Source organism: Scomber japonicus, chromosome 5, assembly GCF_027409825.1.
Source record: "Scomber japonicus isolate fScoJap1 chromosome 5, fScoJap1.pri, whole genome shotgun sequence".
In the NCBI taxonomy this organism is placed as follows: Eukaryota; Metazoa; Chordata; class Actinopteri; order Scombriformes; family Scombridae; genus Scomber; species Scomber japonicus.
The window spans coordinates 28,322,593-28,385,077 of NC_070582.1; the positions used below are offsets into that span (position 1 = coordinate 28,322,593).

Consider the following 62,485-nt stretch of genomic DNA (forward strand, 5'->3'; position numbering starts at 1 on the left):
AAAGTTTGGAAGAGATTTGCGATTTTAGAAGAAGAACAGAACACTAGATAAAACATTGCAGTATGTAAGAAGTGCAACATTTTCCTTCTCAGTAGCATGCTCATTGTTCTCTGATCTGCACCTACACACAACTCTCTCCTAATGTTGGATTTCTTTCACCTCCTTTACCTAGTTTTTTTGGCTCTTATTTGTGCCAATATGAAATTAGTTTTCATTGTCAGAGGGGCTTTGTAAAGTTCTCAAAGTGCAATGTATTAGAGTAATAAACACAATAACCTTGTTCTGAACTGATGGTTCTGACATGTCAAAAGTAACAAAAATACTTGTTCCCTGCTCTTTTATTAAATGAAGCATCACGTTAGTTTATGCAGGACACGGAAGTCATACTCCTCAGCTGTAATCAGCCTCTGATTGAATCAGCACACATAGTCACACACCAATTCTCGCCATCCTCACAACAAGGTGGTCCATTTAAATATGACTCCCATCTACACTGATCTTGCTACACCAACACTGTTCCTGCTGGCAAAGCTTGTTTCAAGGTATGAAAGCTATAACATTGAGCCTCTACTGCGTTATCTTATTGCTTACCATCTCTGCGCTTGTCATGTCGCTCTTTCAGTTGGATGATGGATCTGTTATGGATGATGTGTATTTGAAGAGAGCAGTACTGTCCGTCGTAGCCCCCACCCCCTCCATATTTTGCATGAATCCTGTCTACAAATATTCAGGGAAAAGTGTCTGAAAATATACTTGTCAGCCTCATTATGATAGTGTTCCGGCTTTATACCATATACCTAACAGGACCGTTTTTGCTGTTCAATGCCACTGTTGATAATGCAATTCAGTTCATTAAGCAAGCCAGTAATGATGCATGGTTGGGTAATGACACCTTTACGGTCATGCTGCTCCATCTGTCGCAGTCGCACCTTTTCGGTGTCAAATGGTATAATAAAGTGTACTTTTCTGTCAGTTGAATTTTTACAGCTGTCATAGCCGTTCTCATTACCTCTAGTGCACAAACTAGTGTCTCACATAAGGAGGGGGTGTTTTGGTTCTTATGTAGATTTATTATTGGTAGCATTTTCTTCACTGCATTTTATAGTTTCCTCAGGTGTGGCGGATATACAACTAATTCAGACTGTTTTGTCCCACTACATGATCTCTCCATTTCTGATTTAACCATAAACACTCACATGTACACATTCCACCTTGAACAGACAGGAGGAGTAAAGGTTCATCAATTATCTGTCAAATTAACGCTGCTTTCATCCTCTATCCTTTGTAACCTGGTACCTGAAGTGGTGTCCTCAAGCGAGACAAGACAAACCCCTTTTCCTGACTGACAAAGGAAGGCTATGTCAAGGTCTGAGTTTACTTCCCACCTCCGTCTCCTGCAAACATGTGGCCTCCCTTCTGAGCTGAACATCTTCCACTCCTTCTGCATTGGTGCGGCTAATGTCCACCTAGGATATAATTGCAGCTGAACAGACTATTGATGCAAAGACTGAAGAACTCCATTTGTGACCATTTTGTGATCGTAAATGCTGCATTTAAAAGTGTTTGATTGGGTTTCATTGCCAATATACGTAATAAGACCTCTCCTGGGTTGCGTGCTTGCATCCCTCTCAGAAGCAGTTTGTACAGCTATGGTCTTCATCATGCTTGCTGCTACACATTGATTTATCCATAGTCTGGCTGATGCTTAGCATGGGCATTATCTAGGTATGGCGTTGGGTTCCATCATTTTGAGGGTTTTGCATTGCGCTCCCTGTTTTTAGCTCAGCATGCTGCTGGCTAATCCAAGGAGCACCTTAGAGTGGAGCCTTCAGCGCCAAGCTAAACTGTATTTCCATTTGTTGCAATAAATGGTTTGATTTATGACGAGAGTGTTCCTGACAGAATTACATCTGTTTGAAGGTAAGCAATTTATAGGATTGACTTATAACGTGTTATATTGACGTGTTGATTTATAATGTAAAATGTCGACTTTTAAACAAGGAACTGTACCAGATTGTATTGAATACTACCAAATCAAATCGTACCGAACTGAATCACACTCAATCACTCCATTTTAAAATGTATTGTCACTGAATCATATTGTACCTCATGTATCTAGATACATATTGGATCGTTTTATATTTCAGAGATGCACACCCCTAATAAATGGTAATCCATGGTTGGAAATGTGAAAGAACAGCAGCCTCCTCATAGTCATAGTTAATATAGCTGCTAGATGGCATCTGACATTCAAAGGTAACTAAATGTGGTTTTTGGGCTGCTGACTTTACAACCTGTTGTGTTGTTGGTCTTTGGAAAACAGTCTCTTCCACAGATTGAACACGCACATACAAATGAATCCAAATATCTCTTTCAAAAGCCTGCTTTCTTTCATTTTATTTATGTTTATTTTTTTTATATATTTCATTCACAGTTGGAATACATATTCAGTTTATTTGACTCTCTGTAACAATACACTTTAGTCTTTGCAAAAAGCCATTTAAAACAATTCACATTTTCAGCAGATTGTGGCCCACTTTCAAAAGCATCTGAGCACTAAGATCGTGTCTTTACTGACAGCAGTGTACTTTGTTGCAACAGGAAAGGGATTTTTTTTTCTTTTTTCTTTTTGGTGATATATGTTAAATATGTTGTGTATATACAATGTATGTAGTGGGCAGCTCTCTTTGTTTTTTATGTACGTTCATAGTGCAGAGTTGCTTTTGAGATGCCAGGCTTTGTTACAGCAGAGATCTATTCACTCATGGAACAAAAATACTTTGTTATCTATCTGCAATCCTGACAAGCATAAATGTCATTTGAACACACATCCGTTCATTTCCAGTGCAAATGATTAAATGGAAAAACAGAATAAATTAAGAACACAACAGCAACTGAATGTGTGTATCCATCACTCTTTTGGAAAAAAAAATAATCATGAACACTCATATTATTGTGAGGAACAAGAATAAATGCTATGTCTAAAATGTACTGTATACTCTCAAATATCATACAACTGTGATTTTTTTAGTGCAATTTCACGTGTCTTACACCACAGCTCGCTTTCTCTCCCTCCTCTCCCCGAAACATGCACAGAGAAGGAGGCTCAAAAATGTTACCCTCAGTGAGATAAATGCAGGGGTGGCAGTTTGCATTAGCTTTTTAAACAGAATTCAAGATAAACTTTGGCTAAATCTACAGAATATTAACATACTCTATCTAATATATTGTCTCTTCAAGCTACTTTAATCATGTCAGTATCAGATTAATCTCCTTTTTGACTTTTAAATGGGAACCACACACTCTAGTTGTGTCATTATGAAAAGTAGTAATAATAGTACTCAGATTTTTAGCTCTTTTCAAAAAGCTAATGCAAATAGCTCCCCTGATTCTCAGCCTTGTTAGCAGCAACATTGCAGGTCTGTGAGCAGAGCTGCCGGTCGGAGCTTCAGCCATTTGGCTCCAATCGCTTTGGTCCGACTCAGTGTCGCAGGCTAGCAGGGCTTTTCCACTCACAGGGCTAACATTATTCCTCTGCAGTGCATCTCACTATGGTGTGTTCCAGTCCACCACTCACAGTTGCTTTTTCCTACATTCCTATGGTCATCCATGTATTGCAATTATGTGAGTTCTCACAGTTCTGTACAGTATTGCACAATTCAACTCATCTCCAGGAAGCTTTCCCAGAAGTATATTTAGCACTAAGTTCACCTTTAAACTGTTGCCTGCAACCAGTGCTGAGGAGTAATATATTACATTGAATGGCATCATCAGTTACAGTTATTAAGCATTATTTTTTTAGTAATCCAGATAAAAAATCTGCATTTCTTTTAGCAGTTTTATAACAGATTCAATGCTCATGTAACCACCTCACCATACATTTAATGAAACACAGTCAACCATAATGAAATTATTTTCAAAGACTGGCTGGTTGAGTTTTTTTTTTTCCTTTTTCTTTTTTTTTTCTTTTCTTTTTAAACAAAGTATGAAAGGCAGTACTCCACTCTGTTGACTGTTTATGAGGGTTTCTCATTATCTGATTGATTAAACCCTGCCGTTGAGGCCAGTGTGTGTCTCTTTTTTTCTTGACATGCAGGTGTAGAATGCTGGTCATTTACAAACAGAAAATGAATGACCTTTGTCATAACTGTATATAACTAGTGATACAGATTGTGCAAAAATGCAGTGGTGTTCTTGGTTTTGTCAAATGAGAAGCGTATCATTTCATATTGCCTTAAAACTTCACATTTAAATGGACAGAAGTAACTCTGAAGAGAAGTCTCTGGCTACATGTCAGGCCTGTGCAAAATACATTAGATGGGTGTTTAAGTGTGTTAAAACCTCCTATCATGTTGTACTTTAAAACTAAAAAAACTAAAGGTTTCTTAATGGATTTTAGAGTGGCTTGAATCCATAGTTTTGCTAGAAGAACCTTTCATATTACTGAACTCACCTCTCATCTATCTTAACACATTTAAATGATTTGAAATGCATGAAGTATATGAGGAGCCCTTAAATTTTCTACACCCTTACACAGACAAAAAAAAAAAAAAAATCACATAACTTGTAATATATGCTACAATGCCCCTCCAAGATGGTTTTCCACAGCGACTATTGTGCCAAAGTTTGCTCTTGGGTACAAGTACAGTATTTCTGTGATAAGGATAAAATAATAAAAATATTCACTTGTATACATCCGTAATAGATTCTTTATAGGAAGAAAAAGTCACTTCCACAAGCAGGAACTCCCTCTCACACAAAGACTAAAGTGCTGGAGCCAAGAATGCACTGTCTGCATTCAGCTGGCTTAAATACTGGAGTCTTGATATAAGAACTTTGATCAGTTCGTAAAAAAAAAAAAAATCTATACAGGCTTTTTCATTGCTGCATTTTGTAGGTATGTGGATGTAAAAGAATGAAAGTGAAGCCACGTGTGTGAAACAGCCTGGCAGGGCCGTGGGATCAAACTCATGCAGGGTGGAATGAGGGACCAGCAGCTTCTGTGGCCTGAGGAGAGAAGTACAAAGGGATGGTGGTGTCAGTGTGTGGGCATGAAAAGACCCTCCGAATGTACACATATACTATGGCAAGCAACAGTAAGCAGAATAATATGTAAGTCTTGAAGAAAATACAGTAAGAATACTGTATATTTTAATCAGTTATGTTGACCTTTGTTCATGAAGGAGGCTTTAAGTTATAGTTTGAATTAAGTTAAGTTAGTCCAGATTTTTTCCTAAATATAATACTCATATGCATTACATATACATTAACAATAATACAAAAGCTGTAATCATCCATCCTACACTAGCCATGCAGTGATACCTTCAACATACAAATAAAAAAGGACAAAATTCACAGCCTTTGATTTGTGCAACAACTTTCAACCAAAGCTAATGTGAAAAAACCAAAACCATCAATGAATTGATGTTATTAAAAAGTACTGTCTGTGCAGCCAGTCATTCACATATATTGATTCCACTGTACCATAAAGCTCGATCTTTGTTCAAAAGCTATTACAGAACACATCAGTGAGCCACAATGTTGCATTGGCTGACATGTTCCTTTATTACAATGAACACATACAGTACACTGTCCTGCTGCAAATACTCATTATTGTATTAATCCACAGCCAAAAAAATGGCAATGTTTTAGGTAATAATTATTCGATTTTGTGAAGAAAAAAAAGGGGGGGAAAAGTATTTCTTCAGATACAAACAGTCTCAGGACTGCGGAAAAGATCGGCTAACATATAATAGTTTTTTATTGTTTTTATGTGACATTAATGAAAAATATATAATATCATCACTCTCAACCTTTAATGACTGATGTCTGATTAATATGTCCTCCATCTGTTGAAGTAGTGACCACTTCAATAACAGAAGTCTCAGGATGGTTACCTTACACTTCAGAAAGGACAGTCCACAGTTCAGATCCATCACTGTTCCTCGCATCCAGAAGCTGGGAAAGCCTCCGCTTCCTGGTTCTGGAACATGTACTGCCAGAGGAACACACACACACACACACACACACACACACACACACACATACACATTTAGTACCTTAACCCCAAACCTTTCATTTTACAATTTAAAAAATGAATGCCTGTGCCTTTAGCGGTGGTTCCCAACCTTTTTCCATAAGGGAACCCTATTTTAACCATCAAGCACACTGACGACTCTACCCCCCTGTAGGCAAGTCATTTCTTAATGACGCCATCGTTTATGGGGTAGAAAATCAGCCACAGGGAGGAGAGACTGCATCATATTTAGTAAAAGCACCAATGCATTAGAATCCCTCCCATGTCAGGTTTTCCTCATGACCAAAAACAGATTAAAGTTGTGTTGAGGCTCCTATGGTTACAGACAGTATGACTTTGGGTAAATATGATAAATTAGCAGAACATGAGGCAAACAAGCCACACGCAGACTGTGACTGGAAGTGGAAAATTCTGCATCACTCTCTAATTACTGGGAGTAGTATTGACTGCCAGCTGCACAAACAAAACCAGTGAGTGAGGAGAAATGAGCTCTCTTTTAGATAAGACCACACTCAACATTGAGAATTATGAGTTTTATGCAGAAAATTAAAGGAGCAGTGTGTAAAATTTAGGGGGAAATTGAATGGAATGTTCATATTCATAAGTATTTTTTTCATTAGTTAAATCATCTGAATGTAAGAATCGTTATGTTTTTTTAAGTTTAGAATGAACCTTTTCCATATACATAGGGAGCGAGTCTATGGTAGCCCAGAACAGACAAACCAAACACTGGCTGTGTGTTTTTCGCGAGTTTCACAGCTACCGTAGGTTCTCCTATATTCTTGGAAGGGAGGGTAGAGGGCAGGGGTTATCAGTTGATTGCAGTCTGCAACATCACCACTAGATGGCACTCAATCCTACACACCAGTCCTTTAAAGCTCTGAATTATGGATGATAAATGTAAATTTTGTAGGTGTACGCAACAGTTGGTGGCTTACTGGGGTGAATTATTTTGACTGGTGTTCCTAATATTTTGCCCCCCTCATGTATTTTAATGGAGTGGACAAAATATGAGGAACACCATAATACACCCTAATACATCACCATCACCCACTATGACCTCAGTAATAAACATAAAGTAAAATTATCACCTTCCTGACAATGTTAACAAAAACTGAACATGTATAAACTTCATAAATGCAGAGCTGTTGTATTGGATTGCATTAGATTTGACAGGTGTACCTAATGAAGAGGCCACTGAGTGTATATAAATTGATTGATTGAATTGATTTTGCAGTGCTGCAAAAAACCTGATGAATCATTGCAAAAACTTTAGCTCTTCTTGAAGTTCCCTTCCACTCAGAAATGTGTTTTGCTTATTGTTACTTCACTTTCAATGATTGAGCTTCTATGTGCAAAATGATCAGAGGTTCTCTGTGCTTAATTTAAATCTCAGTATAAAGATCCCATCCAGACATGTACAAAGACATATAAACTACACAATAATGTGTGTGTCAGATTTGTTTTTCCACAGCAAGTATAATTATTGTGTTTAAATCTGTAAAAAATAAAATTCATTCTCCCTTATTAAAAGTTAAAGTGGTTTCCAAACTAGTTGTGATGTCACATATCATAATCGTAGGTCCGCCCTTTAAAATCTGATTTCCAATGAGCAGAAAGAAACTTCCCACTATCAGGAGAGCAAGATGAAAACAGCTTTCTACTGCTCAAACATCCAACTGCAGTAACAAGAAGAAAAACACATTTGTGCACAACTATGGACATGATTTGTGACATAGTCTGCAGTCAACTGAGGCCCAGTGTGAAGTGGAAACATAAAACCAACAGTGCACATACACTGAGAAACCCTTTTTTTAATCACTTTACTGAGCATAACTGGAACATTTATATTTATTGCCCCTTACTATTGACTATTGACATTTGTTACCACTTATTTAATGGCTAATTAGGAAGTGAAAAACTCATTAGTTTCTTAATGATGGGACTATTAATGGTTCACCGGAAAGAGATTTTTCACAATCTGTAAGTGTAAAGGCTCCTATTAAATGCTCTGATTGATTTATAAAGCACTAATGAACGTTGCTTAAAACTTAATAAGGGGTGCTGTATGAGAAAGTGGAACCAAAACATTTTCTGGGACGTTACCTTGCACTGCTCATATCCTTAAAGGAAAATAGTTCAACATTTTGTGAACTATGCTTGCTTGCATGCAGAAAATTAGATAAGACGACTTTAATGTCTGCTTCTTTTTTTTAAGTTTGTTTTATCAGGACTTCATTTCACAATACAATTCTTTTCAATACAGGTATAGTCGTGTCCAGTTTTACATTTGTGTAGGACTAATGTCTGCTTCTTAAGTACTGTATGAAGTAAGAGCTGAGACAGGAAGCAGGGGGAAACAGCCAGCCTAGCTACAGTATGTAGAAAGTTTTAATGAACCTATGGACACTATGTGCTTCCTCTTAGACTGTCCCAACCACTGGCAAAGCACTTCCCTATTGAGCATCTACTCATCATGCAGTCAGACAAACAAAGCAAGATAAACTAGTCTTAAGAAATACTCCTTCTCTCAGTCCAATTCACTTCCTCACCATTTGACTCATAGTTAAGGGCATCAATGACAGAAATATTCTCCAATCAGCAAATATCTCAAAGGAGCAACGAAAATGGAGGAACTGAAATATGAGCGCATGGTGGGGAGGATTCACCGTCTCAAGCCACAGGTGTCGCAGCCCATTTCCACGACTCAGGAGCCGTTACACAGGAAGAGAAAAGATTGTCATGAAACGGCTGAAGATAAGAGTGCAGCTGCCACGTTTCACAACGCAGTGCTTTATGTCACAACAATAATAAAGTTTTGAACATTACAAAACAGGACGAAGTATTTAAGGAACTAACTGCTGCTTTAGGGCACATCTCACATGGCTCATATGGCACATATGAAGACCATGAATTGAAACCAGTTTGCAAAGTAGTTAACTTCTCTCTGCAATTTTAAAATGCTGATGCAAAGCTTCGGGGGGGGGGGGGGGGGGGGTTCCGTATGTTCTCCGGCACTTCCTGTGAAAGTTCCTGCTGATGTGAGAGCTTTTCAAAAGATGAATTACATGAAAAGCTATCTAAGGTTCGCATGGTGTCAAACACACTGAACAGCCTCACCAGCTGTTCAATGCAAGGTGGTCGGAAAATTGATCTACAGTCTCTGACAATGTTGGTAAAAAAGAGACTCAAGATAAGACTCAAACTGGACAATCTGATATTCATCCGTAACTGCTCAGGAGACAGCATTTATAGTAGCTCCTCAAAAAGCAATCACACATTCCTCAGACATTACTTAACATTAACATAAGTAACATTAATGCTCTAGTTCTGTTTACTTCACAGCTGTTGAAATGTGAATCATGTCTAATAGTGCTATTAGCTGCATCTGACAATCCTTGACACCTCTGTCACTCAAACTGGACCGGCAGCAAAATATACACAGCCCCATGTGTTTGTTTTAATACAGCACTATTTTAGGTCTGAACAAGACCTCAAAGTGAAGGCCTGGCAGCCACATTGATGTCCACTCTTATTCATTTAACACCGGATCTGAGTGAATCACTTCTCAAGGGATTGTGGGGGCAGCAGCTGACACATAATTGGCGTGACTGTGCAAGAGAAAAGGCTGTGTCCAAAGTTTCTATTTTCATTTTAACAGCAGATCAATAAGCTTCATGTAAGGTGAAAATCGCTGACATTATTGTCTCACTGTTTTGATTGACCACACAAAATTGTTCTGTTTTCATTTACTTTCACCTTTCTCGTCAATGTTGTTTCCAGCAGGTGGCAGTTTTCAGTGAAAAACTCCAGCTCAGAGTTAAAAAGTAGCTTGTGAACATAGTTCAGCATTTAGCACTTTAAGAGCGAGATATTTTTCTCAGCAGTTGGTGGAGACCCAAAGCAGGACTCATATTCATCATGTGTCCAGAAACACACACTCCAAATTAATGCTAATGTTGCAATAAGCAACTAGCAAGTTTGCCATATCAACTTTAAGTGGTGATGTCAACTGTTATCGCAGGTTTAAAGAAAACAACTTAATGCAAATATACACTCACTGGCCACTTCATTAGGTACACCTGTGCAATCTAATTCAATCCAATACAACAGCTCTGCTATAAATTCTACATTTATGAACTTCATAAAAATAGAACTTCATAAAAGTATAATTTATAGCAGAGCTGTTGTATGCATTAGATTGCACAGGTGTACTTTATAAAGAGGCCAGTGCCTGTATGTAAAATAAGACCCTCTCCCAACCGTTGGAGTTTCCTCCTTTGCTACTGAATGTAAGCATTCAACAAATAGTTTCTACAAATAAGAGTGCTGTTGTATTTATGGAGAGAACAGTCACTCTTCTCTGTGGTTTGTCAGGGAAATTGAATTTATTATTTATGATTATGGCAAATTTTCCTGCAGTTTCAACAAATGCCTAATGCTTTTGTTTTTCTGGTAAAAACCACCCCCATCTAGTCTTTAAAAGCTTGAAATAACCTGAGGGGTTAACAGCAATTGGTACAATCCTTTCCATGTTCAGACAGAATGTTAAGTGAATTTTATATATGGCCCGATTACATACAAAGTCAATGCAAAGAAACAATAGACTCAAAGTTGCCTGGAGCAAGTGCACATTGATTCAAAGATGCGTTCAAGTTGAAAATGTATAAAAAATGAATGGCTGCATGAGTCTGCTTCATGAACATACAGAGGGAAATAACAGAAAGAAGCAGAGTTCCGAGTTCAGTCAGAGGTTGGACTGAACACAAACACACAGAAACACTCCCACATACAGCTTACATATAAACTACAGTTGGTACATCAGCTGCGTGGGGCAGATACACATAAATGGTCAAACTTGGTGTGAATGACACAAGTGGGAAATCGGCTGAATCCTCCTTGATATTGTTGTATGATCCTCACTTATCAATAAGTAATGTAATAAGTCAGGGTGTTTTATCTAAACAAGGGAAGTTCTGCCATCATTTTGCACAATGGCTACTCTTATGATGTAAAAAAGCATATTCCCTTAAGCTTTGTACACATGTTATCTATACAAAGTTATCACACTTACTGATTTGAGGTTGGACTCCATTTCTGTGAAGTTCCACTCAGTCAGAGGCAGGCTTAAACTGAAGGGCTGCAGAAAGAGAGAGAGAAAGAGCAGAAATGTATTCATTTAGACGAGTGTTTAAATGACTCAATTCAATGGCCACTGTGTGAAATTTCAAATGTGAGACATATCTGAATCTAGAAACACACACTGACAGACGACTTGGTGAAGTGCACATATACATGTGTGATAGTGCATCTGTGTCGGCCTACTGACATCCATAACAGCGCTGGTCCCAGCTTCCACAGTACTCTGTTGGTGGCTCCTGAGCAACAGCTGCTGCAGCTCCTCCAGGCTCATATCCACGTTCTCCACTGCATCTGAAACCTCCACTCTGCACACACACACACACACACACACACACACACACACACACACACACACACACACACACGCAGTAGTGAGACACACAGGATTGCTTGCTTATACAGTTCCTTCTGTATGCGTTTGTATCCACTTGTGATCTCCTGTCATCTGTATGTGAGCACCTACCTGTCCAGGGCAGGTCTCTTACTCCTCCTCTCTATCATAGAGGCCGTCGAGCCCCTCCCCTCCAAAACAGACTGGACCATCGCGACGGGGAGGACAGGAGGTTCTGAGGAGCACACCTCACAGGAGGAGGTCAATGCTACAGCCTCTCCTCCTCCTACACTGCCTCCTTTCCCTCCTCCTCTCACTCCCGGACTCACAGGCTCCTCTTTGATAAGCATCAGGCACTTCTCCCTGTTAGCAGAGTCAAAAGCAGAGCTGACTTTATCAGCTTCTTTCAAATTGACACATCACACACATCTATATAAAACTTGTGATCAATTTGATGAATCAGCACCAAGTGCATCATCATACATCAATCTTACTTAAATGTGGATTTTTTTTACTGTCATAGTAATAGTAGCAGCATTAATAGTTGTAGCTGTAGTTGCTCACCTGGTGTCATCAGACTGCATCTGGAGAGCCATGCTGGCCTGAGACATATCGGTAACATCTGATATGATTGGTCCTCCCGTCAGCCCACTGGTGGAGCAAGAAGCAGTGTCACTGGATGGCTGTGGAAGAAGAAGAGACTGTAATTCAGGGCTGTGAAAGTTGAGTAGAAATTGAAGAATCAGAATCGGATATATTTGACTTCTGCTTCACCATATAAAACAGTTATGTCGTAGAAATATATCATTTCCATTAAAACAGCATAACATTTGCACTAACTAAAAAATGGAGCTAAAAATCATGTCAAATCGCCGTAACTGCTTTCTGGCTGTGCTTACTTCAGTCTGATTGTGCAGTGCTGCTCAAAGTATAATAAATGTTCTATCTTGGTTATATTTGGGTTGTAAATCCCACCCCATCACATTTGGTGCACTCTCACAGAGGAACAGACGACTACACCAAGGATCATTTCTCCTGTTCATACTGGCTATTAAAAGATCCCCTTCAAATGTGCTTTCAGTTTAAGTGAAAGAATCCACAGTGCGTCCACACATTCCAGTCATTTTGTGCAAAAACGCATTTAAGAGTAGCTTTGAAGCTTCCGCAGTCTAAGTTAGTCATATCAAGTAGATATCTGACATATGTACAGTCTTTTTAGCATAAAATTCCCTCTTAGTGTTTCCCTGTTGAGCTGTGGTGGAAGTATAGTAACAAAAACCCTTTGGCACTAAAAAGTTTGTAACGATGAAACATATCTGCTTAATTTGACTCATTTAGATGACTGAAGCTTCATATTAGCTTCAGATAAAGTTTTAAATACATTTTTGCACAGAAGGAGGACTGTGGATTTTGTCCCCCATCACTTCCATTGCAAGTGCATTATGAAAGGATCTTCTAATGGTCAGTATGAACAGGAGGAATGATTACAGCAAGAAAAACACTGACTGAAAAATGGTGAATCTGTTCATTAAAGGAATAAAATGAAGACATTACAGCCTTTCTATGTGTATTCATTGTTTCTGTAGTTGCTGCTTTGTAGGGCAGTATGTTTCCCTTGTGTGACTAGTGTTACAAACTAGGACACAAAAATAGTCAATTAATTTCAATCCAAGTCTTTGTTTCTCACACACGCCATATCCAGCGCTCTCCAAATCTGTCCCTGCACACTGCTTCCCTCTAGTGTTGTTCCAACACAACAGCCTGATGGCAGCAGGCTGTTAAAGGAGATTTATGTACAGATAATATATTAACTATGATGTAGTGGATACGCCACGTTTCAAGTACACTTTAAATTTTGATTTGAATAAATGTCTTGAGCCGCTGAAGAAAGCGGTTACTTCTGTATCAGGAATGCTGTGGACACTAAATCAAGTGGCTTTAAAGATAAATTTGAAATCCAAACATGGCAAAGCACTCAGAAAGGCCAGCCAGGAACTACAAAGTTGATGTTTACTGCAAGTGGCTGCCAGCACCATTTGTGCTGAATGTGGAAGGTCAGCAGCACAGTAGTGTACTAATTATAGTTCCCAGCAAAATGACAGAGTGTCATTAAAAAGAGGCTGCAGAACACTGATAAATCTACAAGAGCTTCATTTTTGGAAAAGAGACACATTTACATGTTGTTTATTCATCAATGACCTAAATTAAGATCATCTGCATTATGTAGTATCCATAGGGGCTTCAGTGATTATGAAGCAGCTACAATATATTTTGTCACCATAGTAAACACATTAGGTGTGTAATTTGCATATTTTCTCACCGACTGGATGTAGAAGGGCTCGTGCATGGGCTCCATCGGGTTATTATGACTGAACTTGGAGGCAGGAGGACTGGGAGAACCATCGTCGAGCATGAGGGGCCTGAAGGGATCATTCATTTTCGGTTAGTCATCCTGAGTCATAGTGGCTATGCAAAGTCGATCAAGTACTGACTTTTAGCATTTTTCCTGTTTTTTTTAAGGTGCTGAATGATAATTTGAATGAATTATTAAATTGTGTGATGACAGACAAGATGCATGCTTGTTTTTAAAAGATTTTGTGGGTGTGTTTAACCTTGATTAGACAATTAGGTAAGTAAGGATGTGACAAGAAATAAGGAGAAAGAAAGGGGTTCCAGTAATCTGGTATGTTGTGATGTTATGATGTAAAATTGAAAAAAAAACCCCAACCCAAACACAGTATCTAACTGTCAATAGATATCATGTCTGTGATATTCAAAATAACTGATGTGTAAGTCTAGTAATATGGTAACTATCAGTAGGAATATATAGTATAATTTAAATATAATTGCACCTTCACCAGGTAACACAACACTGACCCTGAAATACATGTTTCTTTAGTCCTTTTGTGTTTCAGCGTGCCTTTCCTTTCTCATGTCGGCCTTGTTCACACTCAGCAGCAAAGCTGAACCAGCATTTTACACACACAGGCTGTAGCAGGGTCATGCACTCTTCTCTGCCTTCACTGTGTGTGAATGTGTGTGTGTGTGTGCGTGTGTTTGTGTGTTTGTCTGACTGACTGATTCAGCACTTGTCTCCATTCACTGCGCTTGTTGAGTTAGATTGTTCAGTTTGTCAGCTGAGCCAGCCCTTCCCTCTGCCCCACTGTGGCCCTATTTGTCTCACTTTTGTTGATTGCTCCCCTGTGTGTGTGTGTGTGTGTGTGTGTGTGTGTGTGTGTGTGTGTGTGTGTGCGTGTATGTGTGTGTGTGCGTACGTGCATATACTCACAGCTTTCTCTTTAGGCCCACAGTGCTGGGTGTGTTGGACTGCATCTGGCTGAACAGAAACTGAATCAGCTGGCAAAGAGAGAAAAAGCACAGCATGAATCAGCATCCTCCTCACATACACACTCACACAGAAAACACACACGCATACTATCCCATTATTTCCTTCTTGGAACATAAAAGGAAAGTTATGTTGACCATTTATGAGTAATACAGTAAGAAAGTCACAATGAACTCAACTAAAATCTCGGGATAAAAACAATGAATGCAATGACTGATATCTGACAGTGAAATGATGCTAAATTTCACAAAGTGGCCGAGTTAGTTTAGTTGTAACTGAAGCAGTGTGTCAAGGTAACAGAAGAGTGCTCCTCATCTCTGCTGGAAGCTGAACTGTGGCCTTACAGTTGTATATGGTTAGAGATGTGTTGGTACATTGTTTTCACTGTGCATTGTGGTGAAACATTTCCATTACGATTATTAGCACTATTATCAGCACAGCACAGCTCTCCTGTCTTTATTAGCAGTTTCATTTTGATAAATCACAAGAAAAAAAAACTTGTACTCATCAAACAGAGACACAGAAGTCACAGCAAGACTAGAGAAGCTGGCTCTTGTTTGTCTAACTTACTCATTTATTCTATTGTTCTACAGACCCATTAACTGTGTCATTGAAGAGGACATACTATGCTTTTTAAAATGTTCTATTATTTATATACTGTTATGATATTAGATGTCTATGTTAAACATAGTTCAAAGTTCCAAAGCTTGAAATTGTACTTGATCATGTCAAAAGTCTACATTTCAACCTGCTCTCAATGCATAGTTTGTGGTGTTTTTTCATACTGTGCCTTTTCCACCTACATCAGCTCATCAAGCACGTCCATTAAAAGCCATCTGTTCCTAAACTCTGGTTGCTAAGGTGTTGTTAAGGTTTTTCCGTGTGTTGTTGTCATTGTCCACTTTCATATTTTTGGATCAGATTTTAGTTTGAGCTTGTTTTGATGTATTTAAGAAGTTAACATTTTGAGTAAAGAACAAGAAAAACCTAATGAAAGCATGATGCTATAGTTGTTTCATAGTTTGTTGATGCAGCTGATGGATGTCTGCCAGGGGTCAAAGTGTGGAGTGGGTCTTGTAGAAGCAGGTGCTAAAACAGCCTTTTTGAGACAGTGGCTGCACCATTGTCTGTACATAGGAAGGATTTAGCCAGGTGTGATGTCACCCATTGGTTTGCATTGGAGCCAGTTTATCATTGTTTCCTTTTGGAGTCAGGACCTTCCTAAGAAGGAGTGCTACATACTGTACTTGCATGTATGACACTGCATATAGGGCACCAAGTACCAGATGGAGCAATAAATATATTCAATGTCCCTGCACGCCCCATTACCTTGGAAACACGGAGAGGTGCACACGTAGGCTAACATTAGCCATTAGGGACTTTAGCTAAATTATGCTAATACGGCAGGTATTGTTATCAACTAACATTAAACTCACCAAAATATTGCGACAATAGCTCAACTCAGTGCAAGAAAGAGAGAGGAATTGGTACTACATGAATCATTTGGAGCCAGGGATTTTTTGGAGCCTGCATCTAGCAGACATTGGAGGTATTGCACTTTAAGGAACTTCTGCACTGTGGCTTCAGTCTCAAGTCATGGTAGTTGTTGAGTTTTTTGAATTGTAAATCATGCAAAGATATTCCAGTAGAGCCCCAGATTAAAATATAGACCTGGAGATGTGTCTAATATGTCTCCTTTGATTGATCTGAATTGATGTTTAGCTAGTTTATGAGCACTGAATCGATGCATTCAGTGAGAGTGATAGAAAGAAAGAGAGAGAGAGAGAGAGAAAGAGAGAGAGAGAGAGAGAGAGCTGCATTTTACGTGACTGACTCTTCATCATAGGTCAGGTGAGTGGCTGTGGTGTCTGTTAGCAGTGATGTGGAGAAGCTGTGCTGACAGGCTATTATGTAGATGAGGAAACTTGAAGCCTCCAGTGCATTCCAGTGACTTTACTGAGACATCTTGTATCCAATAATTAAACTTTAATTAAAATCAAAATGATTATTGATTTATATTTGCACGTGTAGATTCTGGACTTTATAATGAGGGGAAAAGAATAGATGTTATGTAGAGGATTTTAACAAGATAATTTCACTTGCCTTGTGGAAAAGGGTATCAGGCACAATTAATATTAGAAGTAGAGCATTTTATATTCATCTTAAGACATGTCAGGAGGGGATCTTTAAAGTTATTGCACTGTTATAGACAGATGGGTTGTTCAATAAAATCTGACTGTGAAAGAACCAAAAACCTCCACACACTAAAATTAAATTCATGAATTGAACCTAACAGTAAGACATTAGCTAGAAAGTAAGTCATTAATAAAGTGAAACCAATTGTCTCACAGTGTTTTAGAGGTGCAATGCTGAATCAGTGGACTCTATTAAAGATAGATATACTGGAGGACCAGATATATAGATATACACCCAGCGCACACTGAAAAAAACCTGCACAAATCTGCCCCTGACTCTAAGAGTTCCTCCAGATGTGAGGCTCTAACTACAGTGTAAAAGGCGTAGAAAGAACAGCAAGATCAGATATGTCTTATTGTTCAGGACATACAAACACACACACACACACATATACAGACTGACCTTGTTCATGACTTTCTGTTGCTGTGTGTGGTTCTGTCTCAGTGACACCACCTCTCTCCACAGCACCTCATTTTGCCTGCAAAGAAAGACAGATCATGTAGACAGATGTAAAGTATAGCAGAAAATTGGATTTGTTGTAAAAGTTAATTTCATTTTGGTAAAAAAATAAATAAATCTGAAGCCTGTTAACCTTTTGCCGCTCATGCTGAATGCATTCAACACCCTTAACTTCCTCTCATAGTCTCTATTGTCCCTGAATTCCTACTCATATTAACCCAACATGAAGGAATTTGTGGATTGAATAAGATTTGACTTCTTCCATGCAGATTTTCAGCATTTTCCTGTAATATGTTTGAACTGAGTGAGCAGAAATCACTGCACAACATTTAGTGAGGATTCAAGTAAGTCAGCTGATCAGAATTAAAACAACAGTCAACCTAGGTCCCCTATTTTTCTTCTAAAACCTACTGGGCAGAAAACACTTAAAAACGCACAAAAATAGATTAATACCCCCAAGTGTGTTCACAATTCAGCCTTTAACCTGACACCAAAGACTGTATCCATTAACCCAACCGCTACTCTGCGCCACAGAGTATTTTATTAAAGGTTTCAAGGATCAAAGAGATCACTGCATGTCATTTGCTATGTTACGTTTTGACTCCGATATGACATAGTGCTTTTTGTTCATTGCACACACGCACACAAGGACATTTTAATTCAGATTTCACCCCCCTAGCCTGACATTCAACCGTCCCTCTCCACTGCTCTTTGATATATAAACCTCATCCACTTGTCATCCCAAACAGAAGATGACAGTGTTGCTATGAATGGATTCATCACAAGAGAGTGTGATTTTACTCTTGCTGTCCAGAGTTGGTTATAACAGCCAGTTTGCAGCAGCAGCCCTTTATTGTATCTATCAGACAGAGACCAGAACTGTTTGAGGAGAAGACTGTGTGTTTATGTAGTGTCTACCGTGCTCAGGACACCCACTGTCAACTGTAGTTCTATCTCAAGACAGTCCATCCTAAGGTGGTGCACATGCAATCTTTCTGATTTCCCTTTATTTCCATTGCAAGCTTGACAGAAGTGTCCAACACTTATTTTCTAGGATGTGCATGTACAGCCAGAGCACACCTCTCAGTGTAATGCAGAGTGACTGGACATTTCAGGAGGAAGTGAGGAGAAAACAACTCATGTCATGAACTGAAAAATCAACCCAGTGCTCTGTGTGTTTGTGCACAGCTCTTCCAGCAGCTAAATGCATTCTATTGCCTATGTGCATAGATGTACTGTGTGTACTGACATGGTATATGGTGAATGGGTAAAGCTTTACTTTAGCATATATAAGCACAATATTAACTGCTAATTAATGGTTAATAAATGGTCAAGATATTCTATTTTTAAAGAAAAATGAATTGTTGACAGCCACTAAAGGGAGCACTACAGGTAACTTATTTTGAAAAAGGCCCTTGATTTTTTTTTTTCAATAATTTGATCAATTATTTTTTGTGAATTTTTAAATCAATTTAATTTGTCCACATTGTGCTGTGGTAACTTTAATCAGTATTGTGAATAATGTTGCTGATTTGCCTTGGCTAATTGCTACATTAGTTAATAATGTATTATGTTGTATCACTGGTGATGCATCTAGCCACATTACACAAATGGAGTTGTCATCGTTGTGTGGCAGGATGTACATGCGCAGGATGTATGACATGAAGTGATGACAATAAATAAAGTACTATTTGTAAGCAGTTGGAAGTGTTTATTAATGTATTACTCAACTATAACTCCTGTGGGCAACAATAACAGGATGCTGGTGTATAAATAGATACTGAGTGACAGTTGTAGTAATATAAAATATGTCTTCACAAGATAGTGAAGATAGTTTTTGATACTATAACCTATACTATACTATACCATTCTATACTATATTACACTATACTATAGTTTGTTGTAAACAACTTATGAAATGTTTATACTACTACTATGTTTGTACAAATGTTAAATAGCAGGACTTCAAGTATAGTGTACCCATAAATCTTAATATCCTGTCTATAGCACAACCAATGCTGGATATGAGTATTCATGCCTGCCACACACTCTTGCATTGCTGGACCTTTGTGAGAGCTATCCAGCATGCTCAGTGGAGAGGTAGTGACATTGTGCTCACCACCTTCTGCTCTCTCTGGAGAGGCAGGTGAAGACAGGTGTCATAAATTGATCTACAGTAAGTCAGGCTTGTTTACTGTCATGTTGGCTGCCCCTCCTCCATCTGTTTGGCAGGTTGGACAGGTGGAGAGTGGCAGCTTGCTCTAAGTCTTTATGAGAAGGGTGTAGTTAAGCTTAAAGACACCAGTAAGATGGTGACAACCTCTGTTATAAGGAAAAGCTAGTGTTCGTAGACCTAACCATCTTCTCTGCTCTCCCAATTCTATCATGTGTAAGATCAAAGCAATACAGAAATATATAAAAAAACCCTCCTTTGACTTTGAGCATCTCAATGTGTGAATTTAGATTTGGGCTTCATATCCATTTTTTAACTAAGATCTCACATAACAAAAGACAAAAAAGAGCATTGTCCACACACAAGGCTGTACAGGCACACGTGTCCACATCTGGTCATCCTTTCTAAGAATGTCTTTAGTCAATATTGGTGTGTGCATGTGTGTGCGCGTGTGCGTGTGTGTGTTAGTCAGGTGAGCAGGTGAACATTCTCTCCTCTCATTAGCAAACAATACGGAGCACAAAGCAGCTCCGGCACACAATGGAGACACAGCAGCTATTTTCAGCAACAATAGCCTCTAGAGAAAAACTCAGTGGGTGATTTGTTCCAACTTAGCAAGAGGAATAACAGACACACAATTTACTACAGTATCTTTGATTTTTTTTTCAGGCCATGCAATTTCTATTGGTGTTCAACATAACAAAGCTATAGTTACAGAGAACAAATGTAGGTCTGTTTGTGAAGTATGTATTGAAAAAATACTTAAATACGAGGGATGCAATGATTTTTTTAAAGAAAAAGAGAATGTCCCAATTTACTGCTGCCAATTTTACCCTGTCACTTCTAAGTTCCTACTGAGTAAAGTGCACACTGTAGACTACTGTTCAAATATTTTCCCAGACATCCAGAAACCAACCAGTAATTCTGAAAATTACTTGGCACCAGGTTTTCTCTGTGGCAAGAAATGAGGATCAATTTAATTAATCACGTCCTTATTGATATATAATATGTACTAATGCTCACACATGGTGAACATTACAACTATTACTCTGCTAGTGTCGCTCACACATCAATAGTAGGTGATGGAAATGGATTCTGTTGGTAGGCTAATAGCTTGTGGGGTCATGGGACAGACACACACACACACACACACACACAACCGCACACATAGGTTTACTTTAGTCACTTTTGAAGGACTCGCATAGACTTACACTAATTTCCTGGAAAATTCCCCTAACCCAAACCATAACCACTGACCCAAAAATCAGCGTTTTACCAACTGGGTACACAGATACACCAATTGCCCGATCTTAAGTCCCTGCCCTCAACCCCCCCCCCCCAACACAAACACACACACACACCCTCTCAACTCACTGTTTCATGTCCTGCATCTGACACTCCATGTTGTCCTGTTGTGTTCTGAGAAGCTGAACTTCATACAGCAGTTTACTGAGGTCCTCCTGACGAACTTTGGTCTCTTCACTCTTCACTATGGATACCTGCACACACAAAGTACAGTCCAGTCTGTCCACTTTGGTCTCAGCAACTACTCTCCTTACTTTTCCTCTAGCACCACTTGCAGATGGCATTTGTGGTTTTAGGTGTTATCGACAGCTATTGTATTGATCATGTCCCTCTCAAGGTAATCTATAATAACTTTGGTGACACCTCCACTTTTTTTATCTTTCACTATAATCAGGTCATTTTTGAGGCCAAACTAATGCTATCCTCATCAGCACTCGATAATAATTTGCGTTTATTGCAAGTTAGCACGTTAGCATGCTGACAAGCAAAAGTATTATGCTTGAATGGACACCCCCCCCCCCCCAAAAATTTTTTTTTAAACATTTCCAAAAATTTGATTTAGTACGTGAACAAAAGTCGCTTTTCTGTGTTTTTAATTGTATTTAAGGCCACTTGGTTCCGTCCAGCTAGAAAGCAGTGTGAGGTATGAATAGCTCACAGCACAGGTACACCTTATAAGCACAGTTGTATGTAGTATATATCATCAAGCCCTATGATTTGTGATTATGACATCTAATTGAATGAACAATTGCGCTACTTGGGCATGTTAACCTTTAATGGCTTTGATGGGAGTCTCAATATCTTAAGAGAAGATGAATAAATTGTAAAGTGTAAAATACATGTAGAAATGCACTGAAGGCATCATTTACATGCTTCATCTATATGTGCACTACATTCAATTTACAGACTTATCCAATGCTACACATATAAAGCCTGTCTGCATTATTGTAAGACATTGTGTATGTTTGCATTTGTGTTTGTATGTGTGTGGTTGTATGTGTGTGGTTGTGTGTGTGTCCATACCTTCCTCTTGATGTGTTCCAGCATGTGTTCGTGTCCCTGGAGGAAGTACAGATGTTGGAACTCTGTGTCATCTCTCTCAGGCTTCACCAGGCCGCTCTGCTCGATGTTCACCACTTTACGGAAACCATCTAGATACACACATAAGAGCAAGCACACAACGTAGAAATACATACCGTGATGAAGAGAAGAGAAGAGAAGAGAAGAGAAGAGAAGGAGAAGAGAAAACAAGAGAAGAGAAGGAGAAGAGAGACGAGGAGAGGAGTGTACTTACACATGTTGAGCTGTCGAACGAAGCTCGCCATATTATTATGTTTAAAGTATTTTGGCAGAACTTCCTTTGCAAAGCGTCCCTGGTCGAACACATGGAAACTCGTCCCAGTCTGAAATACAGAACATAGTTAGTTCAAATTTTGGCATTTCTGTTCATATCTCAAACTTAAAAATGTGGATCCTGGTCTTGACACACACAGTTTGTGTCACTGTGACACAAACTTTTGCCCCCCCCCCCCCGAAAAATGTAATTATCACATGCAGGGACAAGAATAGCCAGGTTAATTTTTCAAGGCTCATAGGCCAAAATTGGGAGATGAGTCATAACTGGGTTACTAATGTTCATGTCAACATAAAAAGAGAACCCAAAAGTAGAATTGTTTGACTTCAGCACACTCTACATTAGCTTTCCTGAGTCACTTTGTCATTTTTGCCCTCATTGTTGTTTAACCTAGTACAATATGTCAGTACAAAAAAGTCCCTATTATTATCTCTTCAAAACTACTGCCCGAAGCATCTCATTTAATAACAGTATGTCAGTGACAATGTCCTACATCACTGTCATAAACATGACTCAACGCCTATTGACTGAAGAGGAAATGCATGTCAGATGGAAGCAGGTGAAGTCATGTGAAAAGCAATTTGAACACTAAAAGTTGTTTTGTGAGGAAGTATTTTTCCTACAGTGCAGTATCTACTCATCAGCAGCTAAATTCAGCTCAGTCAGCCAATCAAACATACTGTGAGTGATGAGTCACACTCCCTCTCCAAATGTTACACTCTACTAAACAACTGCAGTAGCTTTGTTTTGCTCTAAAGAGCAGTTTGGATGTAAATGCTTTACACATCATCGACATCTAAAGAGAGGTATAGCACAGCCCGTTTACACAACAGGTGATAAAATGTATAAAGTTTAGACTGCTGTAATAAGATGTTGCTGTTACCTTGTATATAGTGATGCATACTTGCCTACTAATAGTCTGACAATGCAACAGCTGATGCTGCACACTCTAACTATAGATGTCATGGGACTGGACAGCATCTGTCTGTGTGTGTTTGTCTCCCTGTGAAGAAGAACAGCTGTCCTCTTACAGCTCATCACCGAAGCCTCGGCTTTGTGTCACATCGATTTTTTTGCATGCCTCATACCCGAGGACAAAAAAAGAGTGAACACACAGTGTCGAAAACAACATAAACAGCTGTAAATGTGCTCTTTCTTAGGTTTTCTAAACAATGCTATCAATATTTATAGATTTTTCTTAATGTAAAAGGAGAAAAGCTTAAGTGAGTACTTGTAATTGGGTTAAATTTATCTGATCACCCTGGGTCAAAGGTCAAAACTAAAGTATGTCATGCAGAGGTGAGGTCATCAGAGTGCCAAAGAAAGCATGAGACTTAGGCAGAGGATAAAAAACTGTTAGATGTTATAGTATATTATACAGCCCAGCCATTCATAAAACCTTTGCACCCTTCATAAGTGGCACTGTGGCTTATAATCTATCATATACAGAATGCATCACATAGGCACCAACACAGGTGTTCAGATACACCCACTTTATGTAGGATAGGGTAACTTAATTGATACCCCTAGGGCATTGACACAACAGTATTTTTTAAAAGAGATTAAAAAGTAAAATAGAATATACAATAAAAATAATTTCCAAATACTATAAACATAAACAATACATATACAATACATTAGTGATGGTGGGAGGTACTGGGAGCTGTGGTGTTGTACAGTCTAATGGCTGATGGTATGAAAGAGCCTCCCAAGGGCTTTGACGCACATGCCTTTATACAGATAATTGGTGCAAAAATCTTAGAAATACCAAGGCAACCTGAAGTCTTCTTGTAGGACTCTTCTGAAGTTCATCTCTCTAATCTGAAGACCACAACATACCAGGAGTTTACCATCAGAGCAGCAAGACTGCTAACCCTTACTTTATAATATGTCTTCATAAACTGTTGTACAATCCTATTTTTGACATATTTATTGCTGTTATTCTGTATTCATAGTTCATATTACCCTCTTTATTAACTGATTGCATCATAATTACACGTTGCTTGTTAATATGTAGATAATCAGTGTCTAATGTTCAAGTTAAGTTTAAAAATATATGACACTTTTAATAGGTTAGAATTACTGTTAAGGCTGTATAAGTGGTGTGATAACATCAACAGATACTTATCATTTTCTTACTGTGTGAAAAGTAACCAAAACTAATCCTAAATAGAAAAGAGCAGGTAGGATGATACCAGAGTAGCACTCGGTGTGTTCACTGACAATAAATACTGTAAGTCTGAGTTGTTTTTAACTGACGTGACTTTTGACTAATGGAAAACAGACTGACAGGATTGTAATGCCATAACGTTACTGTGGATGTTTTTGCGGACTGACTCACAGCGCTCCAGCAGATGAGGTGGTTGGTATCTGGATCCTCCACCAGCGTCCACAGCTTGGTGAGAAAGGCTGGCACGTTGCTGGCGTAGCTGCCATCTACTCCCATGGCACCTGGAGACTCTTGCATACTGACACCTGTCCACTGCCAAGGCCGGACACAACAGGAAACCAAATGTGGGTATATATGTTTGTGTGTGTTTGTGTGTGTGGAAAGTGTGTGAATGTGTGTGTGTGTGTGTGTGTGTGTGTGTGTGTGTGTGTGTGTGTGTATGTTAGTATGTATGTGCAGACTCCCAGACTAGTCCATGTTTGTGAAACTCCTCTTCTGATGATCCGTTACTGATAATCCCAAGTTTGTCTCAGTCTCGTTGATTCCATTTCAGTCGAACTGTCTCTGTGCGTCCTTGTCCAAACAATCTCACCGTCTCTGTATTTCACTTTTTTTTTTCTTTACTACTTCTCTTCACTGGACTTGCCTGTTCAACATATCCTCCTGTGTGTTTGTGGCTCTTTCAGTTTCTTTTTCTCTTTCCCTCTCCTCCCTCAGCCGCACCAGTCATCCAACTGAATGTCATCACAGAAGGTCCATGTCAGCACACACACACACACACACACACACACACACACACACACACACACACACACACACACACACACACACACACACACACACACAACACACACAAACACACACACACACCATTCAGGCCCACCCCCCTACCCCCGGCCTCCCGCTGACAATCAAGAGACCGCCCAGTAAACAATACAGCATTCACACAAAAGCTTCAATAATACACTGATGTCCAACCATCAAAAGGCCACTGCTTAAACTGAGGGCAGGGTTCAGTGTTCCTGTGTATCAGGTAGAAAAGACATTAAAAAAAAAGGATTATCATAAATGTCTTGATGTTGTTATGAAGTGGACATACCACACTGTTTATACTGTAACACCACAGCAACTGTGCCATAACCGCATATTCAACTCTTTAGTTAACTGTTATAGGGTCTCTCAGTGTGGGATGACTCTGTGTGATAATGTGACGTTGTATAATGGAGATAACACCCTCAGTGAATCCATCACTTTGGTCTAAAACTAGCAATATTGACAATTTCAGTCACTGTAAGATTTTCTGTGTCTTCTTATGAATCTGCAGAGGATGAATGCAGATGATTTTGGTGATGCCCTAATTTTTTGCTCTAATTCATATTCTTCATTTTTCATATTTTCAGTAGATAAACACACTAGCTTTAGCAACACCCTCAGGCCATATTACAAAGAAATTGGGAGACAATTTAAAAGGAGTTTCATAAAATGAATATGTACAATGTTAGGGAATCTTCCATTACTTACGTATCATACATTGGCATACACTGGGCCAAACTAGGCTCTGAGGTCATTGTAAGGCTTGACTGTGAGACACTGTCTCCCCTTGAGACAGTAGTAGACAGTAGGTCTGTACTGTCTCTACTGTCTAGGCTGGGTCTTGGTCTTTTGGGGAAAACAGGAGGCACCTTTATAGTGTTGCTATGGCAGCAAAAGTCAGAGATGTATTTGCCTGTCTCTCTGAACAACAGAGGTAGCTGTAGTTGCATATTTTGGACAACGAGGACAAGGGTGCTGAGCTATGTTCCCAGACATTGTCCTCATCTGTACACCAATAGACTAAATTAGACTAAATTTATATGCTGTAGATGTGTAGGATCTGAATGTATTTGGGTATGGTTCACTTATGGCATTATCTGTGTGGCTTATTATAAGACTATCCTCAGAGGACCATAACTCTGCAGTTGAAGGGACCATCAGGACAGAGCATGTATACTGATTGTTCTTTCATTCTTCTTGATCAAGTCTCAATAAACCTTTTCAGCAACATCTTGGACTAGGCACTTTCTCCATTGATGTACAGTATGGGCTGCATATTTTAAAATCGACAACATAAACTACAAACCATTCTTTATTGACCAAAATGACAAAGTGATCTGATGATGTTACATTTTGTTTTAATCCCACAAATTCATTTTGACACCAGCAATGTGAGAAAAAGTGAGTTTTGGGAAAAGCAGTTTGTAGTTTCATGTGATAAGATATAATGTTATGATTCACAACACAGTTATTTGTCACAATTAGCAGCTTTGTTGCATTCAGTAAATGTCACAGTGTGGTTTACAGATCTTTTTTATGATGTTTCAAGATGAGTTATTATTGTTAACATGCTATGAGACTATTTCTCACCCTGCAGACACTAAGCAACATTAGCACTCATTATAATGTTTAAATATAAATGAGCTATCCACTCTTCCCATATGTTTTGGTATCTGGTGCTGGGCAGGTAAACAGCTGTTGGAACAGTGTGCAACCGCAAATTGATATGAGTGGTGAGACTGAAGTAAAATGGTGAAGCTGCAGACTGTGAAATCAAAACAATTATGTGAAAGACGCGATTATTCTCCGTAGAGCTGAGGGGAGCTCGCTATAAGCAAGGTCATACTTCATATACAAATAGCAATTAGTGCAACCAAAACTGGTTTTATATCAGAACATTGAATTTCATTTGATATGTCAGTAGCCCAGTTACAGTATCGGGGGAAAGCTCTGTCTTGCAAGTGTCATGACCTATCAGGCGGTTTTTCTGAACTGGACCTTCATGTCATAGGGTTTGGGCGTCTGGGTCGCCCCATAAACAGGAGTGAAGTCTGGCTCTCCTGCATCTTCAGGCCAGATGAACTTGAACTTCCTCAGCAGAGTCACCAGGAAGAGGAAGAGCTCCATACGAGCCAGACCCTCTCCGAGACACATACGAGGACCTGTGTTTAAGAAAACAAGAAGGAACTACTACAACCGTCTTTTCTACTGGAGCTATGGTGAATGTAAAATTTGATTGTAAGTGTGGTGATTTTCTTTACTTTTCTCTTGCCTGGTGATATTTTCTCACTCAAACCTTCTCCATCAATCTTCTGTGTATCTGTGAATGTAATAATCAATGTCTCGCACCTGTAGAGAAAGGCATGAAGGCCTCTGGTTTGACAAACTCTCCTTGGTCATTGAGGAAGTTTTCAGGGTTGAATTCATGAGGGGATTTCCACTGTCCCTCCTCAAACAACACTGACGACAGGTTGGGAATGATGACGGTTCCCTGAAGAACAAACAATAAAGAAGAACAGAGGTCTAATAAACCTGTAAACACATCAGATAAACCTTGTGGGTATCAGTTATGTGGAAAATGTGAACCTCCAAACAATGAAGGCGTAGAATATAACACATATGAAATAAATATTGTGGGTATGAGTAATAATAGATAATCAAAACATATATTTTTACACCAACACAATATTCACACATGAATAAATATTCACAACTACGCCTGTAGTAATAATCATCGCCTTATGGACATGACTTTTATCTTTTATTTTTACCTCAATATTGCCACACTTCACATTAGCAGCTAAGAGGCTACTCATGTCACATTGGCTAAGCAAGTAGTGTCCTCCATTCCTCACTGTGTACGTCCTGAATGAAAACTGCAGAAGCAGCGGCACTGCTTATATGGAATTAAAGGTAAATAACTCTGTCCTGACCCATAATGTTAGTCTGTGTTTTTACAGAAGCGTAGCTCCCACTCTCCAATCCCATGATTCACCCCCGTGCCTTATTATGCTATTATATCATCATTATATCAGTGGTATAAAATGACAATAATATTGTTTATCGCGATTATTTCTGAGACAATATATCGTCTAACAAAAGTAGCTATCATGACAGGTCTACTGATAACTTTCTAAACTACACAGGACTACACAGGAACCTGCTAATACTCTACAACTAAAACAATGAGAGTGATAGGAGACGTCTGAGAATTTTTCTGTCATTGTCATGACAAAAGTTTTCCTCTCTGTACTGGTTTTCACATCATCACAATAAGACACTTGGTATAGACATAGTTGTAGTCATTTGAAGACATAGCACAATGTATTTTCTCAAATAATTATACATACAGTAAATGTAGAGCAGCTGAAACTGTGAGAGGAAGACATCAAATAACCATTCATTCTTCCATTCATAAACAATGTTGCACTGGGTTTGCCAATTCACATTGTTCAATGCAAAATTGATCAAATTGTCATTAATTATGAAAATGTGACATATTTATGCTGCAACAACACTTCATATCAGTGTTTGCACTTTTTTGTGCTAGAATTAATGTTGAAATAATCAACTTTATACTAGACCACTCTTACAAATGTTTTTATTTTATTTTATATTTTATTCTTTTAGAGAAGAAGAGAAATATGGGTTTATGACTGCCACACAAAATGTGCATTTATGTATGTAAAATCACGAGTTAACATCATAAACTCTCGACTCTACCCTTAAATGTATTGATAACTTTTCTTCAAATCTAGAATACTTTTCACAGTATCATATAGAAGATACTCCATATCTGCTCGCTCCAACACTTCATTGGAGCCATATGACGCTCAAACTGAATGCTCAAACCAAAGTCATGTTTTAGTGGCTGCATAACTACAGTCAAAAGGTCGTCTTGAATCATTTACATGTAGATCTCTACCTGAACTTCACATTAAGTTCTTTGGCTTTGAACAGTACTTCACAGAGCAGCATACAGTTGTAAAAATGAACCTGAGATGGGAAACATTTGTATCACTAAAAAAAAGTTCCTAAATTTTTCTTGGGAAGTGATTTTGACCTGTAAGTGCTCAGAGGAATATTAGTATGATATAAGTAGAAGAAGTTTTCTTTAAAAAAACAAAAAAATAAAAAAATAAACATTACCCATTAGGTACAGTTCAGCCTCACTTCTGGCTGTAATTCCTCTTGGACTGTGAGATTTTATTATATATCTCACATATTTATTATATATTATATATATGTATATATATATATAATGGCACAAATGATGTTTTTTAGTTACCCTGGGTATGGAGTATCCCATCAGCTCTGTGTCATTAGTGGTAGAGTGGAAAACAGCTAGAGGAACAGTGTTAGCCATCCTCTGGATCTCATGAATGACAGCCTGCATGATAGAGACAGCTGTTACAATATGTTACTGTAGCATTGCAACATCTCAGATATACAACACCATTTCTATGATGATCCAATAACTTTTATTGTATGTGATATGAATCCCTACCTGCACGTAGGGCATCTGATGTCTGTCTTCAAAACTAGCTTGATCCTTCCCATCCAGGACTTTGTCTATTTCCTGCTGACAGCGCTCTGAGCAATACAGAAAGAGAGTGTGACAGGAAGTAGAAAACTATGCAAGATATGTCTCAGTCTGTCATTTGAGTGTTTCTGCATGTGTCAGCTGATTCCACAGGTACCTTGTATCTGTGGATAGTTCATCAGATAGAGGAAAACAGTGAGCATGGTGTTGGCGGTCGTGTCAGTCCCAGCAAAGTGAAGATCCAGAATATACGCACAAAGCTGGTCCTCTGAAAATGATGAGCCATCATCTCCTCTCTTTGCAACCAGATAAGAGAGAAAAAGAGAGAGGAAATACTACAAACTACTCCGTCATTATCAACCACCAAGAGAGATACACACCTTATCCAGTTCATCCAAGTAGCAGTCTATGAAATGTCGTGGTTTACCAGGAACTCTGCTCTTTTTGTTCTCAGCCAACAGCTCCAGACGTCTCTCATGTGCCATCTGTGAGGAGAAAAAAGGTTAACAAATGTTTTTAAATGAATTTTGACATAAGATTTAATGTCTTTCAAGGGCATGGATGTCTTTTCTTTTTCTATTCAGTATAAGTAAGGCTTTATTGTCCAAAACCACGACTTACTTCTTTTTATGCTCTGCTGATCAATATGAATTAAATTTACAGAGACACACAGCTCCACTTAATGGCCAAATCTTGATGTAAGCAGTTTGTTATAGTATATTATAGGTGAAACTAAAAATGATTTTCATTATCAATAAATAACGTAATAAAATAGTGAAAAATTATAAAAATTAAATTAACATTTGAAAACAGCATTTTTGCTCATTTTGGGCATTTTTGCTTAAAAAACAATTATTAATTATTATGATCAAAAGAATAAATGATGAATCCACAATCAATCAATCAATCAATCAATCAATCAATCTTTATTTATATAGCGCCAAATCACAACAAAAGTCATCTCAAGGCACTTTACACACAGAGCAGGTCTAGACTGTGACCCAACATTCCCACATGAGCAAGCATGGCATGGCGACTAATTATTACCTACATGATCCTTTCCTGCTTTCCCTCTTACTGTCATTGATCAGGGCATTTCTTCTGCTATAGACTACATAGTGGTCCACCTACTTAACTCATACATGGTTGCAGGAATTGGAAATAAAAGCTTTACGAAACATACCTTAAACAACTTAAAGGCTTTCTGGAAGGGCAGTGGCAGGTTTCGCACCATGGGAATAGAGTCATAAATCTGTATGAGAGAGAAAAATCATTAAAGATTCCCTCCAGGCCTGTTTTAACACATTTAAAAATACAATATGATTTGAATCATAATTGGCGTACAACAAGGTTTTTCTATAAAAAAAGTGAAATTACCTTGTTAGAAATTCTTAGAATGTCTCATTGAAATCCAGAATTTATGTTTAATGTTTAATTTTTAATTTTTAATTTTCCAACTCATCTTAGTGGACTGTGGATTCTTTTGAACTTATTAAATATTTTGCAGTAAGACTTTATAACAATAATATTAACAAGAGTCTCAAAGTCTCAGTCTTCTCGGTCATCATTGGAATAAAAACTTCAATCAGGAGGAAAAATTAAAGTCTTTCTGAGATGAGTATTGTCAGTACTGTAAGGAAAACTTCAGACAGTCTAGATTCCACAAATTTCCTAGATTTTATTCATCGTATCTGTTTCATCAACTAAAGAACATGTCAGTTGTATGATTGTGTTGGGAAAGGAGCCACAGCTGTTCAATTCATCCCATTCTAAGTAGTATTGAAACATGATCCATCTCCAAATCCACTTCTTTTTGTTCTTACATGTATGATACATAAACTTATCCTGTTATACTACCTCCACAACTTTAGTAGGGATACCTTGTTTGATTGGTTTTGTATTCAAAAATGTGACTCACCATACCCCAACGCCCATTGATTATTTTAGAGGTCTTGTGAAAAAGGTCAACAAAAAACTTCAAGAACTCATCGTCGTACTCAAACTGCCTCGCAAACAGGACTTGGCAGATGATGTTGGAGGCTGCGTTGTGGAACAGCAATTTAGGGTTCATGGTCTTACCTGAAAACCAAAAAAAAAACATGAATTAAACTTGACCTGAAAGAGCTGATAAAGGTGTGAAGTGTAATAAAATTATGAAAAAGATATAATAGGAGAGAAGCTGACATACCGATGCTCTGTTCCAATGGCTTTATGATGCGATGTATCTCTCCCAGAATCCTCTGCTCCATGGACAGTTTCCCTAGACCAAGGTTTCTCAGGGTCATCAGACCAAAGCGTCGGTGCTCTCTCCAGCCGGGGCTATAATCTGCCAGAATCACTCCTGGAGCGTTAGCTGCACACAAAAACATATAATAATAATGAATGACGTTTCAATGATTTCATTACAATTTTATTATATGTTGAAGCTTCTAATGACCTCCTGTTATAAACACATCAGATGGCACATTATACTGATGGCTCAAGCGTTGTATGTGGAAAAAGTCCATCAGTGTCATTATTGATACTACCACTAGATGGCGCCATAAAAATCAACATGTGGTCTCTAAGAGTGTTTCTGTGATTCATTAGCTATTATTTCTGTGTGGAAAAGAAGGACAGTTTTTACTTGCTTTGCCAGTTTAGTCACGTACTATACTTAAAGCATTTTGAGTTTTTTTTTTACTTTACTTTAGTATTTCCACTTCATACTACTTCATACTTAACTATTTTCGGAGAGATATGTGGTTAACTTTACTCGATGATTCAAGGACGGGTTCACAATTTTTCATGTGTTACAGTCAGAAGCCAAAAATGAACTTTGAAACCTGTTTTTCTTGCTGTAATAATCATTTTAATCATTTTATAATCTATAAATAATAAATAAGTAATTAAATTAGAGAGGTTAAGTGAGCAGTACAAAAAATCTCACAGTCCAAGAGGAATTACAGCCAGAAGTGAGGCTGAACTGTACCTAATGGGTAATGTTTAGATTAGTGGGTTTAACACTAACACTGGGAGCTTGAGAAGCTGCTGCACTGCTCTGTGCCATCTTGAAGTCAAAATACATAATGCATTTACAATCTAAGTGATGGAGGGACAAAATCCCCAGTCCTCCTTTCCTTCTGTGCAAAAATATATTTAGGTTTTTCTGAACTAATATGAACCTTGAGTCATCCAAATTAGTCAAGTCAGAGGAAACACAAAGAGGGAACTTGATGCTAAAAAGACTGTAAATGTGGCAGATATTCACTTGATATGACTAACTCGAACTTCACATCAACTTTAAATGCATTTTTGCACTAAATGACTATGTGGACACACTGGATTTAGGCCTCCGTCACTTACACTGTACAGTAAGTACATTTGAAGGAGCTCTTTTAAATAGGCAGTATGAACAGGAGGAATGATTACAGCAGGGAAAATCTTTTACACCTCTGACACCTGACTGCTGTTTAAAGACTTGAAAGTGAAGCTATCCTTTAAGATTTGGTATAAAAAACTGTGGTCATTTTACATGAAGCATCATTTAGATTTAAGCAAACAAGAACTTTTCCTTTTGAACACATTTTTCCTGTTAATACATATGTAATAAAATAATGGATGCATGACAATTTTTACATTGTGGAGTTGAGTGTTAGAGCATAGTATTGACATGATCACTGAGATTTGTGCCTGTCTCACACACTTTGGACTTTGTTGTCGTTAGTTTAACCTTCTGCCCCCTGAAAGTAAACATGCCCATTTTAGTTTTGGAACATACTGGAGTTTGTATAAAGAGTGTGACTGTGACCTGATTGCATCTAAGTGGATGTTAGACTTTCTCTGACCTCCTTATAGCAGTATACATTTCTAACATGGCCTTTCATGTAGTGAAAAGAAGATTAAATTACTGAACAAATGCACGATTATCATCACACATTTCATTTGTCTAATGTTTGCATTCTAGCAAAGTTGGTATGCTGCACAGTTAAAGTCATGGTATACAGTACTGTGCAAAAGTCTCAGGTAACCATTAGATTTTTTGTTTCAGCAATGCTATAATGACCATATATAATTATTTCTCAGTCTCTATAATAGAATACAACCATAAAATACAGGAAATGTATATGCAGTATTAAAAAACAAAAGAAAAAGAAAAGAAAAGAAAAGAAAAGAAGAAGAAAACAGCTTCTATTAGCTAAAGTGGCAAGTATTTAGTGTGACCTCCCCTTACACTTGAGCAATAGCAGGAAATATAGCTGGTTTTAATGTCAAGTATAATAAATTACTATATATTATCCTAGATTATCAGTAACATTATTCAGAAACAGCAAAGGGTGATAGGACATACCTATTTATAATAAAGTTATCAAAATAATCACTGCTTAGAAAAAAAAGACAGAAAACTTGCTCCACAACCTTTCACCATTATAGCATGATTGACCATTTGGTCCTGAGGTCTGCCGGAGAAGTCTGCAGCTTTGGTGACAAAGGCTTCTTTCAAGGCCTGCAAGCCATTGACGACGACTGCAGGCTTGGGCCCGATGTAAAGGCTGTACACGTTACCATAGTGCTTGGCTAGCTGAGGACAGAGACACAGAGTAGATCATAGCAAGCGTACATAGTTGACATGACCTATACTCAGTACAATCGGTCAGTGTAATGAGTCAATTATTAACAAGCTGTTATTATTAGTAAGAGAAGACAAAATGAGCTAAAGCACTTTTATTCCTCTGGACTTAAATGATGATAAATTATCCGCAATATGAATATGATGACAGAACCCAACTGTATATCAATGTAATTAGTCATTTTATGTGAAGAGCTCAATGAATCAGACAAGTCAAACAGTAGGGAAAGGAACAGCATAGCATTCTCGGAATCCGATGCAAAACAAAAACATATTATTGAACAAAATCCATTATTTTTCAGATCTTTATAGCTAATAAACTATAAGGGTTTAGAAATTCACAAATGCAAAAATAGTGACCATATTTATATTTTAAGATCCACTCTTTACCCTCTCCATGTCAGCGAGGGGACTCTCCAGATTGAGCTGCAGGATGTTTCCAAAGATGGGGATGGGTCGGGGGCCTGGAGGGAAATTTTTAGGCCTTTGGGTCCCAAAGAGGAGCAGCAGAAGCAAAACAGCCACCAGGAGAAGAGCCACAGATGCAAACATGATGAAACTGTAATTCTGACTAATTCACTTGCTTCTTTTCAATCTCTTATAGCTTTACTAACACACACAACCTTTGCACACTCTTGTGGCCTGATTACATAATGTCAATCATTGTCAATCCTGTGATTTTGACCTAAAGATCTGCACCAATCAAGAGATAACATTTTAGAGACATGCCAAATGTGCCTATCTCAATTTTCATGCCACAGTCGTCAGTCATGTCTGATGTGAGCAACCTTTCCATGATATCTGCTTGTTTATTCTAAATCCTGAGGAACATATTCTCAACAACTTTACTCAGTATGGGTCCAAATACACAGGATTACCATCTTCTAGACATTTTACTGACATTTTAACTGTTAATCTTTACTCCATCCATGTGATGAAGTATGATGAAGTCTGTTCTTGTGTATGTGTGATGTTATTATCAAATAGCACATTCAAAATCATGTGAGGGAGGACTGTGACTTATTACATCTATCTCTTCACTGCTGGAGACCCTCCCAGCAGCTGAGGTCAGGCCTGTCAACTTCTCTTATAGCCTGAGGAGATGTCATCACTTGGAGTGTAAGTGTAATATCCAGTCAGACACTTGTTGAACTACAGTAAGGATTTCACCATAGTGGCTAAAATAATAGTCAGACACAGATGTTTGTCTTTTCCTCTTTATACAGACTCAATATTGTTTTTATTTCATATCTAGATATAAAATACATACAACATGGTTTTCATGTTCAAAAATGTATGTTGTTGTGTTTAACATGACATGTTTATGTGATGTTAAACGCATTATTCAATTCTGTCCACCTGAGGGAGCCATTACCTACTATTTGTCCAATCAGTGCAGTGGTGTACTGCAGTCTAACTGTTGCAAATGCCATAATGCTGAATAGCAGCAGGGGATTCTGATAGGGGCGATATGGGCAGTAGCATCTTACCGGGGGTGGCATGGGGTGCAAGCGCCAAAAGAAACCAAAACAGTGGGTGCTCGAGTTTTAGTTTGTGAACTAGTAGCTTCTACCTGCTGAGAAAATCTCACAGTCAGAATAGAAGTAGGAGATGGGGAGGTATAGGCCAAGTTCAGGTCAGGGTTAGTGCCCCATTTTATATGGTAGCCTAATGATGTAAAAAGTAAAATCAGCCACTAAAAATGAATAAAACCCAATTTATAATTTTATTTATACATTTATTTTATTATTTATGTGTGTTGTTCTTCTATTTGTATATTTGTGTAATATAGAATTTATGAAATACATTTTTATATTTTATTTTATATTATTTGTTTTTACTAGCAATATGTTATAATTCATAATAATTTCATTCTTTATTCATGCTTTGTATATATATAAGATTACAACATTGTGTGTGTGGATGCATGTGGGTGGGCGTGTGTGTGTGTGTGTGTGTTTTAGTGGTGGGGGGGTTAATACATTAGTATGTAAAGACATGATGAGTCTCCTCATAGAACCTAGATACTTAGATATACCTGCTAAACTTGGGGACACACACACCAAGTGGGTTACACCTCTATAAGGATGAGATGTGATCACTTCTGATTAATCAGAAAATACAAATAAAATATTCCAAAAAAGAATTGATATCAGACTGACTGTGGTGGACCCGTCTGGACAAAAGTCCAGGGCCGATATTCAGTGCCAATTTAGCATTGCATAACATGTGTAGAGGGCATTCAGTCAAGTGGACCAGAGCTTTTTAACTCAGTTTTCCGTACCTTTTAGCACTTTGGCTTCATCATTTTGTGCTGCAGCTCTTCCTCTCATACTTCAGAGAATAGTGACAAATACAAAAAGTTACAAAAAGTTACAGTGAATCATTTATGCGCTCATTACTTCAATTTCTGCCCATTTGTCTTGCACCTGCCTCCTCTATATAACTCAGGTACATCATGTCAAACCTTGTCAGAACTCGTTCCTCTAAAAGTGAGACCTTTCTATGTTTTTTTTTCTTTCTCTTTGCCTGAAGTGTATTTTAATAATAGGTAGATTCTTGATGTGTTGATGAAGAAGGAAACCACCGCTGACACGTCTCACTTGTATATTTTAAAGGTTTTATTACAAAAGAGAACAGTGTCAAACATCCAATCTTGAGAGTGTCCTCTTCTTCAGCTGTAGCTCCCCCTTATATAGTTTCTTCTTTCTAAAACAAATACCTTCTAAAAAACTGGTCAGTTCAGAAAAAGACAGGGCCTGACCTGACTTTTCACCTTGACCTAAGCACAATATCTGTGTTAAATCCATCTGTTTCATCAAGAGATGTCCCCAGGTTTCACATACAGTAACAAAGGACAAAGACAGAGCAGATACTACATGCTCATTCACCTTTAATACAGAGGAGCAAAGTACACAACAAGGAGAGGACGGGCTAAAAGCTGAGCAACTGCTTGTGAAGCAAATCAACCAGCCACCCTCTTCAGTTCAGCTCAATCCATCCACCATGTTGACTTTAATCCTCCTATGGGTCTGTGTTTGCTTTCTCCTCGCTCAATTCATATCTCGGAGACCAAAGAACTTTCCACCGGGTCCCACTGTCCTGCCGTTTTTGGGAAACGTCTTGAGCTTAAGCCTAGAAAACCCCTTAAATGACTTTGAGAGGGTAAGAAAAACAATGTTATGCTCTTCCAATGCATCAAATTGTTATGTAATACATGTAATGACTATTATAAGTACTTAAAATGGGTCTAGATCAGTTAAATACCTACACTTGTGGCCAGTTTGTGCTGCTTTTCCTTACAGTTCTAATTTCAAGAGTTGCTGTGTCACTTAACGTTTATGAATAAAACCTTTTTGGTGTGTGTTGTAAAATAGAAACACATGCAAATCCACTAAATATGTGCACTATATACTGTGCTTCTAAGGGCAAGGAATGTTTAAAACAGCACAGCCGTTTTCCTGTGATTGAGCAATATGTGGTGGTTGTCTGTACAGAGTTGACCATCTGTGCACTTTGACTAAACAGTACAGGCTATACACACTGGGTGTTTTCATACTAATGTCAAATACAATGAATTAATGGTCTTTTTAAGCCAGTACATGAGAACTTAATACAATATGGGTGAAAGGGGATAGTTTTGTGGTGCGCTGAAAAGTTTCTTTTAAGAACAAGACTTCAGACTTTCCTTACAGAAATGTGCCAGAGGTTAATCTACAAACCTGGCTGTTACAAGTAATCTTGATAAGGTTTCTAGTAAGAGATATTTGTGTTAATTTTTACAATAGAATCATATTTTTTCTATTCTCTGAGCACCACAAACAAAATAAAATGTCAGAAGTCCAGAACTAGTTGCAGAATTCTCACAATGATCTCAGGACAGGGCAATTATAACCAAAACTATCTGCATTCCTAGATAACATGAGCTGTAGGTGTAATCACATACTGCTGTGATTTCAGTGATTTGTCCCTTTTTAACCCTTACACACTGTTCAGGTCAAATATGATCCTTTCTGACATTTAAAAGCCACATAAATTACATTATTTAAGCCTGAAATGTTATGACCTTTCCTACAGTGGCCTAGAATGTCCAAAAATGTAAATATTTTTTAAATTCTATGTTTTTTAAAAAGATAATCATGAATCCTAATATTCAAATATTGTCAATATAAATAATTTAACAGAAATAATTATGGCTGTTATGTTCTCATTTTAGATTTTAGATAATATGGTGTGATTGTGACTGTATTTTCACTATAATTGTGTCAAATGTAAAGAAAACATACATTTGTGGTTCAAAGGTATAGGTATTAATTATAAAGGAATACTTACGATGGGTCAGAATATGAACAGTATGTAAGGGGTTAAAGAGTAACATCTGTCTGTTATGTGATATTCTGAACACATATTTCAAAAACTGACAAGCCATGTTGTTTTGTCTCAGCTGAGGAAGACTTACGGAAATGTCTACAGTCTGTACATCGGCAGCAAACCAGCTGTAATCATCAATGGATTGAAAGTCATGAAGGAGGCGATGGTGACTAAAGCTACTGAGTTTGCTGGACGACCCCAAGACCTGTATGTCAATGATACCACCCAAAGGAAAGGTAGGAGAGACGTGAACTGTCAAAGGAGAGGTATCAGACATTCAGAGGAACATGTGGCAATAGTATATCTCCTTCAGATGGGACAGTAATCAACACCATTAGGGATGCCCCTTAAAACCAGTTTCAAAATGAGGAATAAGTATTTTGAAGTTTTTTTCAGTACTAGATGAAACCTTTATGAATAAAAAGCTAAAAGAAATCTGTTAAAAGGCACGATTCCATAAAAGTCTTTCGTCATTGCCACTATATTTTACACAGTTATAGCAGTCTTCAGTTCTCCACAGACAGACAAAAGTAATGCCATCCATCTTTTATCTTTAATAAAATAAAAACCAGATAATTTTACAGCCATTAAGATAAAAAATATCATGCTAGTGGAAATTATAACCCTAACCCTAACCCTAAATCCTTCAGTCCACTTATCAAGTACAAACAAAGAGGATGCCTATGAGGTCAGATTTAAAGAAGAATTGATACACTTTTATTGAATCGATTGTCTGATGCTGAATAGCCAAATAGATTAAGATTAAGAAGAAGGTGGTCTGCTTATAGTGAGGAAAATATACACGTTCAACTTTAAATCATAACCATGAAGATTTACACCACACATCACTGCAGGCATGAATTGCTCATGCTAATAGTCCAGTGCACCATTGTTTGCCATTTCCATCATACTTGCTGGAATGATCAAACATCATTAGCATAATATATCATCTGCATGTGCTTCCACCTCAGAAATTACTCTGCAGAGACTGTAGAGCTCTCCCTCCAGTTCAAATCACTATTAAGACTACAGCTATTGATTGTTTTCATCATCAGTTACTTTTCTCCATAGATTAGTTGTTTGGCCCATAAAATATCAGAAAACCATGAAAAAAGTTGATCACATTTCCCCAAGTTGACGTCTTCAAAATAATTATGCATTTTATTACCATTTTGTATACTGTTGCAAAAGAAATGCGTATAGGGTGTTTTTACAGCTCTCAAATGTAAAAATGGGTCAAATTTGACCCTGAACAGTATGTAAGGGTTAAAGTGTAACTTAGTGTGGATAATAACTATCATTAAAACTCTCCAATCTGAATCTCAAGTTTGAAAGTAAATAAAGGTAATACATTAAAGTACTGCAGAGAGAAAATGATAAAACAGACTGGAGCAGACTGGTGTTTTGAGAAAATGTTGCCTTAGATGATCTGTTCACATGTTCATACTATGTGCTCTTTGTGTCAACACACCTGTTGCAGGAGTGATTCTGGCAGATTATGGCCACAGTTGGAAGGAGCATCGTCGCTTCGCTCTGACGACTTTGAGGAACTTTGGTCTGGGGAAGCAGTCCATGGAGGAGAGGATTCTGGGAGAGACACAGTACATCATGAAAACATTGGAAGAGCACATTGGTATGTCATCTGTAGTTCCACACAACCCTGATACAGCTTTAATCAGAACAGGTGTACTGTACACTAAATTCTCCCCACTAACAGCAGCAGTGTCTTTACATAAAGCAATTGTTTAAATATTACCACATGGATTTTAATTTATTAGTATGTGGATTTCCGCCTACACTCTGTTCCTGTTTTGTTCTTTTAAATTTTTGTACAATACTGTGTTGCACTTAAGACTGTGATATACTTTTTACTAATCCAGTGTCATAACAGTTTGTGAAATAGCCACAAAATGTAATCTATAGATTCATGTATGTGGGCATGAATTCTTTTTTATTTGGAAGTATGTTAAATGCCTGCATCATATTTTTTTCAGAAGCACAGAAGCTGTATTTGTTATTCTTTTTTTTTTTAAACTATAACAGCTACTCAGTGTCTAATCACAAGATTTTATCCCTGGCTTTATTTCTTTCTTCTCAGTTATTGACAGAAGCGTAGGCTACAGAGGTGCATTGTGTTGTGGGTGCGTTGCACTATTGTTTTGGGTTTTTGGTATTTCAAATTCCCACCAGTCAGCCACAACCCGAATGCAAACACTACTGCCTCTGTTTAGAAAAGGCATTTTATAGCCTGTGATTGTAAAATGTAAATTACTCTTTCTATTTTATATTTCCAAGAATATATGGCAGAGGATTAATTAATATAAAATTATCCAGTTAAGCACTCAAATGTGTATGTGCATATGTGTGTGTGTGTGTGTGTGTGTTTGTGTGTGTGTGTGTGTGTGTGTGTGTGTGCATAGCCATATAAACCGGATAAAGATGTTATCAAAGTGGACTTTACATCCCTCATTTAATCCTTGCCCTTTTCACTTTCATTTATTTCATCAAGCTGAACTTTGCATTTAACCTCCACTGTTACATCATTGAATTATTTATGTATAATTGAATTATTTATGCACATGTCACATGGCCTTGTCACTTCATATATTTCATACACTTCATTTCATTTTTGAGGAGGTCCTTTGTCCCTGGGGCCATCCAGCTTTATAACTCCACACTGTAAGAGAGGGATGACTGACTTTCCTTCTTTTTTTTCTTTTTTGGACTGACTGACTGTACGACCTGACTTAATATGGGCTACTGAATGCCTTCATTTCCTTCGGGATTAATACATCTGCACACGTTTCATTACAAGTTTTATATCCCATTTCAAAACTATTATTACTTAGTCCATTAGTCCATTATAACATTTTAAAATTTCAATGTAATTTGAATATTACTTTGTTTACTTAATTTTTATTAATATTACCTTTCTTTTGTCTATTTTCATTCTTCAGTGTTGCAGTTTTTGTGAGTAACCATACATTCGTTGTATGCTTACATTGGTTTATGAAAATGCTTCTGGTTGAAAGGATTACATTGTTTCTAACATAAAATCCTGAGGGTTACAACCTGAGAACCCAATCAAACTAGGCTTTAACTTGAAACTTAAACTGAACCAAATACATCATATCAGTATGAAGATTCTCCATGGCTTATACTGACCTTTAAACCTTGACGCATGTTTGAAGGCCTATAATTTAGCAACAGAAGGGGCTACAGACAGAGAGCTCTCAACATCTGCTATTGTGATTATAGTCGACAACTGAGGGTATGGTCAAATACTGTACAGGTAAAATATGGTTCAATTTAGTTTTCACCCATTTAACAACTAGATATTGAAAGTTTGGTTACACAGATGTGTTTACCATCCCCTTTAACCCCTCAGTGTACTCTCAATTCAGTATTTACAACTAGGGTTAACCCTAACCCTAACCCTAGCAGCTTAATTCAAATCAGCACCACAGAAGTAGTTGTTGCAGGTTAAACAGGGTTGCAAAAATATATATTTACTGAAACTATAAAATATCAATCAAATACAATGATCTAGTAATTACTCTGCATCTAGATGATCTATTTAAAAAAAAATAAAGATGTTGGTTTATTTTAGATGTCTTAGCCAAAACAGCAGTCCTCATACAACACAAAGCTCTTGCAGGAGCCACAATAGTAAAATAATTACTGGCTGCATTCATGTTTGTGTTTGTGTGTTGAGACATGTTGAGGATATCATTAATATGAATAGTGAGGAAAATCATTCCTCAGTGGGTGATATGGGCCAGTCACTGTACTGATAGAGTTAAATTAAAATAAAAAACAAGGATAAAATCTTGTGATTAAATGTTGAGTAGCGCTTATAATTTAAAAAAAAGAATTACAAATAAGAAAAAAAAGACACAATAGGATCCCTCATACATACCTCCAAATGAAATACATTAGTTTGAATGTCATGCTGGGTGTCATGAAAAAAATTTAAAATGTGTGTCCATGTACACGAATCTAATAATTGTATGTTATCATGACTAAGAGCTGCTTTAATACTAGCTTTCCTTTGACAGGCAAAACCTTGAGTCCTCAACTTATGTTTCATAATGCGGCGTCCAACATCATCTGCCAGGTTCTGTTTGGTCGACGCTACGACTATGATGATGACTTCATCAAAGTGATTGTTCAGTGCTTCACTGAGAATGCCAAGTTAGCCAATGGACCGTGGGCTATGGTGAGTCAAAGCATGTTTCCAGCTGGTTCCAGCTAGTTTTTCAGTTGCCCACACAAAATGTTTAGAATAAAACCCAAAGATACCTGAACTTATGAACCTTTAGCATCCTCTGGCATTCTGGTATCCACAACTTTTTATGATCCTCATTCTCACACCTGGTGTAGCTGTTAAGTGTGTCACACTCACCTGCAAAACACACCATGGCGCATTGAAGATCAAGATTTGCATTAGAGGGTTTGGTCTTGTTCTCCAGAAGCTCCTTGGGGCTGTCTGAAATAACTGTCTTCTCAAACCATTCACACTCCTGCAATTTTGGTGTGTTGGTGATTTTCAGTTGAACTGGATTAAGGTTAGGGTCGGGGTTGGGTTAGTGAAATGAACTTTTATCTCAGTGGTACATTGTCTCTTAGCTTTTTTCATTGAAGTGAAACATTTCATACTAATATCATCTAGATTCAATTAATGATGAATCTTTCTTTACAGTTGTATGACTCCTTTCCCATGATTCGTAGCCTGCCGCTGCCCTTCTCCAAGGCCTTTAAGAATGTTGCGGTATGTTCATAACAAATTATAAAAAATGTCATTTCAAACTCTTGCTGCAACAGATTTTTTGCTCTAACCTCACACAGAGAACTACAACCAACAAATGATTTATGTTTTTCAGACTTGTCAGAAAATTGCAAAGCGTGTGTTGGCCGAACACAAGAGGACCAGAGTCACTGGAGAGCCACGGGACTTTGTTGACTGCTATCTGGAAGAACTAGAAAAGGTGTGTGTGTGTGTGTGTGTGTGTGTGTGTGTGTGTGTCAGTAAGGTTAATTAGCATAATGTTGCTTAATGTTTGCTTGCTTTAAAATAAATGTTCTCTTTTTAGAGAGATGACACTACTACATTTTCAGAGGAACAACTCTCTATGTACGCTCTTGATATTCACTTTGCTGGAACTGACACAACCTCCAACACCTTGCTTACTGGATTCCTTTACCTTATGACCCACCCACACGTACAAGGTAGGCATGCATAGATAATCATGGATTACTTCTCTATAGTTCTACCATTGTCTTTCCATCTATCTAAAGTCACAAACAGAGTTGGCATCTATCATGGAAGACATTTTGACGTATGTGACATCACAAAATCTGTGATAAGATGTAACAATGAAAGAAACAATACCATGCAAGATTACAATTTATGAATATTTACACAAGGAGTATATACATCATAGCAACTAGAGCCAGACCAACATATCGGGTCAGCCGATATTATCGGCCTATTAATGATATAGGCAGTGTTTGATCCTTTGTCTTTATTCAAGTTTAATATATGTACATATGTTTTTGTTGTTGTATGTTTTACAGTGAATTTTACAGTTTTAGTGCACTGTGTTTATAGTTAAACTGTAAAATATCATGCCTCCATCATATAACTTGTATTTGACAAACACATTGCAAAAAATGTGCATTTTATATACATATTTTGTATATGTAAGACTATCGGACAATATATCAATATCAGAATTTTTTACTCCCTAATATCGGTATCGATATCACCGCCAAAAATCCAGTATCAGTCGGGCTCTAGTAGCAACAGTCCTGAATCTAAGATGTGACAAATGTCCAACCTGCAATGTGGTGTAGATTTTCTAATATTGGTGTCTTTCACAGAAGACATTTTTACATGTCATAGTACAAAAAGAACAGGTGTGTATAATGAAATGAGCATGGCTGAATTGTGTTTACTGCTTCAGTTTATCCATCCGTCTCCCATTCTTCAGGCATCTTCAAATGTTCTAGTGTGTTTTTTTCATTTTTTATTTACCATTCATTTATATATCAGGGACAAAACACATTCATTAACACCAATGTGATTTAGACAAAAGGCTTATGTTCATCAGGGTAGGTTATAGGTGTCGTTTAATAAATGTTGATACCAGTACCAATCCAAGCACCCTTAAAGTGATACACATACCGATTGAGTACTTCATTCGATACCCGCCATGTGAATAGAAGCATTAAATTGCAACTTCACCACCACAGACAGGTTGTAGCTGCTGTGGCAGTGGGACAATCACATGTTGCATTAAATCAAAGAATGCTTGCGGTGATTGGCTGTGAGCCAGTCCATACAAATAGTCATATTTTGCAGTGCAAAATGGATGGATTGCAGGTATCATTGGATGGGAGATGTTTCCATACTAATTGCTATTGATTTATTTCGGTTGATACCACGAAGATATCAAGTACTGATACCCAACCTTACAATGGAAACAGTGGATCATTCATGCCATCATTCTGCCATTTACCATCCTCTCTATACCTGTCACCCACTCTCAGTCATGTTCGTTATCATGTTGTTGCTGTTCACATTTCAGTTGCACTGCAAAACATGGAATGTAACTTTTTTTCTCCCTGCTCAACCCCCCCGCTATATTTTTCAGAACGTTGTCAGCAGGAGATAGACCGGGTGTTGGAAGGGAAGGATCACGCTAGTTTCGAGGACAGACACAGCATGCCTTACGTGCAGGTAAATCATTGGGTGTCAGAATAATTTGACTTTAATTTCATGTGCACAACTGACTCTCATGGGTATATTTATCAGAGTGTGACTGACACCAACTCTTCTCAAGTCAGGGGAGTATTCGCAAAAGTAGATTTGGAGATCCCTGCTTTTAAACTGCCTTTAAACATTAATTCTGCTTTTCTTATCCTGGTTGTCAACATTTTGTTGACAGGTTTCCACGTTGTCAGTTTGAGCTTCTGAGGGCCTGCACTGTTTTTCTTCTGTCCTAAGCCGAATAAAGCATAAAGACAGAGCTGCTCTTTAAATATGCTGTTTAAAGAAGAGCAGTGTTTTACTGCCCTTTCAAGCCCTTTTTTTCTGAGTGTTGTATCTGTAACCACACCCGGCAGTGATGTCATGGTGTCCTGGAGTACGTCTTTATATCACTGCAGCAAACTGAGGAGTTAAACCACTAGAGGTCAGCAAAGACTTTTAATGGTGGGTTAAGTTATTCTTTAAATGTCTTTTCTTCCAAGGCTGTGGTCCATGAAATGCAGAGGGTCGCCAACACTGTGCCACTCAGCGTCTTCCACTGTACCACCACTGACACAGAGCTCATGGGATATTCCATTCCCAAGGTAAGAGGCAACAGCTGTTAAATAGTTTTGGTATTGTTTTGGCAAATCTCACAGACACACCGGGCTTTTCTGCAAGTAACAGTTCGTAATTAATCATAAATTTCTTGATTTCACTGCTTGTAAGAACACTGTTGCCTCTCAAAGTAGGTAACAGATTTTCCAAACAGAGTAACAAACCCTTCTTCACTTTCTCCTCAGGGTACAATGATCATCCCTAACTTGACCTCACTGCTGCAGGAGGAGGGACAGTGGAAATCCGTTCATGGATTCAACCCTGAAAACTTCCTCAATGACCAGGAAGAGTTTGTTAAACCAGAGGCCTTCATGCCTTTCTCTGCAGGTACGAGAGCATAAAAAACAAACATACAGGTCTTGTTGCATCGCAGCTGAAATTTCATGCACACATAAGATGGGTTTAATCAATGACTTTGAGATCTTGTTTGTGTCTCAGGTCCCCGTATGTGTCTCGGAGAGGGTCTGGCTCGTATGGAGCTCTTCCTCATCACGGTGACTCTGCTGAGGAAGTTTAAGTTCATCTGGCCTGAGGATGCAGGGAAACCAGACTACACTCCAGTCTATGGGGTCACTCTGACTCCCAAACCTTATCGCATGGAGATCCAACTCAGGGAAAGGCAGTAAAGTGGTCTGCAGATGCAGTGGAGATGAACCCAGTTAAACACCAGCAGTCGGTTATACCTAGAAACAAATATGATGGCTTTTGTGTAACCTTTACTGGCCTTTAATAACACATGTAAAATGTGCCAAATGTTGGGTGAACATTCCAGTGGAAGACAATTATTATACAACGTTAATACTTAACAGTATTCAATTAATTGATTAGTTATAATCAACTTTGTATTGCTGCTTTAGGTATTGATATTCTTGCTAAGACAAAAAACACAGAAAATGTTTAGTTGACTTGGGAATTGGGACTTTCTGTTGTTTGGATTTGATTCATTATAATATGTATAATACTTATACTGACACTAATATACGTATTGCATATTTATATATGAACACTAATATAATAATACAGTACCACTCAAAAGTTTGAATTGTATGATGTATATTATATAATGTATATTATATATGTTAAATGATGTTTTGACATATCGTTAGGTCCTGCAGTGGGTATCAGGCTATGCCAATATAAACTTAATGAACCCTCTGTTAATCAACATTCTGTAAACCTGACGTAATGTACCTTTAAACCTTTAAATATATATAATATAATCTCAATGATTCCCCTATTTTTCTAGCTCCTCTAATATTGCATACCAGTAGTTATATTCACTGCCACATCTACCATTAACTAACTAGTGAATACAATAGTGGCCTGAGTAGTGAATGTAAATATGTAGTTTAACAGTGTTTCAAGAATTATGAATATATTGTACTGGATCTCTGTATTGGTAGGAACATGGATGGGACCATTATTGGTATGTATTGGTACTTTGAATGACATTGTCACGCTCTGTATGCCCCTTCTGAATAAAGAGTAATGGGGGATCTTACCCTGGCCTGGTTCCTTTTCAAAAAATCCTCTTAACTCTACATTCATTAATATCATACTGTCTAAAAAAGAAAACACAAATATTCTGCCTCTGAAGTTTTTGTTTTACACAAAAAAACCCTACATAATAATAATTTCAATAGAAAGAAAAATAAATAAATAAATAAAAGGTAAAGGCATAAGTGACAGGCATCTTCTATTAAAACATTTCTGAATAGATGTTGATATTAGATACATTGATCATATTGTTTTATATATTGTAGAGACTCGAAATAATATTTTATATCAATTAAAAATATCTTCTTTTTGTTCAATACATATCTTATGTACATTTTTATTTAAAAAAACGTCTGCATTTATTTATTTATTCATGTTTACGTAATGTTTTGTGCTCCATACATCGCGTGACGACGGCGAAGAAAGAGTCGGAACTAAAAACGCACGTCGGTAATCGCGTCGAGACATTTATACAGTGACACAAAACGTCATTGATTTGGAGTATCGACGAGCCGAGCTTGGTAAGTTCAAGTGTCACAGTAATTCTACATTGCATTATATATGTATATCTATGAACTAGTAATAAGCTGTATCTCGAGTCTGCTCGGCTTTTGACAAAAATAATTTTCGAATATGTCGCGATGTTTGGCGGACTGACAGCTCTCCTGGATGCTAATGCAGCTAACGTTAGCCGTTGTGCAGCAAGCAAGCGAGGCACCCGTATGTACACAGCCTCCACACAACAACTCGCTTATATGAACCACAACAACAGATAATAATATATCTGACTGTTATATTGTAGATTGGTTGTTATATTGACTGATTGTTGCGTCGACAGCTGAGTGTGCCCTCCGTCTTAAGACGCTAGCCTTCTGAAGCGGCTAATTTCATGTTATTGTTGCCGTATGAGGCTGGAAAGGCGACCGATATAAAACAGAAAGCTCAGGTTTATTAAAGAGACACATGTCGTCACCTCATTGCAAATGACGTGTTATATCCTTACAGGGTTCCTGAGCTGGTGAAGAGAAGTTCCTTAAATAGCTTAGCTCTTAGTACCTTGTGATGATTAAAGGTGGCCGCAAGAGAGAGCCAAAACCTCATATGTTGCATTCAGATTAGCCTTGGAATGTTTTAAATCAACATGCCATACATGCAATGGTTATCTAATGTCATATTGGTCACAAACTATGACTTAAACATTTAGGTTCAGTCTCAGTAATGATTAATTGTTAATTTATTCATGTGAGTTTCTCTCCTCTTTGGACGTAATTACAGTTGTCCTCCATATCTACAACATATGGGGGCAACATATGTGTGATTGAGCCTCTCAGAGATGGGAACTTAATGGTTTATTATAGTAAATAAAAATAAAACATGTGTGGGTAGAAAGCCACTGTAGGCTCATCTTGAAACCTCATTTATAAGACATAAAACACAATAACAATGCAAAGTAAAATGTCAAAATGAACATAAATATCATTAACCTGATTAAAATTACCCAAACATAGCAAAATAAAATACAACAAAACAGCAAAAATTGTAAGGTAAACATTTTTTAAAAACCACACAAAACTTGCAAACATACACAATCTGGATTATGTTCTGTTATCTTTTGTCATTTTGTCATTTTTGAGTTTCATTTTATATCTGGGCAAAGACAGAGCATCAGTTAATAGGGTTACATTTCTATTCCATTATTGAGCTCCATGGTATTCTAATGAATACAATCCTGGAGATGTATGGTACATTGGTAGATACAGGTCTAGTTGAATAGTTTACCTGAGAATTACAAATTTAAAAAATATGTTTTCAAACTTTCTGGTAAATCTTTACTCATGTATTTCAACCTCCATAATAAAAGAACATATTTGAAAAATTATTAATATCAAAAACTGTTAGTACGTTACACTTCAACAAAAGTAAGGGAAAGTGCTGACCCAGACAATATTACATTACATTACATACTTGTGTATGTGACCTTAGATCATGTTTTGTAATTGAATTCTCCTGCTGATAAAATATAAAATATATCTTGATTAGTAATGATTTTATGAAAATGCACAGATCTGTTTTGGAGAAATATGGGACACTCTCTGACTCTCTGTGCAGAACTAAACTGCCTTCGACGTTGCATTAGTGACATTAGAGGGGGATTAACACTGTGCAGCTTGTTTCGCTGAGAAGCCCGGCTTAAGTTTTCTGTGGCTTACAAGAATTTTATTGTAGTCACACAGAAATTCAACAGAAAACATTTAAGAATAAAGATACAAATGTCAGGAAAGTATATACTTTCTATATATAAGTTTATACTATATTTTTGTAAGATCTGACAGTACAGCAACAGTCAAAAGTATTTTTAGAAGCTATTTTACTCTCTTCTGTTGTAATGATGCTTTTATGTTTTAGTCACTGAAACATTATATAAACATATTAATTCATCTGTAATAATATAATAGTCAAATTCTTCTATAATTCTTCAAATACTTCTAATTCCAATTGATCAAATATGAATGTTTTCCTTTCTTTTTCTTTTTTTGTGTGTTTTGTTAAAGGAGCAGTGTGTAGAATTTGTAGCATCTAGCAGTAATGTTACAGCAGGTTGCAACCAATTGATGACCCCTTCCCCTCCAAGTGTGTAGGAGAATGTACTGCAGAACTGGTGAAAAATGTGAATCTAGATCAATCTGGAGCAAATATTTGGTTTGTCCATTCTGGGCTACTGTAGAAACATGTCAGTGCAATATGGAAGGCTCCATGCAAGAGGAACAGCTTTCTATGTAGATATAAAGGGACAAAAACACAAAGATTCTTTTTTATGCTGATTATACACTAATTAAAACATACTTATGAATATTATCTTGCATTTTTGCCAAGTTTGTTCTGCCCTAAATTCTACACACTCGCACCTTTAATCTCTGGCAGTAAACTGAATAGATTTCGGTTATGGACAAAACATTTGAGGACGTCACCTTGGGTTTTTTGGAAACAGCAACTGACATAATTCACCATTTTCTGACATTTAATAGACCAAACAGCTAATCCAGTAATCAAGAAAATAATTGACATGTTACTGGACAACACTCACAAATGAGTAATGGCTACATGCAGCAGTCGATAACAGTGCTTTTAAAGGACACAAGCTTGAGTTTCAATAGATCGAACAGATTGATTTATTCCCTTGCTGGACTACATAGAAAAAAAGAATAAATCAAATGAATCCATGAAGTATCCGTGGCTGTCTATAGAGGAAAAACACCACTATAGACTTCTTCACCTAGTAGTTTATAAAAGGCAGAGCAGAAATCCACTGTGTCCACACCATGGATTAAGATTTAAGGTTTACCTGGTGCCGCCTTCCATCGCACACAGCGGACAATATTGGCACACGCCGTAGTCCAGCCAACAATGGAGTAAGCCAGTAGTGTGATGCATGAAACAAACACCCCTCAGGATCATGTGAGCTCTGTCATATAGAGGAATCAGTGGAGCATTCAGTCATTTTTCACCGCTGTACATAGTTTGGAAAATGAGAAACATTAAAAAGGGAAATCAGGAAGCTTGAGGTGGAAGAAATAAGTCTAAAACAACACGTGTGTGGCATCGGGTTAGAGAGTCTCTTCCATTATTTGAAAGACATTGAAAAAATGACAGGTACTGTAACTTGAGTCTCAATATGTAGATTTCTTAACCCACTAGTATGACTGAGCACGTGAGAAAAAAAACATTGAACCTTGTACTCTTAAGTGAAAAAATCAGGTGTGTTTGTGTTTGAACAGGTCAGCTGTAATGGCAGGGGGAGGGGCAACGGGCGTCGACCTCAGCAGGAAGTTTGTGTCGGAAACAGAGCTTGATGAGAAGAGGAAGAAGAGACAGGAGGAATGGGAGAAAGTCCGAAAGCCTGACGACCCAGAGGGTAAGAAGAACACATACACACCAACACACACACAGATCTGAAAGAAGAAGAAGACAAACGATACACACAGCTGTGCACACACACGTCCACAGATCACGTGTTTGTTCTGTGTACTCCTCAGAGGCCCCCGAGGAGGAGTACGACCCGCGCTCCCTTTTCGAGCGACTGCAGGAGCAGAAAGACAAGAAGCAGGAGGATTTTGAGGAGCAATTCAAATTCAGTGGGTCTTTTGTCAATCAGTGTCTTTGTTTTAAGTGTCACCTTTCCTCTGCTGTTACTACGGAGACAAATAAGCAGTGGATCCGTGATATAAAGATTAGCAGTCATCATAGGGATTTGTTATCAGCAGCACCCTTATCACAACTATTCAATTCTGACACTCATTCTCAAAATGCCAGCTAATGTTTTACCTACATATCATATTATAAGCTTAAAATACAGTACAATGATAAAACAGTGTCCAGTGATCTTGTGTTACATTTCTGATACCACTTTACAATCAGACTACCCTTATAGGATAAGATTTATAAATGATTGTGAGTTATTCATTAGATTGTAACCACTTCATAAACCATTAATTAACAGTTGTAAATGGATTATAATTAATATATTTAATTAAGTTATTTTGCGACCTCCCGGTGCATGGTGATATGTTTTACACTTTACAGTAAGGCTCCCTTTTAGTGTTATAATAGTTTGTAACTCATAAATAAAAATTCATAATTGGATGCTACAAAACATGAAGAGAATCCCGTCAACGAACAATGGAACCAAGGATGCTGCCTGATGAAGACAAAGCTAAGAATCCAATGTGAGATTTAGTAATACAGATAAATATGGGATCACTATCTGGCAAGCAACTGGTCACTATTACTCTTTTTTCCAAAGAGTTATAACAGCTTATTAATGATTTAGAAAGGGTTCATAGCCTAATTAATAAACCAATTATTCACATATATTATACACCAACTATTCACAAAGTGTTTATAAGGGGAGATTTATTGTAAAGTGGGGATGCTTTTTCCCCCCACGTATTTTGCAGCAGTTCTTTACATTTACATTGCTGCTACAAATATTTCACGCAGTTAATGATGGTGAAACGGTATATATGTGACTTCACTTTCCATATCTTATTATTCAGTCCTTTATGCTTTTATTACTTTAATAGTGTTTTGGTTAAGAGGCAGATCAGGAAACAACTCCTACTTCCTAAAAAAACAAGCAAGCCTAAAACAATTTCTGTACATTCCAGGCAACAGTGATCAATAAATGTCTCACACCTATTTCTAAACTCACGCGCATTGTTGTCTTCGAAGTTCATCATTCGACTGCCATGTGTTGAGAGCATGTTTGTTTCCATGGTGACAGAGAACATGGTGAGGGGATTGGACGACGACGAGACCAGCTTCCTGGACGAGGTCTCCCGGCAACAGAGCCTGGTGGAGAAGCAGCGCAGGGATGAGGAGAAGAAGGAACTGTTGGAATACAGAATATCCTTTTTTAAATTTTTTTTCTTATCATGTTTGTTTATATAAAAAATGTAATTAGCTGTTAGTGGTTATTTGCCTAAATAGGCTCATCTTTTATTCCCCATTGTAGTGAGTGATATCAGATTGTTGCATTTATAATGAGCAATGAGCAGTTGACAATTCAGAGAGACTAGTCATGGAGAAAAAAAACCATATCAAAACAAATATCAATTCAAAACTGATAATTAAACCCCTGAGAAAGCCTCCAGAGGAAGACAGTCCAATTCAATGCTTCCCTGAACTGAACACGCATAAACTCACACACGTACCCCCCCCCCCCAATTTAATGATGGTGAGTTTACCCTCCAACCTACACGCTCCCCACTGACCCAGCATGCATTAACACATAGCAGATATTTCACATGTTTAGTATTGTGTTACAGCAGCTGTTCTGTCGGGTTTCAGCTGCATTTTCTTGCTCGCTCACTCATCCCTGTTGTGAAAACGTGACTTCATTGTTGTCAGTGACAGGACTACTGTTCTTAGATTGGTGGGCGGTATCAGTTGGGCCAGAGATCTGATAGTGTTGATGCAGTTACTACTCGTTTCTGAAAGAGGATAGGACTCATTGATTATTGTGTTGCACTTGTAATACGCCGCTTGCCCTCAATGTCGAGGTAGCTGCTTAAAGAAAACTTGTAGGAGTCTTATACGCGTTGTAATATATCTGAGCCACGGATGGTGTCCTAAAGCAAGTGTCCACATTGTGGTGAGTGTGATTGTGAAGTTTTCTCTGTATTGTATATATTGTGTAGAATTTCTGTGTTTTCAGCGTTTCCTTCCTAAGCTAAACATAAAGCTGTTCTCTGCTCATTTTGTACCCTTCATGCCGTTTAACAGTTGAAGGACATGCATGCTGCTACACATGGGAGTGTCTCAGTCCATGTATGATAAGCAGCTTTATGTGAGTTGGCACAGGCGGGCACATCTCCAACCATAGTCGAGCTCCAGCTGGCACCGCATCACCACGCAAACACACCTACACTTCTATGTGTTAATACCAGAACGTGTGAAGGTATCTGTCTTTTATCTGCAGGATTAAATCATTACAGTTAATGTGAATCTTCTTTCAAATATTATTCATTTTTTCTGCTTTTCCAAGCACATCCAAACTATTCCAGGGTAGGGTCTGCTGTGTGCCTGCAGGTTCTTGTTCCAACCAATCATGAGCACATGTGATTCGACTAATCAGCTGTCTGAAGACTGGGATCAGTTGATTAAAAGAGTCAAGCCTGGTGTGCTCCTGATTGGTTGGAATGAAAACCTGCAGCCATATGAACCTTAATGGAATAGTTTGGACACCTCTGCTCTAACCAATCAGTAGCAATGCGTCCGGTCTGGTCCACTCCACGGTAACGGTTGCTAGGAGCGGTTAAATAAACATTTTTCACACTGATCAAAGAAACAATAAACACAGCTGATCCACGTATCCACGTTTTTTTTCTTGAGTGGAGCATGAAGATTATGTCCCGCCTTCTGAGAAGAAAGAAAGAAAGAAAGCTGCTGTCAGTGGGCTTTTGACCCAGGTGGTGATTTGGAAGTTTCAGTTTGCCATCCCATCATGTTTTAAGGGTACTATCGCTACATAATGTAACCTCAAAAATGTAGCTCGTGAAAAAGAACCATAGAGGTTCATCAGGGTTGCCAGACACTGACAAAACAGCACATACAAGAAAAAACAGAGATATACATCTAATTAATATTAATATGGTAATCAGTTTGGAGGAATAGAAGACAGACGGGTTAAATATAATAAACAGAGCTTTTATAATGTATAGGTGCTGTAAATAGTCCAATATATGAAATTCCTGCATGTCCACAGTGCACGTTGGACCATGTGTCCAGTAGTTCTGCTTGTTAGTTGTTGCTCTCCATGCGTTTCATGTGTCACACTCTCTTTGTCTTTGATGAGAATGGGTTGTCGTGGAAACTGTATCATAGGCTGGTAACTACGGTGACGATTTAAAGCAGTCATTTGCTGCTGTGAACACAAGGTACACAGTCACACACACACACACACACAGGTGCAGACCTCAGTTAATGCAGTGAAAACTCAGAGCTGCTTATATTTAACGCCCCATTGCGTGTCCACTCATAGCCGTCCACCTGCCCCCCTTTTTTTGTCTCGAACCTTCACAGCGTTCTGTCTTTGTGCGTTTCCCGTGTCCCTGTGCTTCCCCATCGCTGCATCTCGACCCCGTTTCACATCCCCTGAGCAATGTCTCGTTTTAGGCTCTTTATCTGTGTCGCTCTCCTTGTCCCTCCTTCCCTCTCTCCACCTCTCCGCCTGAGTGCTTTTCTGTGCCTCTCAGAACTGTGTCACTTCTTCTAGAGCGCTGATGGAGAGCTGTAATGGCTGCCCCTAAAGGGAGGACACACTTGTTGAATGGGACTGTTGCTGAACGGGTCATGTGTTTCAACCTGCCCCTGAGCCCCCCACCACCAGTTTTGTGTTCTCTCTTCAAGACTCCATTCTGCTTCATTCACCTTAACTCTGTGCCATCACAGCGCTGTAGCGAAGCAAGCGTCTGCTGACAGCCGCCCCGAGCCAGAAAAGAAGACAGCGCCTAAACACTCAGGGACGGAGCAAAGGACCAGCCACCTGTCTCAGGCGCATTTATTGGCTGGAGCTGTCAAGAGACGCAGGTAGGCGCAAGCAGACACACATCCTTTAAACCTGCACATGTTCATATTTTTTTTTTGTTTTTTTGGCCACTTGGGGGCAGCAGAACACACTGTACACAAAACATAAGTCCGTTATCAACTTATGAAGCTCATATGGGGAACTTGTTAGCATGGTTAGGGTTCCTGTTTACAAATCCAGCAGACACAACACACTTTAGCATTCATTTGCAGTCATGAATTTGTTCACCTGATGAATGTAAATCCAATTTTCACTTTCCTTTTTGGCTCTTTTTTTTACCTCCACCAACCGCTGAGGGAAAATTGACACCTAAATGTAGCACTATTTTCAACAGCTAGTTACTAACCTTATTAGTCTTTCCTCAAGTGCTGGACAGGGAAGTGAAGTGTGAGAAGTTTTTTTTTTTTTTTTGCTAAAAGCAGCAGTCAACTGCAAATGGAAACTCCGCTGATAAGAGCAGTGAGACAGAACCCAAGCAATGAGCTGAGAGTCACTGTAAAACTAGTCCTGAGGGGAACTGTAGAGTGTAGTGATGATACTGTGTTTGGTTTGGTTTAAATCTTTGTCTTTTGTTCTGTCACCCAGCTCGTCCCAGTCTTCAGACAGCAGTAAGAAACAGAAGGTGGAAATCACAAAGGCGACAACAGGAAATGAAGACAGACACACAGGTGGGCTGCAGCCTGAGGTTTAAAAGGAGGAATGTGTTGTCTGTAGTGGACAGGTTTTGAGTTGTGCACCATTTAGACACTTCCTTCAGTTGTTTAATATCAGAAGTGTCATACCAGGAAAACACAAATGTTATCCATAGTTTTCTTCTTCTACAAGCTGGAATCATTATTATGAAAAGGGTGTTTTTTAAATTATTATTATTATAGTGGAACCACGCACACTCCCTCATAATAAAAACCTAAGAAAAGAAACTCACACAAAGGCCAACCTATACCTGAGTCTACATAAAGTCCAGGGCTGGCGTTGAGGTGCATTACCGCCACCCACTATGTTGTAGTGTGAAGTATTTGAAGTTGGCGTTAGCGTTGCTAGGAAACCGGTGGCGTGTACAGTTACAGTAACAGTAAGTGGAAAAGCGAGCTGGTTCTTTAGAAGGCCGGCTAGTTAAACCAACTACACACCAGCACAGGACAGTGGTACTCAACAATGGTAATTATGTTTTCACCAAGGTGAGGTGTGTTCAAAGTAACACTATTTGTAGCCATTTCCTATTTTATCACCAAAATCTGAATCTGTGCACATGCCAAGTTTCATATTTCAGTGTCATTTTTTTAATTTTATTGCAACACCAACAAATAACATGTAGTGGAATACATCCAATTACTCTCCTTAACCCCCATCCCCACCGCCCACGCTTCACCCTCACCAACCAATAGGGTGGTGTTACCTACACAGACAGAGGGGTCCTTTAAGTTAGATATCAAACTTGTCCACATTAAAATTGTGTTCACTCTTGCTGATGATAGTTCCAAGTAAAAAAAAGCCCTGAAGCCAGTGAGCACTTGAAATGTCATGAGGTTTGCAGTCAGGCCAGTCTTAACATGTATTTTTTTCAATAAGGGAAAGGTGGGCATCCTCATTTAGACACCTTTACTGTCCTTTTCCCCAGGACCTACAACCATTCTGATTATCGCTTACTGAAAGCTGTTAATTGCATTTTCATTCTCTCTCCCAAAGCACTTTTTGCAACATGCAACATGTAACTCCCAACGTGAAATTGTTTCCTGTAGCATTCATTTTAACATATTGGGCTAGTGTTTAGTCAACTAAACAAAACGAACACCATACTTGCGACCCATGCAAGGGGACATGTCAGCAATGCTCGCAAATCACACACATAGTTCAAATGTAACTGAGTTGTCTTTCTCTCTGCATTTTCATCTCTGTCCTTTTTGTTAAGAAGATCCTGATACAGCAACGTCTGCATGAACAAGCTTTGAATCTGACTGTATGTTGTGCTGTTCAGAGCAGGAGGAAGGAGCAGGAGGAAGAGCAAGGGGGGCTGAAAACCAACAAACAGTCCTGACGGCAAAGACCCCCGCTGCTCCCCTGAACTCCAGTCAAGGCGTGTTGCACTTGCCGTCGGCGGCCGTGTGCGTCGGAGTTTTACCGGGACTCTGGGCTTATTCCGGCAGCAGCGACTCTGACAGCAGCTCGGACAGCGAAGGTAGCGTGGATGCAATCATGTTGCCGTACCCCCGGCTTAACAGGGCCTACAGATAGGCACACAACTGAATCTATATCTATGCACACGCACACACAGATACACACACACACACACACACACACACACACACACACACAACTTGGCTTGCAAAGTCAGGAAAGGTAACCTTGTACAAGATATGCACACACACACACAGACAGATTAAAAGGTAAGAAACACATATAAAAGCGCGCACACACACACACACACACACACACACACACACACACACACACACACACACACACACCTTACAACCATTTTCAGTATTCCTGTTGTTTTCACAGCTGTGAGTTGAACTGTTGCTCTTTGTCACCCGACAAAGTCCAGCCTAGTAATATAATCCTAATAACACTAAGATTAAAACCAATTTTAACCTCTATTCTGAACTTTAATCTGTGTATCTCTATTTGTGGTTTTTTGCTATTGTGGCACTCAAACATGACACCTCCACCCTTGCTTCCCTCAATCACATCTCACGCAGTTTAAGCCGAGCAACCAATCCCGCACTGCCTACCCCGACGACATCCCGCCCCCCTCCCTACACCCCCCCTCCCAACCCAAGCCACAGCGACTGCAAGCTGTGCTTTTGGCTGAGGGAACAGTGATTGACAGCTGTGGAGCGAGGAAGAGACTGCTTTAGACTGTGTCACATGACTCGCACCTTTTTTAGTTATGAGCAGCAGAGGAGATCAGAGAGAGAGCCAAGGCAGGACAAACGCTTCTCACTCTCCTCGGGTTAAATGCAAAATCTGACTTATTACAAACAATAATATTGTGTGTGATGTAATGTGTAGTTTGTTTCTAAGTCACATCATTCAGAGATGCTGGACTGTTATGCTGCTGTCTCAGGCGTTGGAGCTTTGTTTTGTTGGTCAAAGTCTGAGCAAAGAAATAAAGAGCTTTCCCTTTTACTGTGTGTTCACTGTGTCACAAAGGGCTGGTTATTGGGGGGTACGGAGAGTGTGTGTTCCCTCAAAACATACTTCAGCCACAGTGCTGAGCTAAATGTTAAAATCAGCATGCTAACAATGATAATGTTGAAGATTGAAGGTTTTATGATGATGAAAACCCAGAGTCCATTTGAGGCTGATGGGAATGTACAATGTTTTTTAGGTATTTGGTCATAAATCTAAATGTTGGAGTAGCAGAATGAAAAGTCACAGGATCATCAGGCACAACAATTCATCCTGATGAGATACATGAAGGTATTAAAAGAAAAAAAAAAATTGTGTCTCAAATCACATACTTATGTACACTGCACTCTGTACTTACTTGTCTAGTGCGCACATTTCAACAGGTTAGTGTTGTCTCAAATAAAACACAGCCATTGTTCACTTACTGGAAATGACGACCGTTGTGGTCAAGAAAAGGTCCAATAGTTACACGCTCAATTCTTTGACAATTTTGAGTACACCACCTGGGTACTTGCAGTGCACTGCATTTTTCCATACTGTGCCCATAAGTACCCAATTTGAGACACAGCACAATAGTTAATTAGATTTCAGCCTAGACCTCTGTGGAGTCTGAACAACCATGGACATTTATAAATGTGAATAAATGCAGTCAATTTGCGTTTGGGATTCAGTCATCTCCTAACTGAGCTTTCCTGTAAACACAATTTAAAACCTGGAGCAGAACTCGGTGATGCAGCTCTTAATCCTAATCAAATAAATATTCTGAGTATATTAGCTCCTACTGCACAGGCTAAAATGTAAAGCTGTTGTGTTTTTTTTTAAGTCATCTAATTTGTTGCTTTGCTCCAGGTTGACACAACCTGGCTGGAAGGAGGGGAGCCCACACAAGTAATGACTAATAATAGGATTCATTTAAATCAAAAGTCAACCAACAATAAACCTAACACACATAAATCCAGCAGGATAGGAGACAGGAGAGAGAAAGAGTGGCTTACTGTATGCCTTATAACAGAGTAACCAGTCAGTCTTGGTGACTCTGCCAACCAGGTTACTGCAGAGAGTGAGTATGGGGAGCAAATACTGTTCCTTACAAAGTCTTTCTTAAAGTTCATTTTAACAGCTTTACACTCTAAAGAGATTAAGTCTCTAAATTTAACCCATCACAAATACTCAGCAGTGGGTAGACACTATGCAACATGCAGGGAGTTAGTACCTTGGTCACTGACAGGAGAGTTAACCTAACATACACGTTTCTTTGATAATGGGAGGAAACCCATGCACGCGTGAACATGTAAGGTCCACACAGAAAGGTCCTGTCCCTGCTGGGTATCACACCCAAGACCTTACTGTGAGGCATTAGTGCTAACCACTGAGCCATGTAGCACCTGCATTTGTCTCTTTGGGTGTGGCAGATGAATGCTCAAAAAATTCTCTCCGTCTTCACCTATAGATCACTATATCACTCTGCCAGTTTGTCAGGGGTTAAAATATCTTAGATGTAACTTGGAGCGACACCTACACAGGGGCATAAAATGAATGTGTAAAATTGCACTAGATCAGAACAAATTTGGATAATTGGATTCTGGGCTGTGTATTCAGTCACTATTAAAACCTTGGCAGGAGAAATGTGCATTTGGAACTGTGTTCAGTTTGCTGATTGAGATGGGGAAAAAAAGCAATGCAGGTGAGATGATATCAAAGAGTGGCAGCGTCATTCAACAACACAGGCAGTCTCATGTTTTAATTCTGTTACTGTGAGGCTCAAGGTTTGAGATGTGGAGAGGGACCCTGAAATGGACTCTCACAGTTCACAAGTCTTTGTGATGACGAGACCAGGAGATAATTTAGTGTTTGTTGCCAGTAGCAAGCATTTCAGCTTGTCTGAGGACAGTTCACTGACATCATTAAGTCAGCCGTAGTTGGTTTCACGGTTTAACCAACAGATGAAGCTCAATATCACTGGTGCAGCTGTGAAAGTAGTTGCTATGACAACAAATAATATAAGCAAAATACATAAAAAAAAAAAGATCAGACCAGGATTTGAGCTTTGAGGCATACCAAATGCAAGCATTTAAGATGAAAATCAGTCCTTAGCAGCCAGGTTTTTGTTTTTAAATCTGGCAATTATTACAGCTTGTTCAGGGTGGGTTGTGCCAAAGGCAGCAGCACTAAGCCAGAGCAAGAGGACATCCACATACTGCCTAAAAAATGAGGATGAAATGTGGACTGAATTCATATTTACTCTCATTCTGTCACCTTTACAAGTTTCTTTAATACCACATTTTGTGTAAGCTGAATTTGCTCTGTTCGCTCTGATTAACCGGCTGTAATTCATGATCTCTTCAATCCGGGCAAAAGCTACAAAAAAAAGAGAGCTGAGTCATGTGGAATTAAACACAGACCTGTTGGTGGAGTGTTTTTTTTTTCTTTCTCCACCACCCACCTCTCTATTTTTCTTCTTTCACATTCACAGACACACAGAGGACGTAAGACATTTCAGTTCAGTTTATTAACCTGAGTGTGGACATGGACACAGTTTTATAAAATGAATAGCAACACATTTAGTACAAAGATGCACGGCAATACACATAGTAGTATAAGTACACAACTCCGCACTGCATAAAAAGTACATTAAAAACATGTCAGAAACAGGAACGGCATTATATAAATATACATTCGATATATATGCATATCAGAAACTCCTCTTCTGCTTCCACTCAGGTAACCTCTCTGCCTTCTCTGGCATCTTTCTTTGCTATTTTTTAATGTAACACTTCCTTCTCATTTAAACAGAATCTCCTTTAAATATCTACAAAATCTCTGATAAATACGTCATTTGAAAATAAATAAATAAATCATGCGTTTGTGATCATCAGCATCGGTTTTGTAAACAGTGAGTAGATATTGGCAACATGCACGGTGAACCAAAGTCATAAGAAATACAAGGGTTTTGCAAAAGCTGGCAAAATGGCCCCATATTTAACAGCAGTAACGCCTCATGAGTTCACACAGTATCCCACATCTATGCTGTGTTAGTGCTACAGCGGCCACTGCAGCCTCGTCCTCCTCCGATTCTGTCCCCTTTGAATCAAATAAGCATTGAACCCTCCTCTCAAGACGACCGGTGAGCAAAACTTCAAATTGAGAAGTTCCCCCTTTGACGACGGAGGAGGGGGTGAAGAAATATGTGCTGTGTTCAGGTTCAGTCTGTGAATCTGCAACATGTGAGCACGAAAGCAAACAGCCTTCATCTGATCTGCTGCCTGAAGAGGATCCATATGACCAACGGAAAAGGGGTGGGGGGGACTGAATATACACTAAATTGTTCCAGCTTGGAAGGGGGTCATTTACACCAAAGAGTTGTATTTATCACATGGTATCAATCACAAGACAAACACATGCAATGAAAGCAAAGCAATCATTTAAAAAATTCTACATCCTGATTAATCAAGGTATTTTCCAAAAAAAAAAGAGCAGTGTTTGACCTGCATATTCATATCATTAGGAGACACCTGCCATCACTGTGGACATACAAGGTCTCATAAACATTAT

The 62,485-nt window shown here is 38.4% G+C and overlaps 4 protein-coding genes across 5 annotated transcripts; 2 read left to right on the top strand and 2 right to left on the bottom strand.

The window, feature by feature from the left end:
- Positions 1-3,965: 3,965 nt before the first annotated feature.
- Positions 3,966-24,810, bottom strand: hsf4 (heat shock transcription factor 4). The gene is made up of 13 exons (XM_053319009.1): positions 24,685-24,810; positions 22,284-22,392; positions 22,013-22,140; positions 21,059-21,183; positions 17,455-17,530; positions 14,800-14,867; positions 13,831-13,930; positions 12,075-12,193; positions 11,643-11,873; positions 11,367-11,484; positions 11,112-11,177; positions 5,898-5,995; positions 3,966-5,007 (listed from the first exon to the last, which is right to left on the bottom strand). The coding sequence occupies exons 1-12, from the start codon at positions 24,808-24,810 to the stop codon at positions 5,936-5,938; spliced, it is 1,326 nt and encodes a 441-aa protein (XP_053174984.1). The 3' UTR covers positions 3,966-5,007; positions 5,898-5,935.
- A 1,815-nt stretch (positions 24,811-26,625) lies between these two features.
- LOC128358660 (cytochrome P450 2F2-like) lies at positions 26,626-35,100 on the bottom strand. 2 transcript variants are annotated; one of them, XR_008321410.1, is made up of 12 exons: positions 34,869-35,100; positions 34,268-34,430; positions 32,058-32,222; positions 31,788-31,948; positions 31,053-31,121; positions 30,250-30,354; positions 30,027-30,165; positions 29,834-29,919; positions 29,615-29,716; positions 27,676-27,817; positions 27,093-27,488; positions 26,626-26,855 (listed from the first exon to the last, which is right to left on the bottom strand). XR_008321410.1 is itself a non-coding variant. In XM_053319006.1 (11 exons), exons 1-11 carry the CDS (start codon positions 35,028-35,030, stop codon positions 27,301-27,303), a joined length of 1,482 nt encoding a protein of 493 aa, XP_053174981.1. In that variant the 5' UTR covers positions 35,031-35,100; the 3' UTR covers positions 26,626-27,300. The 2 variants fall into 2 exon arrangements, 1 of the variants encoding a protein (XP_053174981.1); XM_053319006.1 differs by having other exon boundaries at positions 26,626-27,488.
- Positions 35,101-37,386: 2,286 nt separating this feature from the next.
- On the top strand, positions 37,387-47,719 carry LOC128358666 (cytochrome P450 2F2-like). Its single transcript, XM_053319013.1, has 11 exons — positions 37,387-37,643; positions 38,923-39,085; positions 40,330-40,482; positions 42,908-43,068; positions 43,552-43,620; positions 43,733-43,837; positions 43,943-44,078; positions 45,506-45,591; positions 46,104-46,205; positions 46,404-46,545; positions 46,657-47,719. Exons 1-11 carry the CDS (start codon positions 37,485-37,487, stop codon positions 46,842-46,844), a joined length of 1,464 nt encoding a protein of 487 aa, XP_053174988.1. The 5' UTR covers positions 37,387-37,484; the 3' UTR covers positions 46,845-47,719.
- A 444-nt stretch (positions 47,720-48,163) lies between these two features.
- Positions 48,164-58,033, top strand: psme3ip1 (proteasome activator subunit 3 interacting protein 1). The gene is made up of 7 exons (XM_053319020.1): positions 48,164-48,236; positions 51,492-51,628; positions 51,750-51,848; positions 52,997-53,118; positions 55,664-55,803; positions 56,387-56,469; positions 57,777-58,033. The coding sequence occupies exons 2-7, from the start codon at positions 51,502-51,504 to the stop codon at positions 58,031-58,033; spliced, it is 828 nt and encodes a 275-aa protein (XP_053174995.1). The 5' UTR covers positions 48,164-48,236; positions 51,492-51,501.
- Positions 58,034-62,485: the final 4,452 nt, after the last annotated feature.

Excerpts from the sequence above, each read along its gene's own strand:
- hsf4 (XM_053319009.1), bottom strand. The coding sequence starts at position 24,810 with ATGCAAGAGTCTCCAGGTGCCATGGGAGTAGATGGCAGCTACGCCAGC. Across the intron at positions 13,931-14,799 it reads GTGGGCCTAAAGAGAAAGCT|GCCCCTCATGCTCGACGATG; the intron begins GTGAGTATATGC and ends TGATCCCTTCAG. Across the intron at positions 12,194-13,830 it reads AGCCCTTCTACATCCAGTCG|CCATCCAGTGACACTGCTTC; the intron begins GTGAGAAAATAT and ends CTTCTTCCACAG.
- LOC128358660 (XM_053319006.1), bottom strand. The coding sequence starts at position 35,030 with ATGTTTGCATCTGTGGCTCTTCTCCTGGTGGCTGTTTTGCTTCTGCTG. Across the intron at positions 30,166-30,249 it reads ACTTGGATGAACTGGATAAG|AGAGGAGATGATGGCTCATC; the intron begins GTGTGTATCTCT and ends CTGGTTGCAAAG. Across the intron at positions 27,489-27,675 it reads CTTCATGCCTTTCTCTACAG|GTCCTCGTATGTGTCTCGGA; the intron begins GTGCGAGACATT and ends TCTTAAACACAG.
- LOC128358666 (XM_053319013.1), top strand. The coding sequence starts at position 37,485 with ATGTTGACTTTAATCCTCCTATGGGTCTGTGTTTGCTTTCTCCTCGCT. Across the intron at positions 39,086-40,329 it reads TGATACCACCCAAAGGAAAG|GAGTGATTCTGGCAGATTAT; the intron begins GTAGGAGAGACG and ends CACCTGTTGCAG. Across the intron at positions 43,069-43,551 it reads CCAATGGACCGTGGGCTATG|TTGTATGACTCCTTTCCCAT; the intron begins GTGAGTCAAAGC and ends CTTTCTTTACAG.
- psme3ip1 (XM_053319020.1), top strand. The coding sequence starts at position 51,502 with ATGGCAGGGGGAGGGGCAACGGGCGTCGACCTCAGCAGGAAGTTTGTG. Across the intron at positions 53,119-55,663 it reads AGGAACTGTTGGAATACAGA|AGCGCTGTAGCGAAGCAAGC; the intron begins ATATCCTTTTTT and ends CTGTGCCATCAC. Across the intron at positions 56,470-57,776 it reads AAATGAAGACAGACACACAG|AGCAGGAGGAAGGAGCAGGA; the intron begins GTGGGCTGCAGC and ends TGTGCTGTTCAG.